The sequence below is a fragment of the Zingiber officinale genome, chromosome 3A, assembly GCF_018446385.1.
Source record: "Zingiber officinale cultivar Zhangliang chromosome 3A, Zo_v1.1, whole genome shotgun sequence".
Taxonomy (NCBI): Eukaryota; Viridiplantae; Streptophyta; class Magnoliopsida; order Zingiberales; family Zingiberaceae; genus Zingiber; species Zingiber officinale.
Genome location: NC_055990.1, coordinates 161,876,764 through 161,948,852, shown reverse-complemented (window position 1 = coordinate 161,948,852; position 72,089 = coordinate 161,876,764). Strand labels below are relative to the sequence as shown.

Here is a 72,089-nt window from a genome sequence, read left to right as displayed (position 1 = left end):
CTCCATCGAGGTCTTCTCCCGTACCGGCGATTACGGGTGCCGCCTCTCCGTCCTGTCTTGTAACCCTTTATTAAATTCTTTAATAAAGGAGAAGGTCGACATGGTGGAAACTGTGTATAAGGAGATCATGCGAAGGAGGATAGCACCCAACCTGTACACTTTTAATACTGTTATTAATGGCCTTTGTAAGGTAGGAAAGCTACAAATGTGTTGAATTCCATCAAGTCCTGGGGGTTCTCACCGTCGGTAGTTAGTTACAACACGCTCATTGATGGGCACTGCAAGAACGGCGGAGCTGGGAAGTTGTACAAGGCTGATTCCTTACTAAAAGAGATGGTGGCCAGTAATATTCGTCCCAGTGTGATTACTTTCAATATTCTGATCAACGGTTACTGCAAGGATGGTAACAGTTCTTTTGCAATGAGGTTTCTGGATGAAATGAAGCGGCAAGGACTCTCCCCCAATGTTGTTACTTATAGCTCTTTGATCAATGGTCTTTGTTGTGAGGACAAGTTGGGAGAAGCTCTGGAGTTGCTTACGGAAATGCAGGATTATAATTTGAATCCTTATGTGGTGATCTTCAATGCTATCATCAATGGACTGTGTAAGAAAGGAAACATGGAAAAGGCTAAGGGGTTTTTGGATGTCATTAGTGAGAACAACTTGTTGCCGAATGTTATTACGTACAACACCTTGATTGATGGGTGTTGTCGTGCTGGTATGATGGAGGAAGCAACTGGGTTGAAAGGATTGATGTTAAAGAAAGGGGTTAATCCTAATATTTCAACCTATAATTGCTTGATAAATGGATTCTGCAAAAATGGGGATAGAAAAATAGTTGTAGAGCTTTAAGATGAAATGAAAGAGAAAGGCGTAAGAGCTGATCTTGTGACTTACAATGTGTTGATTATGTGTTGATTGGTTCTTTCTGCAATGAAGGGAAGTTAACAAAGGCAGTTAAGTTGTTGGATGAGATGTTGGAGATGGGTGTGAAGCCAAGCCACCTAACATACAATACATTAATAGAAGCATTCTGTAAAAAAGGGAACCTTGGTGCAGCTTATAATATGAAGATAAGGATGGAAAGGAGTGGAAAACGTGCAAATGTTCCAACTTATAATATATTTATCAACTACTTTTGTGGAATAGGTAAGATGGAAAAGGCAGACGAGCTACTGAACAAGATACTGGAGAAAGGTTTGTTACCAAACAGAGTGACTTATGGTATGATCAAGGATGAGATGATTGAGAAAGGTTATGTTCCTAACATAGACGGACATCTTTGTAGCAGTAGTTCGGCTTAGTTGGAGAAAGGAATAGTATGGCATTAGATTAATTTTAAAGGAGTAAAACGTATATTCATGAGACTTTAATTGAGAAAGAGATTGCAGTTTCTCTGATAAATTCTAAATCTTTCGAAGTTATGATAGTGGTGGTGGCTATGACCAAGATACCATTTATTAATAGGCTGAGGGCATAGAAATTTTCAACTTCTGCATGTTTCATTTAAGATTACTGATTTCATCATATAGAATAAAACTGTTGAATTGCTGCAATGAGATTTGATATCCATGCTCTACAGGTTTCGTTAACTTGGTTATTGCAACATCAGAAACATTATTGTAGACAATGATTTGCTTGAAAATCTTGCAAAAAAGTCTAAGTTTTCTGTATCAAGCTTAAAGGTTATATGCTCACAACAGTGTAATATGAGAAGTAAATGATCTTATGGGTTCAAGCAGTTTGTAGTTCAGGGGTTGTACATCTGTTTGGATGGCAAAGGTCATAGTGATGCATAGTGGCATCTGATTTCTTTCGTTTACAACTGCATGAACTGGAAAAAGGTTCCCTTTAAGGCATAAATGTAGCATAGCCGTCTGAGCATATTTTAGATAGCACCATGTGAGTATATCGTCCTTACAAGTTGCATTTTTTGTCAAAATGGTGGTCTTGTATCTTACGAACTATGAATATAATTTTTTTTTAAAGTTGACTAGTATAACTGTAGACCATTTCTAGCAATTTTGTTTTTGCTATTAGTCTCATTCTTTGGCATCATTTATATGGATCCTATTCTTCCATTGAACTACATGCATATTGTTTCACTAGTGATATTTTGAAAGATAATACCTAACTATGCAAAACTTTACTGTGTACTACTTATAACTTGTTTCAAAACTTAAACAAAAAATTGTGTCGACCAATTCACTACTGCATTGGTCAGTACGCCACATACCAAAAATAACAACAAAAATAACAATAACATCCAAGACATCCTGCATTGATGAACAGAAGGTATGTTTTGTCTCCTCCCATCTGGAAGGATAGCTATAGTCCGGAGATCTTGCACTGATGTGCCTTTTATTAGCAAATTTTCCCTGCATCATTTGTCTTCAAATGTCAGAGGCTTTCCACATCTGACAAGGGAGTCAAACATTGATTATTTACATTTAGTTCTTTAATAGTCCCCTTCAAACTAACTTAAAGATATTATGAAAACTCAAGAAGTTATAATTAACATACGATCCCAGAACCTCTTAGGGACTCAGCAACTCCATTACCTCGCATTAACTGATCTTTGGTGTGGGCAAATGACATGACAATTTTGTTAGATTGTACCTTCTTTTTGGCAAAGTGACAATCAAATCAATCTTCATGGTTTTTCCCCTTGTGGAGCTGTTATAGTTATACTGGACTCAGCAACTCCATTAACTCACATTAATTGATCTTTGGAGTGGGCAAATGACATCACAATTTTGCTAGATTGTACCTTCACTTTGGCAAAGTGACAATCAATCTTCATGGTTTGTCCCCTGTGGAACATTGAACTAAAAGTTAATGTGCATAGCAATTTGGTTATCACAATACCATTTTGTTGGCCCCTTAACAGCTTGCTTAACTCCGTCATTAGTTGCTTAACTAGATAAACCCACACGTAGCTAAGGTGATATCTTCATATTATGATTCTACACTTGATTTGGCTATAACTTCATATGTGCCAGCTAGTAAGGCACAAGATGATGATTGTATGTTTGTATAGTGATACTTGGACTGACTGATCATTATGGACCAAAAAATCAATGAAGATGAACAGAAGCTAATCACATTACATTATTAAATGTTTGCAAAAAATTGCATGGTACTACTTTTTGGGTGATCTCTTGCAAACTTCACAGCATATTATTTCATAAGCCTCGATTTTTCTCTTGTGGATTCTGCTGGTGGATTTTGTCTGTCTACTTGGGAAAACAAATGACTGAACTTTGTTTATCCCTCTTACCTGGCGGGTGGGCTAGAAAGAACGGGTACATGGATCAAATAGACTTCCACCTCTTTATTTGGTCAACCTGAATCTAGTCGACCAGGGAGGGATGATTTTTATTTAGTTATATTCTTATCCTTCTTCCAATTTGAATATATTTATGTATTTATTGAAGCTAATTGCTAGTGAGTCTAGAGACTTGTATAACAAAGAAAATAACACATTATGGTGAATTTGTTAAACAATCTACCAAAGCATACTTTATTATTATTATTACTAAACATAATTTTTTATACAGGTTGCTTGACAAAAATTATGGCTGCCTCCATAGATTCGTTCCAAGAATTCTGCACTGGACAGGATAGCCCTTTTAGTAGCTACTGGTAACCAGAATGCCTCTTCTATGCCTAGCTTTTTCTTGAGGACTTACATTTCATATTTGTTCTCTTTTTATGAAGGTTATAATATGTTGGTATTTCTTCACTACTTTATGATAATCTGTCACAGCCTCCATGCATCAAATAGTAATCGACTTTATTATATCCAAATTTCTTTCCAAATAAGCATGTACATGAAATCAAGTTTTATGGACAACCATCCATTCTGAGTTTACTGCAACGACATTACCTTTTAAGATTATTTTCCTGTGAACTCATCTTCCAGTTCTATTTCACATGACCGTTGATATCCTGCTGGAATCTCTTTCACATAACAGGACAGGCATCACTGAACCACGACTCTGCATTGTCTCTCACTTCAACTTCAGTGCAGAGCCCATATGATTGCACTTGCAAGTTGGTTAGAGTTTGGAATCACATGGAGGGCAAGTACCCGTGAACAGAAATGGTCCTCCGTGGCTTTCAAGGTTACCCAACTCCACCCTTTCATTATTCAAACAAAGAGGACGATACTACAATCAGGTTCGGACAGTCCCCTCTACTTCTACTCCTTCAAACAAGCATTTCCCTGTGCTCGTGCAGCACCTCACAACCATACTTCATGTAGATGCAGTTTGATCTCAATATACGATGCAGATAATTTCAGCTTAGCAACTACAAATCTGTTGACGAAGGGGAGTCTTGGCGCAACGGTAAAGTTGTTTTTATGTGACCAAAGGACACAGGTTCGAATCCTGGAAACAACCTCTTGCAAAAAGCAGGGTAAGGCTGTGTTCAATGGATCCTTCCCCGGGACCCCGCATGATGGGAGATTCGTGCACCGGACTGCCCTTTAACTACAAATTTGTTGACTAGACGATCGGTGCAAGGAACAAAAGATTCTACCTTTAAAGCAAGTGTGCTTCAGTGCAATTCTGAACAAATAAAATTGCGGGGTTGTTTTAGGACCATTAATTCATCTAAAAATTCATTATCTTGCATTGAGAAGGCAAATATATTGTTGGAGGGAGTACATCTGATGCTATGTTTTGTTACATGGAATATAGTCACTGCTGAGAAACAAAATGCAGAACTAACAGTATTAGACACAAATCTGTGTTTAGGGTGATGGTAGAGGGCCCTAGCTATGCTGTGTTTAGATGAATTATTTTAACTACCCCTAATCGGTCAATAAGCATTGTGTTAAGCCTGAGGAGTCACTTTTTTAAGTTATCGGGTAAATTTTGTTTTCTTTCCTCTCATTTCCCTTCAAGTAAATATCACAAGAATTTTCCTTCCTGAGTTTCACATTATGTTATTGTTAAATATTACAATACAATACAAAGTTAGACTTGGACAATGTACTTTACTTTTTTGTAGTGATGTATTTCTAGTTTTGATAAAAAGGTCAATGAGTTGAGTGTTTGGTTAAAAAAAAAAACTTTTGCTTTTTTCTCTCACTAGGCTAAGTGATACTTGATAAAAGTTAAATGCAGGTGGTTGGTCTTGCCCGGCTATTTACATATGGGATCAATTTTGTTGTACTTCTTGCTATCTTTGCTTGCATGTCTTCTACTTGTCTGTTTGATTCTTGCATTTTCAAGAATTTAATCAAAAAACATCCCTCATATATAGAATTAATTTTAAAAGTACCCTTACAATCAACATTTACCTAAATATTCCTCTTGATTTTTTTTTCTTCTTGTGGTAAACTGGTAATGCCTTCTAAATCTTCTAGCTGATTTAGCCAAATTGAATGTTTAAGTTGTTAAATTTTGCTCCTTAAAGATGATTAGTGTGCTAGTACATTATTTTTTAAGTACAAGCTCATTTGTTAAAGGTTGCAGTTTAGGAAATTGCACAATATTTTTCTTTGAAATTTGATTTGCAAATTATTTTATTATCTGAAAAAACACATATTTGTCCCATGATCAACTTTGAGAATTGTGAATATCAAAATTGAACATTCCAATAATCTCAAAATAAGCCCTTTTTGCCTTAAATTTAAGTTCATGGATTCATAAAACCTGCTCTAAAATTATCAACCCATGTCATTTGTAAAACGCATGATGATTATCAAATCTCTTTTCAGTATAAAAATCACATAGCATTCAACTTTGACAAGGTAAAGCTAAATATATCTAGCTTCCGAAATTTGATGAACTCTAGCTTAGGCACATTTGTTAGGGGTAAAATGTCCTAAAGTCTTTAGCAATTACTCAAATCGATTCTTTATATTTGGAAATATCTATATCAAATCACTTTGGTTCAAAATGTCAAGTTCATTCCTTTTTACAAAATAATTAAATGTTTCAAGCATCTAAAGGTTTTAAACGAGTTATTTTTACTCTAAATTTAGGCACACTCTCTTGCTACATAGAACTCCTTTCATTACCTTGGGCACATCGCAATAGTAAATGGCACGGTAATTTCTCCTGGAATAAGTATTCGATTCTCACAGTAATATTCATTCCTTAGTATTCAATTCTCATGTAAGGTGGTAATCTTGCCTTTGAAGTGCTCGAACTACTGGAACAATTGGGCAACTATGTCAAGAGTTGCTCGTGTTTTTAGATTTACTCGATGAACGAATCAGAAAGAAAAGGTCGTCTACCTCCCAGATTAATTGGATTGAAAACTTAGATACTTGTATCAACTAAAAAAAATAGAGCTACTTTCATAACGGAGAATATTTTAACCAAAAAAAAAACAAATTGCAAGAGTTTTGATTTGAGCATTTGTGAAACAAAAAAATCTAACTTGAATATTTGTTAACATTAAAGGTTCAATTAATCTTATATTTACTTTGTCCTTTATCTTCTTCACTTTTTCTAGTTCTATTAATTTCTCATGTTACCAGGGAATCTTGTCCCTCCTTTACAAATCAGATTTACCAGGAATTCTTAAGCAGCTTTTCCCAGAAATAAAATGACGAATTCAACAGCACGAGGAATCAGTGATTCTATTTTGGAAATTTTAAGGCTGATTATTTCATGTAAATATAAGATTTCCACGAAGAATAAAATTATCATACCCATAATTATAGTCTTTTAAGTAATAGTCAGCCAAAGAAAAGAAGAAAAAAATTAGATCACTTGCCTGGATGGATCGATCAAGGTAGACACCAGAAGAAGAAGGAAACGAAATTTAGCAACGGATGGAAAATTCCAAGGGAATCGCATGATCTCTACTCAGACCAATTCATTTCATGCCGGAGATCAATGCGATCCCTTTGGAATTCTCCTTCAGCTGCTCATCATCTTGCTAGACTTCTTCGACTATTCTTCGTGCCTAATTCCTCTTCGACTATCTCTCGCTCTCTTCTCCTCCTCTCTCTTTCTCTTATACTAACTTTAAAAAAAATGATTAATTAGATTGGATAACGTCGAGTCTGATTTGACCGATCCGACCCTATAAAAATTTTCCACTGACCATCAGAATAAATCGGAAAGTGTTCATAGCGGACAGCCCAAGAGCCTAGCATCCTTTAGTTTTCTCTTATACTAATTTTAAAAAAAAATGATTAATTAGATTGGATAACGTCGAGTCTGGTTTGACCGATCCGACCCTACAAAAATTTTCCACTGACCATCAGAATAAATCGGAAAGTGCTCATAGCGGACAACCCAAGAGCCTAGCATCCTTTAGTTGCGTGTCTCATTTAGAAGAAAAATTCTTATAAATTCGTCATAGCTGGGATTCGAATCGCGAATACCTGAGTGATAACCTGAATACCTTAACGCTGCACTATAATTCCGGGGCTCTCTTATACTAACTTAGAATCATGGCAACATGATGTCATAATTTTATCTCGCAATAATTAAGGTGGAAAAAGATAGATCTTAATAATATACAAAAGAAAGAAAGATACAAATCTCGTGAAGTAGTTTTTCTCCTCATGTGGTTGTTGGTTTGCTTCACGCTTGAGATATCAAACTTCACATCATTTCATAAACATTTTTAATTAAGTGGGATATTAATTACTGGTCGAACAATAAGAATATATAGAAAAATATGTTGAAGCTTTGCTTGTTAAAGCTATGGAGCGAGGATGTCATTTTCTGCACTCACTTGTGCTTTTGCAAGCCACGTATTATTTGGCCCCCGAGCTTAGATTTAATTAATGTACACAGCTATATAGACAAGGATCATCTTGGTGGCCTACTAATTTAATTAATTTAGTTTATATTCTTTTAATCAAGTCTGAGTTAATTAATAAATAAATATTCTTTAATAAATAGTTAATCTAAAAACGTTGGACTGATAAACGTCTATTTCCTGATTTACTTTCCATGAAACCGGCATACTAAATAAATTTAGAGCATAATTTAGACACGCTTAGAGGTTGACATTTAAGATATTTATTCCCTTTAAAATTTGAACTCAGGTCTTTTTATTTTTGCTCCAATCCCTACTTCACCAGTTAATTATATTTATGTATTTAACAGAACGTCGTTCCCGTCATTTTCGAACGAGTCCTCAAGCAACCCTGCGTGATTGCGGCACCGGGCAAAAGAAAAAAAGCACCGTGTCCATCATCAACTTGTGGCCCCAAGTCAGGCGAGATCACCGTCGAATTTAAGCATATAAATAAGCGGAGGAGGAGAAACTTACGAGGATTCCCCAAGTAATGGCGAGTGAACCGGGATCAGCCCAGCTTGAGAATTTGACGGTTAAATCCGTCCGAATTGTAGTCTAGAGAAGTGTTCTCAGCGACGGATTGGGCCCAAGTCCCTTGGAATGGGCTGCCGGGGAGGGTGAGAGCCTCGTCTGGCTCAGACCATGCCGCATGACGAGGCACTGTCGTCGAGTCGGGTTATTTGGGAATGCAGCCCCAGTTGGGCGGTAAATTTCGTCCAAGACTAAATATTGATGAGAGACCGATAGCAAATATTTATTCCCTTTAAAATTTGAACTCAGGTCTTTTTATTTTTGCTCCAATACTACTTCACCACTTAATTATATTTATGTATTTTTAATCTTGACTTATAAGTTCCTAACTACTTTTAATTATGAGATTGAATGAGTGCAAATCATAAAATATTCTTGAGGGCTACACATGGATAATCACAATTTTTTAAAAAAATTGTTTCATGTTTAAGCTTAATTAATTTCCACTTCTTTTTTCCATATTTTTGTGTGTTTCTCTTTGATGTTAATTTGTTAATTAAAGAAGGATGGGGAGGAAAACATGGTGGGACATGGTGATTAATTATAAATTGGGAGGTAAAGAGACAGATGTGAATCTGATCCCTTCAAATGCCGGCAGCAGTTGCCGTCAACCAACTACTTTGATGCTAAGAATCTCAAGCACTCCTTCCTTCTAAGAAAATGACATAATAATAAACATAAATTCATCAACTTATTTATAATCATATGGTGAACCACTTTTTGAAAATGTTTGAAAAAATTATTATTTTCAGTGTTTTATATATATATAGTTGTTTCCTTCAAAGCTTCTGCAACTAGAGATTTTTCCAAGTAAATTGTTGCTTGCACACAATTGAAATTAATTTAATTTAAGTTAAGACATGATATGGTGCACCAAACCTAAGGGACTTTGTCATTAGCAAAGGAAGGTCAAATGATTGGGTAAGACATTTAAGAAATATAGCTAGGCGAATGGGTCCATTTGCTTTTGAATCCTATTTAAAATTAATGGTTTGATTAGTTTTATGTTTCTTAAATTAAGCTCGAAGGTCAATATTATTGACAGCATTTAAATCTTACACCATTTTAGACAGTGTAAATATTTATTCCATCAAGAATTTCTCTAAAATTGTTTCACATCACTAACACATATCAAGCATGCATGAATATGAAAAGGATTTCATAATATTCTAGACTTACTTTAGAGTGAGTTAATATTCAAGGCTTAGTCGTTTGTTTTCTCTCTTTTTGTGAAGAAGTTAAATAATTGATGTAAATATGAAACCAAGATTATGTAATCCACCTTGATAAGCCATGATTTTTTGTATGAATGACCAGTAATTTAAATAGGTTTTCAAAGTAAGCTTACAATAATTTAAATCGGAATTACTTCTGTTGGTGTATCCTCCTCTCCAAATCCTGTTCGGCTTGATCGATAATCTTAAGTTCTTCTAAATATGCAGTCAGTTTCTTCATCTGTTCCTCTTGGATGCTCGGTGGAGCTTTTTCCTTGTAACCTGAGCTATTCATTTCCTGCGACAAAAGATCATGCTTCCTGCCAGAACCATTGGGAATGGGAGAAGCAAAGAGCAGCAAGTTACTTGAACTGAAAGCTAGAACTATGAACATAAATAAGATAGAACTGATGAAAAATGGAAATGGTGGGAAATACTTTTGTGAATCTTCCCTCCTTTTTCTCAACTTCTCACGTTCGGCTTCTGGATCAAGTGTTCCTTGGAGTTGGAGATAGACAGAGAGATTTTCATCGACAACATCAACTGCACATCCCGGTGGAGCCATGTCATTCTCAGTTATGACCTGAAAGAAGTAGACGACCATTTGTTTAGTATCAAATAAGAATATTTACAGTGTCCAACAAGTTTTATACGGGCAGCGTATTAACCTTCAAAGAAGAGACAGAAGCAAGCGTTACAATCTCAAAGTCATAGGTTTTCATGATGTTGGCAATATCAGGTCCACGACATAGTGCAAAAGCTGGATATCTGCAAATGAGGATATAAACAGAAATCAATTAAGTTTCCGAACATTAGCAAATGAACTTAATCATGGATATTCAGTAAGATATTTGTCAGCTAGCAAATGAACTGTAATTCAGGCGTCATAATATAGTTGTTGCCTAAAGTTAATGGAGAGATAATACAGCTTTGATAGAAAGCCTTTTTTAAAAACCTTTCATTCTTGTCACTTTGTGGTCGCAAGGATCTAAGCTTCCTCACAGCGCCATTGACTATATCCATATCATTCTCAATTTTCTCATTTGACCAAGCCTACAGGAAGATGTCAAAATTAATGTTTTAAAGCTTAGCAACAAAATCAAAAGGACAGAACATTGCTTACTTCTATGAATGAAGGGTATTCTGATATCATAATTGATTCTTTCCTGGAGCTTCCTTCTTCTAAAGGAAGACGCTGCCATAATTCTTCAGTAACAAATGGCATGAAGGGGTGTAGCAAACGCAAACCAGTGTCCAGACAAATCCATAAAGTATGCCTAGAGGCTTCTTTAGCAGACTCATACTTTGAATCGGTAAAGAAAGGTTTGATAGCTTCAATGAATACATCACAGAGCTGGAATTGCCACCATGAGTATACGGCTGTAGTTGCATCTGAGAACTTGTACGATTCAAAGGAAGTTATAGTTCTGGCCACAGCATTGTTTAAGACAGAAAGTATCCACTGGCAAACAGGTGGCATGGATTTCACATCAAGCTTTTGGGGAGGAACATAATCATCTCCAAGCTTCATCATGGCAAAACGAATAGCATTCCACAACTTATTACACCATTGGCGATAACCAATGACTCTCAAGACATCCAGGTTGATCTTGTCCGACTATACAGTAAACACATGTTAGTTCAACAAGTCAAGCTCAAAATTGGGAGTTAGATTTGTGCAAGGGAGAACCTGGGCTGTATATGAAACAAGAGCAAAGCGGAGGGCATCAGCACCACATTCAGGAATACCATTTTGAAAATCTTTAGCCTGATCCATCTTAGCGTTTTCCAGTTCACTTCGGTCTAAATTACTAGCTTCCAACCGTTTGTGCAAGCCTTCTAGTGAGATTCCATTTATCACTTCTAGTGGATCAATAACATTACCTTTTGACTTTGACATTTTCTGACCATGTGCATCCCGTATCATAGGGTGCAAATATACCTGTAGATAATTAAGAAGAATGGAGTACTAAAGTATATCTTGGAGTTAATGAACAATGCTAGAACTTCTTAACATACACAAAATATCCAGTATGGAAAATGGTGGCCATTAAAAGCAACCTAAGTTGTTCTTGACAAGAAATATTTTACTGCAAATATGGTGGCAAAAGGTGATTTGCTCGCCCCAGCACCTCCGCCAACTTGTCCTCAAGCCAACACGGAAGAAGTAAATCACGGGTGGCTATTAGTCGTGGCCAATTGAATAACGCATGGGGGAGGACAGACACCTGGATACTAGTCGGGATTTGACCCCAGACCTCATGATGGCAACACCACCATGCGCTAGCTAACTGTCCATCCCGAAGGGACATCTATTGAACAGAGTATTTATATGACTGTCCAATGTATATCAGTATATATTGGACAAGTGTGCTGCTTCAGAGCTAATGAATAAAAGGAATGGAGGAGACAATTAGACGCACACATATAGGATCTTGGCAAACCACAAGAGAACACAACAGGTTACTGCCAACAGATTATAACAAATACTTATATAATTCAACATGTTAAAGAAATACAATCGCATCAAATACAAAGTTAGTTGTTGAAACATCACAGTGATGGTGAGGTTGAAGCTTTAAGATGATTCCTTTGGTGACAAAGTTATCATCTTGCCTGCTGATTGATTGCAAATCTGCCTCAGGTGCCTTAACAGGTTAAAAAGAGCATTGGATTTTAGGACCCCTTCTTTGTTACACAGCAAATGCCTTTGCAGAATTGACCAATTATGATTTTCATAGAAAGAGTTCAATACTTAATCAGGCAGCAGTACTCTATCGGAAGCAAAGAAGCACCAGAAACATACTTTACCGTGAGTGTAAAAAGGATTCAAAAAAGAAGAAAAGGATGTTACAGCAAGGTGCATTCACATTGTTATTTTTCCTCCTCTTTCTTGCCATTCTAATCTTTTCTCTCTTCAAATGCCTGCCACTATTTGTTTCTCTATTTAATGTCGTGCCCAGTAAATAGATAGCAAAACCCATTTGAACCAATTTGATTTCCATCATGAACTCGATAGTGTCAGATTTGGTCAAACTACATAGTGAAATATGTCTCACCCAATTCCCATACCCCAATTTTGAATAATCAGCATCCTGATCGATTATAGAACCAGTAATATTCAGACACTATAGACCAATTTGTTTTCCACTAAAAACTAGGTAGTGTATTTGGTTTAGTTGAACTATTTATAATTTCGGTGTGTTCCAGTTTTAACCTGCAAACCAATTTGATTTTTGATAGGATCAGTAATATTTCGACACTATATGTGCTATTTCCAACAACTCTTGATTGTTGAAACCCCAAGTTTTATGAGCTAGTTCTTAAATGTTTTCATGTAAGACACATACATATGTGTCATTTTTGAACTCAAATTTAAACCATATGAAGTGTTTCCAGTATTTCAAGTTTCTACACAATCCCACATTAATAACTGTCAAATTTATTACCTTTCTGAAGGGCACATCACCTCCAAGTTGCATCCCCAGCATAACCATCCGTGCAACCCAGAAAAATAGGATATCATGTCCGGTTTCAAGCAATGAAGTCGGATAAAATGCCTTAAAATCAGGAGTAACATCTGGCCAGCCAAGCACAGATAACGGAAAAAGACCAGATGAAAACCAAGTATCTAGCACATCTGGATCCTGAACAATCTCAAATTTCTTCCCTGAGAACAGATTGTTTGCCTCTATAAGTGCCTCCTGCTCATTTCTTCCAACCACCCAATGATCATTGTAAGAACCAACATCTTTAAGCTGATCATCTTCTAGTATCACATACCAGGCAGGAATGCGGTGGCCCCACCAAAGCTGCCTCGAAATGCACCAATCCCGTATATTCTCTAACCATCTAGATTTAAAAGTTAAAAATACACAGGATAAATATAAACAACAAACTATAAGTATCCAGAACATGGTACAAAACTAAAAAATATATACAAAAATCTTACTGTTAAATTTTTAAAAGTTTGAATTACCTTTTCCATTCTTGCTCATACTGATGTGGAATAATCTCTATCTTCTTATTGTTATCACTCAAGACTGCATCTAGAGCTAGTTTTCCCATGCTTTTGCAATCAACAAACCACTGAGGCTTTATCATGGGTTCTACCACATCATTACTCCTTGAACAAATGCCGAGTTTCATTTCATTTTTCTGAGCTCCTCTGTATAATCCCTGATTGAAGGAAGATTATATTTGATAGCATTGGTAAACAATAAAATTTGAGAACAAACCAAAATTTTAATGGATGGATGCAAAAGAAAATCCAATAACACCTTTGACTTTAATGCCTCTATAACAGCTACACGAGCTGCAAACCGTGGCATCCCTTCAAAATCAGCACCACCATTGCTATTAATCTTCCCTTCATCAGTAAAAATGTTGATAAAAGCAAGGTTATGGCGTTTTCCAACTTCAAAATCGTTAGGATCATGTGCTGGAGTAATCTGTAATGTATATGAGAAAGAAAAGCATTTAACACAGTGAAAGGCAGATTTAGTGACCATCATAGAAGTGATACAGTGGTACAATAATCTTACTTTGACAGCCCCTGTTCCAAATTCAGGATCAACTAAGATATCATCACATATTATCGGTAGCTTCCTCCCATTGAATGGATGGACAGCACTTTTTCCATGCAGATGAGAATAGCGCTTATCCTTAGAATGAACAGCAATTGCAGTATCACCAAGCATCGTCTCCACCCTCGTTGTGGCTACTACAATATCACCCATGCCTCCCTCAAGTGGGTAAGCAAAAGAAGTCAAAACACCAAACTGAACTTCGTGCTCATACCCAGGGACCTTTCTGAAAGTCTCTTCTTTGATTTCCTCATGATCAACCTAAAAATAGTAGATAAACAGAACTAGGAATGTCTGTGGTTTCAAACACAATAGAACATTTAAAATTGTTTTCAATATTAATTTATCCATACCTCAATGTCAGATATTGCTGTTCGCAGTGAGCAATCCCAATTGACAAGACGATGATCTCTGAGAATAGGACCAGGCATCAATGGGACAAGTACCCAAAGAAAACTCAGGATTAATAAGATTGAACAATAACATTGCCAGAAAGCATCGTTATTTCGCTGTCATGGGAAGGGAGTTCTAGTATATCTGCAAACTTTGAAATTAAAAGAACAAGATTAATCAAGGTAGCTAACCTATAAATTAAACCTTCTTTATAAAGTTTGACAAATGCTTCAGTAACTGCCTTTGATCGCGCATCATCCATGGTAAAGCACTGCCATAAGAAATAAGGGACAGGAAGCTTATTTTCTAAAGCCAGAGAGTAAGCTTGTCCTTTTAGTTTCTTCAAAAACTGACCTCGCGAGACCAGTCAAGTGAAGCTCCCAACCGACGTTCTTGGTTTAATATGGTACCTCCATATTCATTTTTCCATTTCCAAACCTACCAAACAAAAACAGAAAACATAGAACATCAGCTGACCTACCTCTGTGAATATCAATCCAGAACAATGAGAATTCCAATCAGTACCACAAAAAGTCACATGCTGAAGAGAAATCAGTTTGTTTTTCTTAAGAGGATGTAATATTCTTTCAAGGTGTAGAAGGTCAAGACCAAAAGAAAATTAATGTTAAGGAAGAACTCACCTCAGACACAAATCTTTCACGTCCAATATCATGCCTAGTTAACTTGCATTCACGCATCAGCTTCTTCTCTACAACCACCTGGTAAAAAGTAGCATCAGTAAGATATATATATATATATATATATATATATATATACATGTAAAAGTGATGAATCAATAATGGTAATTTATATAAGAAAGAGAGGATTACCTAGGGGAACAATCCTAATAATTTTCCGATTGCATGGTATCAAAGTGATATCCATCCAATCACCAATCCCAATCCAATCATGAACTCAAAAGTTATTCTACCTCATATATTTGCTTCACATTCCATTCCAGAGACTGTTTCAGAGGCTTTGTCTCATCTAGGATGGCAACGAACAATGGTTGATGAGATGACACCCTTACATTCTAATAAAGATTATGAGCTAGTTCTTTTGGCAAACCCACAATTGGTTGCAAACAGAAAATCCACTAGGAGGAAGACCTTTCTTGATGAGGCATTAAGGATTGGCTGAAAGTTCAACTAGTAGCTTATAGAAACATTTAAATGTTTCTATATTCTAGTTAATATAAGTGTTCCTTGCAGAGGCATTGAGGATTGACTGATTGTTCTCTATCTATGGTTGCACTTTATCATCATTGTTGGATCTTCATGTAGAGTTGAGCTTTCTAAAATCTAGCTCTAAGTTTGTAATAGTTAAGTTTAGTTTGTTGATAGAGACTTTAATCATAACTTGGACCAGAAGAATGTCACAACTATGTTGAAAATAGTAAGAGTGCACAAATATTGCAGGATTGTATTCTATGAAAGAATTTCTTGGGATATAGCTTGAGGCTAAATCATCAAGTGGTTGATTTGCATAAATTCAAAGAGATCGGATGGTAAACTTGGCACCTTGCAAATAAATCAAGTAACAACATCATTCTATTTCAATTCCATGGAACAAGTTCCTCGCTAATCATTCTTGATGTTTCATAGCTAGGAAGTCTAACAACTTAAAGATGATGAAAGAAAAACAAACTTAGAATAGTGAACTATATGGAAAGAACTACTACCTGGGTGGCTATGCCTGCATGGTCCATTCCTGGCACCCATAGAACATTATAGCCTGACATTCTCCTCCAACGGATAATTGTATCCTTAGATTGTGCAAGAAGTCATAAAAATAGAGAAATAAAGGAAAAGGTAAATAAAAATGAGATAGAAGAATGATGAAACCACAGAAGGAAGGACTAAGATGTGCTCACCTGTATTGCAGCAGTAAGACCATGACCTATGTGAAGAGCACCTGTCACATTTGGAGGTGGGAGTACCTATCCAAAAAAAAAAAAAAAACTAAATGTATGATCACAAAAGTACCTTAGTTACATTTAAAATATATGGATTCGATGAGAAGGATTCTATAAACAACAAAATCAGGTGGTGTTATATTGTAAAATAAAAGTTCATTTCATTCCCCGTTATGAATTCAAAAAGAAATAAAAAAGAATTACGGAAAAGGAATGACTTTTTTTTCAAGATTGAAAAGATCATTCCAAGTTAGGGTATCAGTTCCTAACAGAAATGAAAAGTCTTGGTGTTGCGTCAACGTGCAAGATACATGTGAATGGCCTTGAATAGGAGGAACAAATCAAGAAGATGAAAAAAGCAAATACTCAAGAAGTAGTATAAGAGGAGGAAACAAAGGTGACTTACCTGGAGGAATTGGAAGAAGCCCTAATTGTGCTCAAGAAAAGAATGGCCAAAATGAAGATAAAAAGGCTTGGGATGGAGAAGCGGCAGCTGCATTCTAAGATTGAAGAGGACTGTTCCAAGATGGAGATGAAGCAAATCGAGAAGAATGGTATCAAATATCAATGTTGTTTGGCATCTCAGATCTTCAGTAGAACGGTTAATGCAGCCCATATCAACTGGCACCAAATGGTACTTTAGACCATGTTTTTTCTGTCAATGTAGTGTTGAAATAGATGCATTTCGGCCACACTTTTTCCCCCATAATATTTTTTTTCCTTTACCTCTATTCCAATCACATGTTTCCCTTGTCCAGGTATTCTATATTTCACATCTAAACAGGATATATGAGCCTTTTCTATCATAAAGACAAGTAACTGACCTTAAGTTCTTAAAAATGTTTACAACATTATTATTAAAAGATTTATACACTCTAAAAAGTTCTTATCTTGGGTCAGTTTCAAGCATTCATTTTCCTATAAAGATTCAAAATTACTCCATTTGTGCAATTAATAGTGTTTCAATCAATCATACATAAGCCCTTTGTGATAATTGCAAAAGAAAAACCAGAAAGAAGATAAGATCGCAGGAAATTTTTTAACCATAGAGAATAAGAGAAACACATTAGATTGTATGCATCACATACAATTACAAAAGGAGGTTTTGAGCTGCTTGCATCAGCCACAAAGAAGTTTGATGCTTCCCACCATGAATACCATCTAAGTAGAAAGTAAAGAAAAAATATGGTCAGAATCTTCATAAATTGTATGCTTATTTAAAATCTAAGGGAGAATTGCATTTACGATTTCTCAACAGCATTAGGATTGTATTGCTTAGCCATTTGACGAGAAAGTTTCTTTTTCTGTCCATCTGGGGTTGCAGGGTCAATAAAATCCTCCGGATTCTCTTCTTCAATGTCTTTTTTCCTCTGTTTTCTCTCATTTTTCTTAGAGCCATCAGATGACCTCTGTGCCTATCCAGCAACATATTATAACAGAATAAATGTCTAAAATTCAAACAATGACACAATCTTTGTTATGATGACATTTTTAAAACAATGAATTCATCAGATCATCTCTACTTTATGGATATATCATTACCTGGAGTTTTGCAGCTTCTGCCTTTTGTGCAGCCTTGAGTTTTTTTTCTTCTTTCAGTTTAGCCTGTTAAGGTGAAATAAGCAAGTCTGTTGCAACGGATAAACAAATACTAAATTCAAAAAAAGAGACAAAATAAATAGCATTTGAACATTTGATTATTAAGTTTTGATTAATGCACATGGTAGAAAAGAGAGGAACAAGAAAGAGACAGAAAAAAAAAAATGAACAACTTTCACATTCCCTATTTGTTGGAGAATCTTCTCCTATTTTGTTGCCATTGCGGCCAAAAACAAGTGTCATATTTGTCCAAGAAACTCAGATGTTGAACGTTAAGTCCCACTTAGAACAACTTAAGTAGCTTGTGTGCACTGTTCTTAAAAGAATGCAGCATTGCAGCATCAGAAATCTGACAGTCGATTAGCCATTTTTAACCTATTAAAGAAGAATCCTATGGAAAAATTCAAAGCTAAATCAGAATTAGCACAAATACACTGTTACAGTTTACATGGAATTAACTTCAAAGTAGAGTCTAAAAGAAAATTAGTAAAAAATGCAATTTACCATATTTATTCTGCTTCTGAAGGATGTAAAGTGGCATAATCATTAACCCAAACAACAGAAAAGGATATGAATTCTTTTTCTATGAAAAACAAACCTTTTGCTCCTTCTTCATTTTTCGTTCCAGATCTTGATCATCAGTCTGCATATGCCAATGGAAAAGCTAAGTAAAAAAGGTTTACCAAAGAATTCATCACGTTTGTGATTAACACAAAAATATAATTTGTTTAGCATTCATTTAGGGAAAAAAATAGCAGAAATGAAAATGGCTTAAGTTTATTAGCCCAACAGCAATCTTAAACACAAAGTTACTTTAGAGAAAGTTATTTTTTAATAAAAAAGTGGCAAAAGTAATAATAGTAGGTTCTGATTATGTGCTGCTTTATCTTCAAGATAAAACAATGGAAATACAGAAAAAAAAACTAAGAGTGAGACGAGTGACATAATATAAATGCTCCAACATGAAACAAGCATACCTAAATTGTCGATGAGAAAACTAATACATTGACGTCTAAGGCCCAGCTGCTAGCCTAAAATGCTTAATATAAACTTATAGGTAACTCACTCGTCTAAGTTTATAAAGCTTTTTTATTAGCTCACAATTTATAATATGCAACCAATCTCTTCCATTTAAGGCTTGATGCCCTATCAATACTCAAACTCTAATTCATAGTTCATGATCATCCGTAATAGTCACACCATCACATAGACAACACTTCCAAAACCTCACCATGCCTAAGATTCTGACTTGAGAAGTGTTCACATTATCTGATGCATTCTAGCTTCACCCCACTAGCTTTTCAACCAAAAGTAATGATCAATTGTGTAATTCTACAGCTCCTCTTCTACTAGGTTGAATTACTATTGCAGCAAGATCATTGATAAGGTACAATTAACCTATCTCATGACGGTCTAATGGGTCAAATTTGCAAATAGATACGAAATAGACTGATTTAGTTAAAGGATCGACTACAGCCCAATTCTCACAATCCCTAGATGAGAGATTTGTCCTATTCACTTGTCAGACTCGACGTTGGACAAAATGCTTAATCTCAAATTAATAATATCACACTCATGTAACCTAATAATAGAAATTCTTAATTAACCCACAATTCATAAATTCATAATTGGAACTCAATTGGGGTGTCACATAATCATTACAGTAATATAAAATTTAGTCATAGTAAACCAAGTGATAAAACCTCAAGAAACCTTCATCTGGCTATAAAAAAAAAAGTAAGACATTTCAAGGGATTTGAAAATGGATATATGGAATTTCAAAGAAAACAGTTTTGAAATAACTAGTTGGATACAATTTCATAATTTGCTGGATAAAAAATTGGAAACAATAAAAGAACATATAATTATAGCTTTAGAATTGAATCAAGGAATTGTATATCGTAGAACGCAAAGCAGATTATCATTCGCCACCGGCATAATACAACAATATAATAATCTAGTATGAACAACAAAAACATCTAATCAGCAAACCTTATCTTCATTGGTTTGTTTTTCCAGCTTATCTTCCCCAGGCTGCATCAAATGATATACAATGATAAATGCCAATAGCCAATAAATTGCTTTTTGCATATTACAGTTAAAAAGAAAATAACAGCAATTATGCATAGAAAAGTTTAAAAAATAAACATAGGAAAATATGCAATGAAGATTTCAAAGCAGTTAGATGTGAGGCAATAAGCCCCATTCCAGTCCCTCATGAGTTAGCTCTTATGATTAAAAGAAACTCAAACATCAATAATCATAAATGAAAACTAACATGGAAACACGATCCCAGTAGTTACACCATTAAGAATTCACAAACGGCTATGATCGTACACCAAAAAAGGTTATTGAAAGATTTTAACTTACCGGAGTCATTGAGCAATCAGTGTCAGCCGTCAATTTACGAATTTGAAAACCTGTCCAAATTAGAACACATTAAACACATGCTAAAATAACTGAGCAAAAGAGCTAGCAAAATACAACTCAAACAGAGTCAAGCAAGAAGGTTACACTACACCCCTGTGGAGAAACGGAAAATATCCAAAAGTTCCACCTTTTTTATTTTGCCATATGCTTAACTGGAAATTTTGCCACATCGTGCGCATATGTAAGAGAACAACTAGTTAAAAACAGATTTTTTATAACTTAACCAATATTGTCAAGATCTACATTTTTAAGCATATGCTGCTGAAAAATGTCAAAGTACACGGGAAACAACTGTCGTACGTTCCAGATGCATTTTCAATAACTGTCAGTGAATTGCCAAAAAAAAAAAAAGGTCCGATTCATCCTGTATAACACGGCAAAACATACTATTCATGTCCCCACTTATCCTCTCCTCGTAAGTCTTACCTCCCCTATTATTGGCGCACGACGTCAAAGCTGAGATCCGAGGGGAACGAAGGGGGAAAAGGAGCGATGCGAACAATCCTCGAGGGAGAAGACGACGTCCGAATGCGAGAAAAGGCATCGTCCAAAATGGAGACGAGAGTCTAAGAGAGGATGAGAGCGCATCGAATGAAGCAAAAAACAAATTACCGGTTGTTCTGATCGGCTTGCTCCGCCACGCTCGGCGGGGTAGATAACGAACGAATCCGGCGGCTGGGAAGGAGTAGACTTCCGAGACGAGACGAGACGAGCTTGGGGTGCGACGGCTATGAGCTACGAGTGCGACTAGGGATTTATGCGTTGGGCCGGTAGCGGTTTAGGAATTAGACCCGCCTGGTTCAATAAATTTCAGCGTTTTATTAGTTCAAATGATCTGTCCTCATTTCTCTCTATCTATGTGTCACACTGTCGATCGGACGAATTAAATTAAATTTCAAGGATGATTTACACATCACGAGAATATTGTATATTTTTTAAAGATGCAATGATATCTTGAGATTTAATCTGATCCGTCCGATCGGCAATGAGACACGGAGACAGAGAAAAATGGGGACAGAGGATCTGAACTAGCGTTTTATAGCTAAGTTTCTCGTAGTTCGGTTCCTCTGTCCCGAACTTTCTCTGCCCCCATGTTTCCTTACCGATCGGACGGTCCAGATTACATCTCAAGGATGTATTGCACATCATGAGGATACTGCATACATCTTAAGGATGTCATGATCCCTTGAAATGTAATCTGGACCGTCCGATCGGCAAAGGGACACGAGGACAGAGAAAATTCAGGACAGAGGATCCGAACTGAGTTTCCCGAGACATCGACATTGGTGGGTGTTATAATATCTACTATGTCACATACATATTATATTAACATATTCATTTTATCACCTTCATTTTAACATTGACTTTCATTATTTATGGGGTCCGCTGTCCATTCATCTTTATTTTTATTATAATTTCAATTGTATTTACACAATTTAAATAATTATTATTTAAAATAATTAATAATATTATTTTTAAATATATTATTTACATAAAATTAAAAATATATTTATTTAAACTTAAAATAAATAATAATATTAATAATTTTATTTAAAATTAAAATATTATTATAAATTGAAATGGAGGAGTATAACATATAAAAAAAATTACACTTGCATAAATTTAAAATACAATACTTTCAAGTATTGTTATTGTATTGTGACCAAATATGTTCAACTAAGTCTGCACGAAGTTAGTGATGCACATGACTATCACGTAGTTCAAAATTTGTTCGGAGATAATCAAGAAATCCTCTATTTGAACCTTAGATATGTTGTACAGGTTCATCACCTTCATCGTTACTGTACCAATTTGTCACCTGCTCTCCCTCATCTTCAACAATCATGCTGTGCAAAATAATGCATGTTAATATAATATGTTTTAACTTTTTTCTGTACCAATAACGTGTTGGACCTCTGATAATTGCCCATCGAGCTTGGAGCACCCCAAATGCTCGTTCAACATCTTTTCTTGCAGCCTCTTGTCTTTCCTTAAACAACTTCCTCTTGGGATCTTCCGGGCAAGAAAAAGCTTTCACGAAAGTAGCTCATTCCGAATATATTCCATCTGTTAGATAATACCCCTTTATATATTGAGTCTCGTTGCCCGTGAAATTAATCTCCGAGGCATTTCCTTGTAAGACGTTATTGAATATGAGGGATTCATACAACACATTAATATCATTACATGAACCTGCGACACCAAAGAAAGCATGTCATATCCACAAGTCTTGAGACGCGACCGCTTCAAGCACGATTGTTGGTGATCTATGACCTCTTGTAAACTGACATTTCCAAGCAACTGGACAATTTTTCCATTCCCAATGTATGCAATCAAGGTTGCCCAACATTCCATGGAAGTGTGCCTCTCATTATGCATTTGAAGAAGATGTTGAACATCATCAGCATTCGGCCTTATCAAGTATCGATCACCAAATAGTTCAACCACATTACTGCAGAACTTGAACAGACACTTGATGGCGGTTGATTCACCCATGCGTAGGTACTCATAAAGATGGTCCGCTGGGATTCCATAAGACAATTGGCGGATCACAGTCGTGCATCTTTGTAGTGGTGGCAAGCATTTTCTTCTCGCAACATCATCCCTCTGCTGAAAATACGAATAACGACTTTCAAGTGCATTAACTATGCGATAAAATAAATCTCTTCGCATGCGAAATCATCTTCGAAATATTTGATCTGGATGCACCAAGTTTGTGGAGAAATAATCATTGGAGAGCCTCACATGCCCAACTTCACGATTTCTTTGGATGAACCTTCTACTTCGCTACATCTCGTTATTACTTTGATATGCTTAAACTATTTGTCGATTTTGTTGAAGTATAAATGATATTAGCTCATTCCCCGGATCATAACCTTCGTCACCAACTTCAACTTAGACTTCGTTTTCACTTGTCGAGTCAGAGCTTGTGCTACTTGAATATTGAAACATTTTGGAGAAAACTAATTCAAGTCTATATTTAGAATAAGAATTGTAGAACACAAGATGTCTATTTATTTTTTTATTGTCAACGATATATTCCAACGACTACTTTCTATTAATTAAATTAGATACATATTCCAACGGCTATATTAATAGAATTTTTCTCATTAATTGGTTAATTGAAAATATATTCAATGTATACTTATTTGGGTGGGCCGCCCAATTTATTTATTTCTTCTTTCTGAATAAAATATTTGATTCATTAAAAATTACAATAAAAAAAATTAGACTAATTGAAAGTTACATTAATTGAAAAGTACAATAATAGAAAATTATATCAATAACATTACAATAAAGGAAAATTACATATTCCATCTCTCCTTAATCTCTTGACATAGATGTTCATGGATGATTAATTGCTCCTCCGTCATTTGTGAAGTGTCATTCGAAAGGATTGCATATTTTTTAATTGAACTTTGGCTAAGACAACTTTTGCTTTCATCTCGACAACATTTGCTTTCATCTCCTTAACTTTGAGTTGTTGTTTTTTCATTTCAACTTCAGTCATTTTTATGTTTGTATACTCAGTAAACTTTGCAAATATATTATCCAAATTTATTATCATACCTTCAATATCTGATTTTATTTTGTCTTTTCCCTTTTTTTTGCTGCCTTCTGACCCATTGGATGGATTTCTTTTTCATTTAGGTCTACATATAGACTCGCATCTTAGTTAGATGAGGTGTTGCTTGCCCCTGACTCTAAGATCCTTGCCTTCTTCGTGCCAACAAGGTGATCAACGGGATTGTGTAGTAAACATTGGACGGTCTTTTATAATTCTCCATACATGCTCGAGATTAAATACAATACCGTTATTTTCCTCACAATACTTTTCATATGCAAGCCGCAATATGTTCTCATCACTATGGCCGCTACGATACGCACTATAAACACTATTGTAATTTGCGTTGAAGCGATATACCTTTTTTTGTATGGTATTATGCCAGTGCGATTGTATGACATTAGCAATTCTATTGGGTGTACTTGGAGGACGATTCTCATTGTAGTAGCTTGCAATACACCCCCAGAAAGCATCCACCTTCTGATCATTGTCAATGATTGGATCATCACTGATAATAACAAACAATCTCGCTAAAACCTTATCTTCAACCTTACTCTATGTTGACCGCTTTCTTCTACCCGTAGAGTCAGAATCCACTTTCTCCAAATTTACGAGTTTAATTAGGGATTCACGGTCAGACAATTGAGTCTCTGAAACAAAAGTCGGAGTAAACGATTCATTTTCGGGCGGAGATGTAAAAGGTATACCGGTTGCATATGGAATAGATGGATAATTATATATATATGGATTATATGAATAATTTGATAGATATGAACCGTATGCATTTGGTAGGTATAGATTATGTGGATAATTTGGTGGATATGGAAAATATGGGTGATCCTGTCCGAACCAGGGGTCAACGAACGCTAGGGATGTGGCGCTCCCTGCTGGTTCCTCGAGTGCTCCGGCGAATCTGCAACAAAACCGAGCCGGGGGGGGGTGTCCCGGCGACGGCCCTCCGACGCTCAAGTCAGGCGAGGGAATAGATGAAGAAAGTGGCTACAGGATGAAGACTCGCGTACCTTCGGTGAAGAAATGGAAACCTTATATAGACCTCTCGAAGGAGCCTGTGCGCGCCAATCAAAGCAATCACCTGCTTTCGACCATGCCCAGGTATGGGTCTGTCAGAAGGGCATCCATAAGGCCATACTGCTACTGTATCGACCTCTCCATGATGTGACGACAAGACCCTTTATCGTGAAATCTTGTGTACGGTATAATCATCAGACATGTCTTTGCTGACATCCCATATCTCGAGCCGAACGAATAGATCGCTCGGCTAACCTTTGTATCCTCGCCCTTATCCTGGCCGAGCGGACCACCTGCTCGGCCCTTCGGTTCCAGCCGGGCAGACACCCGCTCGGCCATTCAGTCCTCCCGCCATGGCGTCGGAAACCCAAGCCTATGGCTAGGTTATCTCTGGCTCCGCTCGGACCTGCTCAACTGCTTGACGCGGCCATTACCCGCTCAGTCAGCCCTCCATCCGTCCTCAGGCTGGGACCCTTCAGGAAGTGGGTCCCCCATTATTACCGCCGGATCACTTGCCTCCCCTTCAAGTCTAGTCGAAGGAGGCAGTGAGTCCGACTGACTGGACTATGTGTCCGAGCGGGCGGTCGTCGCCTTACCGTTGCTTATAATATCCATTGAGTCGTTCGGCCTTTATGCCAAAATAAGCCGCTCGGCTCTTCGTTTTGGATGTCTTGGCGCTCAACGTGGATGTTTGCTTGTCTAAATCTTCTCGAAAATCACGCAAATCCTTTTCATTAAGTCGAAGCATGCGCGGTATGGGCGCATTAATTGCGCCTGGTGACAGAGCGCCACGTGGCTCTTCTCGCGTGGCGGTGATGATCCGTACGATGGGACGCCGATTGTTTTGAAATGGACGGTTAGATGATGACCTCGTCTCTCATGACCTGCATCCGACGGACGAGGCCGACCAGCCTCGTTCGCATAAAGCATTCGTCTTCGCCCTTACGCCGCATTCTCTGTTTAATTGCGCGTCCTCCGTCGAAGGTGCCCACGGCTGCATCGTTCCGGCTATCCTAGTTCTTGCCTCTTGGTAGTTTTCGGCTTTCTGGTGATCCTCTCCGTTCATCTTCCCTCAGTAAGCTTCTCCCTTCCTTTCGTTCGGCCTTTCCCTCTCGCGGGGAACTCCTTTCGTCCCCTTGCTTGCGAACTTTTATCTGTCCTCCGTTTCCGAGTTTCTTTCGGCTTCCTTCTTTCTTTTTCTTGGTACTTTAGTCATGGCGAGCACTTCCGTACCCGCTGTTGATGTTCATGGTCCCTGGTATATGACCATGGAGAGTAAATTTGACGAGGAGGGTGCTCGACGTCTTGTTCGGACCTACGGGATCCCTGACGACCATGAAATAGTCATAGCTGACCCGACCGACCGACCCCATAACCCTCAGATCGGTACCATTTATTTTTTTCTAGACCAATTCCAGGGCGGCCTTAGATTTCCTACCCATCCATTTATTTTGGAAGTTTGTAATTATTTCCGCATCCCGCTCGGCCAACTTGTGCCGAATTCCTTTAGGCTGCTGAGCGGGGTGGTCGTCCTCTTTAAGCTGCACAGTATTCCACTCGACCCCAAAATATTCCACTACTTCTTCTACCCCAAACAATCCGAGTTGGGTACTTTTATTTTCCAAAGTAGAATAGGCTTCAAATTTTTTGAGAATATGCCGACCTCCAACAAGCAGAAGGAGTTCTTCTTCTATATACGACTTCCGAGGCCAGATTCGTAACCAAATGGCATCAGGCCGACCAAATGTGAGCTCGGCAAATCTGTATAATCCGCCTACCTTCATGCGGCGAATTGGTTGTCCGGTCAGCGATACAAAATCGACCAGTTGCTTCTCAAGGGGTATTGTACATTTTCGGATTATCTCCGTTCGGGCTCTCCCCTACCGCATGAGTAAGGACTTTTACTCTCTTCGCCTTTTTTGTCTAACCGATTTTAATTTCTTCCATTGCAGCTGAAGTCCCAAGGCTACCGATCATCTGAAATTGAAGGCCGTGGAAATTGAGGCGGCGACCAAAAAAGAACTCGCCGAGCGGGGTCTAATCCCCAGCCGCCCCGCAGTCCGCCCCTGAAACAGAAGTTACCCCACCGCCTCAACGGAGGTTGAGGCGGATCCTGTTTCCTCTGCTCCGCAGAGCTGGGAGTCCCCAGTGGGATTCACCATTGGAAGTTCGGCGGAAACGTCGAAGGGACTCCAGCCTTCCGCCGACCCTAGAGGGCGAACCATCGAGATCGCTTCGCCAGATCGCACGCCGTCGCAGATCAGGGCCCCCGTGGCCTCGCCCATCGCACAACCCTCTGGCTCTCCTCCACGGACTCGTCGTCGCTACGGCGGTTGGGCGAGACTTCAACCATAGGGGAGTCCTCGGGCGAGGCTGAGGCAGTGCCGGCCGGCCACCCCACCATCAAGACTACCCTTCGATTCCCATCGGAGGAATATTTATTGTCTGCCGATCGACCATCAAGCCCCGTTCATGAAATAACCTTGACGGGTCCGATCGCCAAACTTTTCGAGGACGCCCAGATTCGGGTGGCCCTCATGACGCCCAAGCAGCTCGGCGATAACCACATGCAGCAGGCCACTCAGGTAGGTTCATTTTTCTTCCTGTGTCATGCTACTGTTTGGTTCCTGATTTTATTATTTCCCTTACAGCATTGGGCCGAGCAAATCGCCACTAGTCATCGGCTAGCTGAGCTGGAGGATCTCATGGAAAAACTCCAAGTCTCGGGGGGTCCATTGGCCGAGCGGGAGAAACAAGCCCGCGAGGCCGAACAGAAGAAGGTCGCCGATCTGGCTACAGAGGTGGCTCGACTTGAAGGATTGGTGAAGAAACGCGACGCAGACGTGAAGCGCGCCACTAGCCGGAAGAAGCGGGCGATCTCTGATCTGGACAAGATGAAAGTTGAAGTCCGAGCCCTAGATCAGCAATCTAAGGATCTGGAAGCCCAATTAACTGCCGAACGGGATGGGCGCTCAGCTGAACGCACCAAAGCGGAGGTGGACCAAAAAGTTCTCCAAGATTCACTAATTGCCTCCCGAGCGGTGCTCAGAAAGTACAAGGAGGGAGAGTCGAGTCGCCTAGCAGCAGCGCGCCAAGAATACCTCCGCTCGGAGCGGTTCGGCGTAAAATTTGGTGGCAACGTCTCCTCAACTTTCGCCGAGGTGGTCAAGGTCACCACGGCGTACTGGAAGAAGGGAGGGCACCTTCCTGTTGACCTGAGCATTCCCTCTTCAGATCTGGCGGCTATGATTGACGACATTCCGGACGGTTTCTTTAACTTCGAAGACCCCGAGTGAGGAGTGTTCCTCGTCTCTATCTTGTTTTTGCGTTTCTTACGCCCAGCGCAACCTTTTGTACTTGCCGTTCGGCATGCTTTCCCTTTAATGCAATTATGTCTCGGCTTGCGTCTTCCTGATCATTATCCATAATATTCTTCTGTTTGCTGAACATTTATGCTTAGAGTCAGTCATGCTCCAAGTGTTCTCCGTCAAGCGGCCGATCAGCTTAACCCATTAAACAAAGTCCGTGCCAGAGGGCCTACTCGCTCTGCACGTATCTAGCCTGTGTACAGTCAACAAACGCCGAGTATCGAAGGACCAGCGTCCGAGCGGGCCTAAATGTTTTAATATTTGTGGTTTCCGCGGTTTCTTATTCCCTGATGTTCATTCGTCCGCCCGGGGTATTTATAGTCGCCGGACCGACTCGATTTTTAACGACGGTGATCGTCTGTTTTCCGCTCTATTTTTATAGACGCTGGCTCGTCTCCCGGTTTCCCGGCCGGAGGGTTTATAGACGCCGGACCGTCTCTCGATCTTTAACGACGGAGCTCGTCGGCGCGGATATTTATAGCCGGTCGGCGCGGCTCTCGATCTTTAACGACGGAGCTCGTCGGCGCGGATATTTATAGCCGGTCGGCGCGGCTCTCGATCTTTAACGACGGAGCTCGTCGGCGCGGATATTTATAGCCGGTCGGCGCGGCTCTCGATCTTTAACGACGGAGCTCGTCGGCGCGGCTCTCGATCTTTAACGATGGAGCTCGTCGGCGCGGATATTTATAGCCGGCGCGGCTCTCGATCTTTAACGACGGAGCTCGTCGGCGCGGATATTTATAGCCGGTCGGCGCGGCTCTCGATCTTTAACGACGGAGCTCGTCGGCGCGGATATTTATAGCCGATCGGCGCGACTCTCGATCTTTAACGACGTCGCGGGTTCGGCACTCGATCTTTAACGACGGAGCTCGTCGGCGCGGATATTTATAGCCGGTCGGCGCGGCTCTCGATCTTTAACGACGGAGCTCGTCGGCGCGGATATTTATAGCCGGTCGCCGCGGCTCTCGATCTTTAACGACGGAGCTCGTCGGCGCGGATATTTATAGCCGGTCGGCGCGGCTCTCGATCTTTAACGACGGAGCTCGTCGGCGCGGATATTTATAGCCGGGTCTCTCGATTTTTAACGTCGAAGCTCGACGGCGCGGATATTTATAGCCAGTCGGCACGGCTCTCGATCTTTAACAACGGAGCTCGTCGGCGCGGATATTTATAGCCGGTCGGCGCGGCTCTCGATCTTTAACGACGGAGCTCGTCGGCACGGATATTTATAGCCGGTCGGCGCGGCTCTCGATCTTTAACGACGGAGCTCGTCGGCGCGGATATTTATAGCCGGTCGGCGCGACTCTCGATCTTTAACGACGGAGCTCGTCGGCACGGATATTTATAGCCGGTCGGCGCGGCTCTCGATCTTTAACGACGGAACTCATCGGCGCGGATATTTATAGCCGGTCGGCGCGGCTCTCGATCTTTAACGACGGAGCTCGTCGGGCTTTTAAGCCTAATTTGAATGTTTACCTGGCCGATCGACACAGGGTCTTCGGAATCGAGCCTTGGGCTCGTACAATATACCTCCAGCTGAGCAGCTTGAGGCCTTCTTCGTCGAGTGCTTGGCTCCGATAATTTACCTCCGGCCGAGCGGCACGGGGCCTTTGAAGAACTAACCGTTCGGCTATGAACACAGAATGCCTTGGGAATAATTTGTTTCCTGCGATAAAAGGAGTACAGCTATTTTGGATTTACACAAAATATAGCAAAAGCACACCTCTCACCCATCTCTATATGGCTGAAGGTGATTTGCACTCCATGGCCGATCCAGCATCCGACCTCCCGCATCCTTAAGGTAATAAGCGCCCGAACGTAGCTTTTCGACCACTTCAAAGGGTCCTGCCCAGGGAGCTTCCAACTTGCCGACATCTCCGACCGGCTTGACTTTCTTCCAAACTAGGTTGCCTACTTGAAAGGCTCTGGGGATCACGCGCCGGTTGTAGTTCTGTTTCATACGTTGCCGATACGCCATCAGCCGGACGGACGCTTTAGCTCTTTCCTCTTCGACCAAGTCTAGCTCCATGCTCCTCCGTTCGGTGTTATCTTCATCATAATTTTGTACCCGAACGGACTCCACCCCAACTTCAATCGGGATGACTGCTTCGCCTCCATATACCAAGTGAAATGGAGTGACGCCCGTTCCCTCTTTTGGTGTCGTGCGGAGAGCCCATAGGACGTCCACCCAGCTGCCTCCTTCATGGTCGAGCCGAGCCCGTAGAATTCTAAGGATTTCCCGGTTGGCTACTTCGGCCTGACCGTTGCTCTAGGGATATGCCACTGACGTGAAGTGCTGCTCGATGCCATAACTTGTACACCAGTCGCAGAGCAGCTGTCCGGTGAATTGCCGTCCATTGTCGGAGACGAGTCGTCTTGGGATGCCAAAGCGGCAGATGATATTTTGCCATATGAACTTTTTAACCATCTGCTCGGATATTTTGGCAAGTGGCTCAGCTTCCACCCATTTTGAGAAGTAGTCGACCGCCACCAATAAGAACTTCCGTTGTCCGGTCGCCATGGGGAAGGGTCCCACGATGTCCATCCCTCATTGGTCGAACGGGCAAGCCACGGTTGATGCTTTCATCTCATCTGACGGCTGATAGGATAGACAATTTGCGACGGTCCGGGCAGCATCCTTTTGAAGGGTTGGCCAAAAATACCCGGCTAGCAAAATCTTCCTGGTTAACGATCGTCCGCCTGGATGCCCACCGCACGAACCTTGATGCACTTCTCGAAGGATGTACTCGGCATCTTCCCAGCTGACGCATTTTAGGAGCGGACGGGAGAAGGCCTTCTTGTAGAGTTGATCTCCCACGAGGGTGAACCGACTAGCCCTTCTCTTCAGCAAATGAGCTTCTTCCCGGTCGGAGGGGGTAGCTCCCGAGCGCAAAAACTCCACAATAGTTGTCCTCCAGTCGCCCGGGTATGTGATGCCCTCCATTCGATCGACATGTGCTACTAAAGATACTTGCTCGATTGGCTTCTGATAGCCGACCGGGGATAACGCGCTTGCCAGCTTGGCCAATTCATCCGCCACTTGATTCTCCGCCCGGGGGATCTTCTGAATAATCACCTCCCTAAAGTTGAGCTTAAGTTTTTCAATGGCCTCCACGTAGAGCTTGAGCATTGCACTATTTATCTCGAAAATTCCCGAGATTTGCTGAGCAACAACCTGGAATCAATAGAGGATGACCGACGACTCCAACGCGTCGAAGGCCCCGCAATCCAAAGAATAAGGCTTCATATTCCGCCGTTGTTGGTCGCTCGGTAATCTAGCCGGACGGAGAGCTGCATCCGCTCTCCTTGTGGGGACAGCAAAACTATGCAAATTCCGCTCCCGTGTCTAGTGGACGATCCATCCACGAACACTTTCCACGCAGCTGCACTTCCATCACAAAATCGGCTAAGGCTTGTGCCTTGATAGCCGAGCGGGGCTGATATTGGATATCAAATTCGCTTAGCTCGGTTGTCCATTTGATGAGCCGTCCGGAATCTTCTGGATTTAAAAGCACTCGTCCCAACGGGCTATTGGTCTTGACGATAATCGTGTGCGCCAGAAAATAAGGACGAAGTCTCCGAGCGACTAGGATCAGAGCAAAGGCCAACTTCTCGAGTCCGGTGTAGCGGGTTTCAACATCTTTCAAGATATGACTAAGGAAATATACAGGTTGCTCCTCACTTCCCGACCGGACTAACGCTGATCCCACTGCCTGCTCGGTTGAGGATAAATAAATGTACAACGGTTCGCCGACAGCTGGCTTGGCCAACACAGGTAGGGAGTTTAAGTACGTCTTCAATTCTTCAAAAGTCCGATCACAGTCTTCATTCCATTGGAACTTTGTAGCTTTGCGGAGGATTTTAAAGAACGGAAGGCTCCGGTCGGCAGTCTTGGAGATGAAGCGTGATAGCGCTGTAATCCGGCCGGTCAGCCTCTGTACTTCCCTTATGTTTCTGGGTGGTAGCATGTCCTGAAGAGCCTTCACCTTGCTAGGATTAGCTTCAATACCCCGTTCGGTCACAATATAGCCCAAAAAACGTCCTCCTTTGGCGCCGAACAAACACTTATGAGGATTTAGCTTGACCCCATATTTTCTAAGTGTACTGAAGGTTTCTTCCATATCTCTGCATAAAGTGGTCGCTCGGAAGGATTTGATGAGGATGTCATCTACATAGACCTCCAGGTTGTGTCCGATTTGCTCGCGGAAGACCCTATTCATCAATCTTTGATATGTTGCTCCGGCATTCTTCAGCCCGAACGGCATCACCGTATAGCAATACGTCCCGTCCGGTGTAACGAAGCTAACTTTTTCCTGATCCTCCGGGGTGAGCGGCACTTGATGATAGCCTTGGTAGGCGTCCAGCATACACATAAGCTCGCATCCGACTGTAGAATCTACGAGCTGGTCGATTCGGGGCAAAGGGTAGAAATCCTTCGGGCAAGCTTTGTTCAGATCTCTGAAGTCGATGCACACCCTCCATTGGTTGCCCGGCTTGGAGACGAGCACCACATTTGCTAACCAGCTTGGGAATTGAACCTCCCGTATGTGACCGGCCTCTAAGAGTCTTTCTACCTCCGCTCGAATGATAATATTCTGCTCGGCGCTGAAATCTCTTCTCCTTTGTTTTACTGGCCGAGCGTCCGGCTTGTTGGGCTATGCTGGGGGAGACACCGGGCAACTCATGCGTCGACCAGGCGAAGACGTCATGATTCATCCGGAGGCATTTGACCACTTCTTCTTTCTGTTCGTCCTCCAGGTCGGCGGCAATAAAAGTTGTACCCTCCGATCGGCTCGGATGGATCTGAACCTCCTCCTTTTCATCATAAATTAAAGCAGGAGGTTTCTCGGTTATGGAGTGTACCTCAATCCGTGGAGCCTTTCGCGCTGTGCTGGATTCGGCTCGGACCATTTCCACATAGCATTTCCGAGCGGCCAACTGATCTCCTCGTACTTCACCGATCTTGTCCTCGACCGGGAATTTGATCTTCTGGTAAAACGTCGACACAACAGCTCGGAATTCGCTTAACGCCGGTCGCCCCAGTATCACGTTGTAGGATGAAGGGGAGTCGACCACCACAAAGTTTGTTGTCCTTATTCTCCGGAGCGGTTCTTCCCCCAAGGAGATAGCCAGTCTTACCTGTCCGACCGGGAGAACCTCATTGCCCGTAAACCCGTAGAGGGGGGTTGTCATGGGCAGCAGCTCGGCTTGATCGATTTGTAGTTGATCGAAGGCCTTTCTGAAGATGATGTTGACCGAGCTGCCAGTATCAATGAAGATACGATGGATGGTGTAGTTGGCTATCACCACTTTGATGATAAGGGCATCATCATGCGGCACTTCAACTCCCTCGAGATCCTTGGGCCCGAAACTGATCTCGGGCCCGCTCGCCTTTTCTTGACTGCAACCCACCTCATGGATTCTGAGTTGTCGGGCGCCTGCCTTTCTTGCCCTGTGTGAATCTCCTCCGGTCGGGCCACCCGCAATAATATTGATTTCTCCCCGGGAGGTGTTGTTTCTGTTCTCCTCTTCCCGAGCGGACTGCCTAGGTCGCTCATTGGACCGAGAACGATCTTCATGCCTTGGAGGGAAGCGTTGTTCGGGAGATCTCCTATATGTTCGCCGACCGGACTCTTGATGCCGCTGCCGGCGGTCGGGCGAAGGCGGTCGACGCGGGCCACCCCGTCGTACGGGATGGGTGATAGAAGGCAGGCCCCGACAGTCGCGGGTGTTGTGGGAGTCAGTATTATGGAAAGAGCAAAACATTGGGGTCCATACCCTCTTTTTCTTCATCTTTGACCGCTCGTTGGTCCTCTTGGTGGCTGGTGGGCAGCGGGCTGCTTCCGTTCGGCATGGGCCGGACGTTCGGCATGAGTTCCCTTCCGTCGGGCAGCCTCCGCCTCTTCCACGTTTATATACTCATTCGCCCGGTGTAGCATGTGGTCGTAGTCTCTGGGCGGTTTGCGAATGAGCGCGCGGAAGAAGTCCCCTTCCACGAGGCCTTGCGTGAAGGCGTTTACCATTGTCTCCGAGGTGGCTGTGGGGATGTCCACCGCTACCTGATTAAATCGCTGTATATACGCCCGGAGAGATTCTCTTGGTTCTTGTTTGATGGTGAACAGGCTGACGCTTGTCCTTTGATAACGTCGGCTGCTCGCAAAGTGATGAAGAAATGCCGTTCGGAACTCCTGGAAACTAGTGATAGAGCCGTCCGGCAACCTCCGAAACCACCTATGTGCGGATTCCGATAGAGTGGTGAGAAATACTCGGCACTTTACGCCATCGGAGTACTGATGCAAGGTGGCGATGCTGTCAAACTTCCCCAAATGATCGTCGGGGTCGGTCGTCCCATTGTAAGCTCCGATCGGCGGTGGTGTATAGTATTTTGGTAGCGGATCCCGATGTATGGCTTCAGAGAACTGTCGGTGAACCTGCTCGGGCGGTGCGTTCGCTCGGGCGCGATTTCTGGGGGAGTACGGAAGAGTGCCGGAGGGAACCCTCCTGTTGAAACATATTCCGGGCGGTCTGCTTGCGCCGCCCCGCCTGCTGAAGCCGAGTTTGTTTGCTGTTGCGCTCGCTCAGCTTATGCTTTCTCCTTTTGCTGCGCCACTATCTTGGCTGCCCTCACCTCGACTATAGCGTCCAACTCTTCTTGTGAGAGTACCACGGTATGTAGTCTTTCAGCCTCGTCCATTGCCTCTGCTCGGATGCAGGTGCGTTCCCACAGACGGTGCCAAATTGATCCTGTCCGAACCAGGGGTCAACGAACGCTGGGGATGTGGCGCTCCCTGCTGGATCCTCGAGTGCTCCGGCAAACCTGCAACAAAATCGAGTCGGGGGGGTGTCCCGGCGACGGCCCTCCGACGCTCAAGTCAGGAGAGGGAATAGATGAAGAAAGTGGCTGCAGGATGAAGACTCGCGTACCTCCGGTGAAGAAATGGAAACCTTATATAGACCTCTCGAAGGAGCCTGGGCGCGCCAATCAAAGCAATCACCTGCTTTCAACCATGCCCAGGTATGAGTCTGTCAAAAGGGTATCCATAAGGCCATACTGCTACTGTATCGACCTCTCCATGATGTGACGGCAAGACCCTTTATCGTGAAATCTTGTGTACGGTATAATCATCAGACATGCCTTTGCTGACATCCCATATCCCGAGCTGAACGAATAGACCGCTCGGCTAACCTTTGTATCCTCGCCCTTATCCTGGCCGAGCGGACCACCCGCTCGGCCCTTCGGTTCCAGCCGGGCAGACACCCGCTCGGCCATTCAGTCCTCCCGCCTTGGCGTCGGAAACCCAAGCCTATGGCTAGGTTATCTCTGGCTCCGCTCGGACCTGCTCAACTGCTTGACGCGGCCATTACCCGCTCAGTCAGCCCTCCATTCGTCCTCAGGCTGGGACCCTTCAGGAAGTGGGTCTCCCATTCTTACCGCCGGATCAATGGGTAATTTGGTGGAGTTTGTGAATTTTGAGAAGAAGGATTTTTTTCTGGTAATTTTTTGTAGTTCACAAAATTTCTAAAAAATTCTTGGTTATTTTCATCCAGAGGGAAATAACAGAAGAATTTTAGAGGAATTTAGGTGTTGAAAGATTGAAATAAGGTGATAAGTATTTATAGATGAAATTTTATATTTAAAAAAAAACTATCCGTTGCATTTTTTTTAAACTATCCGTTAAAAAAAAATATTGAAAAACTATCCGTTGATTACTATCCGTTTAAATGATTTTTTAAAGTTTTTTATTTTTTTAATAGAATATATATAAAGTTTGTCGTGGGCCACAAACTTGAATGTTTGTGGTGGGCCACACAAGGATTAAAAAATGGTAAAATATATATTGAACGTGTTCAATGTTTACGTGGATCTCATATACATTATAACTGTTCTTACATTGGGTTTAACGTTCATAGAAAGTTATAACACTTGAATAATGCTCCAATGCAATTGCTCTAAGAGCATCTACGTCAGTTTCTCTATTACTACTAGCGTGATTGTATACACGCGGTGCGTGTGTAATATAATAATATATAAATTATTTGTGTCTTTGAAAATCCTAATTGTTTTGATTTTCTAGTATCACCCTTATAAACCAAGAATTAATTATTTGGGTAAGACCCATACAATAGTGACGCTAGAGAATCCCAGCAACGGGCTTACCTATGTAAAAAATTATTTTAATTTAATATTATATTTGTCTTAGTAAAAAAAATATAAAAAAAATATATTTTTTAACATCGTCGGCCTAAAATATTTATAGAAGCTTCTTTGATCATAGTGTTGTCAATTTTAAGATATGAGACTAAAGAGAACTATATATTTTTTTTTATATAAAACAACCAGAGAAAATTAATGATGAGAAAAATTTATAATAATACGTTGTAGCTGAGTCTCAAACTCTAGATTACTGATTGTTTCGCTCGTGGAATTACTAATAAACCTTGTAATTATTTTTAATGTAAATAGAAAAAGGACATTAACGTAAATGTATTTTAGGTTTCACCAAAGTTGTTAGTAAAGAGGGAGATTTTTAATAAAATAGTAAGATATCTCAAATTTAGGATAAATAACTTATTTTATTAAATTTAGATAATTATTTTTCACTACACATTACATCAAATATCCTACCATTTTTATCATCCTTAATTTTTTTATTATTTTCTTCTATTTTTTATTATTATATTTATGGAATGAGTGGAAGGAGAGAAGTTAAAAAGAAATATTATTTTATTTTTAGGGTTGATGTTTCATTTCTTAAATTCAGATAATCATTAATCATCAAATCTAAATTTAGGGAATGGATAAGGTAACTGATACAAGGATTTTTAATTACTTTATCTAAAATTTAAGATAAAATTATTGAACAAGATAACTGATGTTAATACTCTAAATAAGAAAATTATGGAGAATTACTCCCATGTGAGATAGATTGATTTTTTTTTTTTTTTTGTATGTATGCCCCTGACGAATAGATAATTACTTTTAAAATTTTTTTAATAGAACTTATAATTAAGGGATATTAAGTATTATTTGATATATCTTAGTGGTTGATAAATAAGTTTTTACGAGGCCGAATTGATTATCTTAAACTCGACCTGTGTCAGCCCAATTAATTATTTTTTTAATTTTTTTATTTACTCCCTCCTAATTTTAAGCTGACAGGTTTACCTTTTTACCTAACTAAATGTTTAAATTATGTATCTAATATATATAGCAGTGGTTGACTGGTGTAATTTTTAATAAATAATTTTTTCAAAAAACAAGATTTAAATTTAAGAGAATTAAACGAATATATACTATTAATTTTATATTATTCTAAATTTTTTATATCCATCGATCGATTACTAGATAGAGAGTTCAAAATTACATAAAATTGTATTTATTTAATTCTTTTAATTATATTAATATATTTAAATATTATTTTTATTTTATTAAGAGTGATGATTTTTAAATATGAATAAATATTTTATTTGTTTTAAAATTATTAATTTAGTAATTAGACTATTACAATCAGAGTTGACCCTGTAAATTTCCGGGATAAAATAAAAAGGATAAGGTACGGTAAAAAGCTGAATTAAATATGTATTTATTAAATAGATAATATTTATATTAAATAAGCAATATGGAAAATAAACAAAGTAATAGATTTATTAAGAATTTAATACATATTTTTAACAGTTTTAATTGATTTATTAACCGTAGATTGGGATCTGGAGGAAAAAAAAAAAGAGAAAGGAAAATAAAATTGCTAAAAAAATAGTTTTTAGTTGAATTTTGAAAACAACCTCGTAACCGTCGTTATAATAAATCGGTGGCAAAAAAGGGAAAGGAAAACAGTTGGTCGAAAAACAGTTAAAAAAATTCAAAATTACGAGCCGACCTCAGGGTAAATTGACCTTATTGGAAAAGAGTACCGACACCGTACACCGCCATGATGAAGTGATAGAGAAGGATGACATCAGACGGCACTCGACCAATTGAGTGGTCACCGAGTCAGGTCGTGGTGTGCGGGAAGCACGGCGACGCTTTCACCCACCAGATCCGCCTCTCCTCTTCCGCCAATCCTTCCTCCTCTTCTTCCAATTCTTCGCCTCCTCTTGATGGATCCGAGGAGGTGTGGTTGGTCGGCGGTGCTGCTGTTGCTGCTAGCTACTGCTTGCTTCGTCCATGGCGGCGACATCGTGCACGAGGACGACGAGGCCCCCAAGCTCCCCGGATGCGCCAACAACTTCGTTCTGGTAAAAACGTCTCTCGGTGATTCTTTTACCGTTGGCTCGAACGCTCTCGATTTGTTTTGCTGGTCAGGTTTGATTTTCGGAAGCTGGCGGCAGAATTTGTTTCCGTTTCGCTAGTCCTTGTTCTTAGTCCTGTGTTTCTCAAAAAATGTTTACTCTGTAATCACACGGGGACGGTAGTCGACCTTTTCTTGACTTCGTTTTTTTCCTTGATGAAAGAAAATTCTGTCTTTGCTTGGTTTTCATCGAGAAAATCGTACTGGTTACTTTCTAGGGTTTGCCGTGGGGCTTCTTGGTACACCTCCTCGTGTAAAACCTCGTCGATCTCTACTACACGGCGTACCAGGTTTTCGTTTGGGCGTGGTTCGTGCCATTTGTTATTTGTAATTAGGATTTGTTCATTCCCACTGTCACTTTGTTAGTAACTAATCAGATATATATTCTTCGTACCTTTTGAGTTTCGCCTCTGAATTTATTTTTTATTTTTAGATTTTTTTGCCTTGCTTAGTATCCTGCATCTTGCCAGGTGAAAGTGCAAACTTGGATTAACAATACAGAAGATGACGAATTTGTTGGTGTTGGAGCTCGATTTGGCCCCACAATAGTTTCAAAAGAGAAACATGCCAACCGAACTCGCCTTACTCTTTCAGATCCTTCTGATTGCTGCACTCCACCTAAGAAAAAGGTTTTCCTTTTGTTATTGGGTATAGTCCTCATTATGTCTTCAATAAACTCTTGTGCCCTGTCCATCGTGTGGCTAATGTTTCAAAAGTCGATTTTTTTTAGCTTGCTGGAGATGTACTACTAGTGCATCGAGGCAAATGCAAATTCACAACAAAGGCAAAGGTCGCAGAAGCTGCTGGTGCATCTGCCATCCTCATTATTAATAACCATAAAGGTTTGTATTTTTTTTATTTTAAAAGCAAAAACTTGATTGTAATATTAATTATGTTTGTCATATGGAGAGTAATACTCTACTCCAGATATTGAAGTCAACACAATGCGAGTTCCATTTTATTTTCCATATTTACTTTGTACAAAAAGATGCTTTCTGGAATCTCTTGATTTGTGTGCATCTACAAGACATGGATTCATAAGCTTGTGAATTTTTATCCCTTGTTTGCTTCAGTACAGTCTTGTTTGTTTTCAGAGTTATACAAGATGGTCTGTGATAGGAATGAAACCGGTTTGAACATAAGTATTCCTGCTGTTATGCTGCCACAAGATGCAGGTGCCAGCTTGGAGACTAGTCTTCAACATGGTTCCTCAGGTAGCTTTCCTTTTCAGTACAAATTAAAAATTGACATATGACATACTCTCCTAGCACCTAACTTGAAATGAAGTTTAATGGGTAGTTTCAAATTCTAGTGCAGGCTGAATCATCTGTGCTATAAAATGAGATTGTCTTAGTGGTGATATGTAAGGCTCTATTGTCTTGATTCCATATGTGGTATCCAGCAACTTGGATAACTTTTTCACTGTGCCTTTTGTCAATTTTGGTCAGCGGTACATTCTAGGCTTGTTTGAGTTTATCTTCCTAGTATTGTAAATCATTATTGTTTTTCCTCAGATCAAGATACAAAATTTAGTTTAACTTTATCATGATGTTGAAGCTTTAGTAGTGGTTTATGACTGCTTACATAGGTTCTCTAAATGTCCTTGGGCAAATTGTGTTATGCGCTCAGGACTTCGTTGGGAGACAAAAATATGAAGGATTATGTAGCAGTAGATATCATTTTGTTTGGAATACTCCTTTCACAGGGACATTCACTTTTTGTTGTTTAGTTCTTCTAGCAATACATAATTGCATATTTGACTATTTGTTATGATATTTACTCTGTGACTTTTGATTATGGATATTCTACTTGACCTCTACCACAAAGATTTTCTAATTGTTCGATTTCCTCTAGTTGCTGTGCAGCTATATTCTCCAGATCGGCCACTGGTTGATACAGCAGAAGTTTTTCTGTGGCTTATGGCAATTGGGACTATCTTGTGTGCATCATATTGGTCTGCATGGAGTGCTAGAGAAGCATTAATGGAGCATGAGAAGTTATTGAAGGTTTTAATTTATTTTATGCTTATTGAGAGTGTTTATTTTTTTTTTTTTAGAGTTGAACTTGTCATAGTATTGGATGGAATAATGATTGTAGGATGCCCCAGAGGAGTTAACAAAGATGGAAACTACAGGATCCAATGGCATAGTGGACATCAACACAACATCAGCAGTTTTGTTTGTTGTGATTGCTTCATGCTTTCTAATCTTACTTTACAAACTCATGTCGTTTTGGTTCGTCGAGCTTTTGGTGGTTCTGTTTTGCATTGGTGGTGTAGAGGTGCTACTCATTACCTTTTTCTTTCTGCACCCTTCTGCTTATAATTGTTGCTTTTGATGAATACAATTTTTCAGAAATCATTCTTTTTTATTTTGTTGCCATTCTAAAAGCCATAAGTTTAACCTGAAGCTTCTAGTGTATATACTACACAGTGTTTGTTCATTACCTAAATAATTAGATGCTCAAGGCTGAAGGCATTCTTGCCTAGGAGTAAATTTCTTGAATTTGGTCTTTTATTTTTCAAGAGTTCACAAAATTTCCACATTACGCCTTGTTGTTATATTTTTGTTTAATATCTGGAAGGGGCAATACTGTAATAGGTTATTTACTGGTTTGGTTGTGTATGGGTGTAAAAGAGTACAACATTTATTTATTGGATGTACTGAATTTTCTTTTCTTACTTTTGTATCAAAATGCTAATCAAAATAACTTGTTCTGCTTCAGGGGTTACAAACATGCTTGGTATCTTTGTTATCACGGTATGCTAGCACTTTATGTTTTCTTTGTGTCATTTAATGCTCAAATATTATTTTACTTACAAGTTATACCAACTATTTGGTTTATTTACTAAGTTATTAGACCTGTGTATGTTTTTTAAACCTTCTTGTGCATAACCTAAGATTGTCTTATCTTTCTTTTTTTCAGTGTCATCTTTCCTTGATAACCAACTGCTCTCGCTTCTACTTCCAACCAAATTCTGCCTCTTTCTACTGATGTGTACTTGAGGGCTCTCATAACTATCTTTTTTTTAAAAAAAATGGCATCCAGACTTAAAAAGCAACAGGGAGGAAAAAAGTGATATTTCCAAGGAAGAAAAGGCTAGGAAAATTTTAATTTTGTGGTTTTTGACATTACATTTATGTCATATATACCAGTATAAAGCAAGATAAGAAATTTTGTCCGTCTAGATTTTTCAATTTGTAATGAGACATCTCTAATTTCATGCAGTATTCAATTACTTTTTTAAATACAACTTATATAGAAAGCAATGCATTTCTGTTCATGAGGTAGCATTGATACCTCCTAGACTAAATACTGACTCAGTTACTTAACAACCAACCTCATTCAACCAATAACAACTAAATTGTAAAGATCAATGAGTCTACTATGACTTTACAAGGACTCATATATCTAACATAATGTGTCTAAAAGTTGCACAGCATCATTGGAAGTTTTATTTCATGTTGCAAGTTTCAGTTTCAGTTCCCACTAACATCATTTTCCACTCTGAATAGCTGTTGATTATGGTATATTGATTTTCCAGATGGTTCAAACGTGCTGGAGAATCTTTCATTAAAGTGCCCTTCTTTGGAGCCGTCTCCTACCTTACCTTAGCTGTCTCTCCATTCTGCATTGTCTTTGCTGTTGTATGGGCTGTCTATCGCCGATTATCCTTTGCATGGATTGGCCAAGATATCCTGGTAGGAAAATAGTATTGTTTTTGTTTATAATTTTTGACAAAAATGATAGATGGAACCATCACACATTAATCACTTTGATCTTTATTTCTCTATTTGAGTTTATTTCAAGTCATCCAACAAAAATGCTCACCTATTTGTCAACTAATAAAAATTGATGCGGCAGTGTTACATAGCATCACATACCTGAATGCTCTTCCATAACTTTGATTTTAGATCCATGTGATCCGCTTAAGTTGTGAATTATACATATGAAAGAAAACTGGTTGATGAGGATCTAAATAAGTAACTATTTTAGACTTGTCAATACAACACTTTGGTTATGTATAAAGATATTCATGCAGCTTAGTATGCTTGTTATGTACATTTTTTCTGCTCTCAATTTGCTGGAGTGTGTCTGTTAATCAATTTTCTTGAGAGACAAGAATTCAAGAAATAATGTGATTGTAAAAGTAAATAGGATAGGAGAAATAATTCACCAAAAGTCTCTTCCATTAATTATTCTAGATTGGTCCAAACTGTTAATATAATTTGTATTTTAGTAGTACAAGTTTCCTGGTTGCTTGTGGTGATTGTAGATATAATCTTCAGGGAGCACTGTCAAATATTTCATTAGCATGCTTGATTACCTTATTAATGTATTTTCACTGCCATGTATGTAAGCCTAATTCTCTAATTTTATCAACCAGGGAATTGCTTTGATTATCACAGTTCTCCAAATTGTACGAGTACCTAACCTCAAGGTTGGTTTTTCCTTTTTTGTGCTTGAAAAGGTTCTTTATTTTAGTTTAAATATGATTTTGGCTTTTGTCACATTTGGAAACTGTTTTAGACTCTACTAAAAAAAATATGATTCTTGGGTATGTGCAAGTAAAATCAATTTTGCACAGAATATTGCTTCATTTGCAATTACTGTTATGTCTCACATCACATCTGGTGCACACCATTTAGATTCTAATGCTTGACTTTAGGCTGATATTAACTCAGTCAGTGTAAACTTCAAGAATATAATTCATACGTCCATTTCCAGACTGCTACTTCTTTAATTTAACTTCGATATGAAGCCAAATTTTAGGTCTCTTCTATATACTATGACCCTTTGGGTACATTTTACTGGAATTTCATGATAACTCTTGTTATGCATGTTTGGGTAACATGATCCCTCAGTAAGAATGTATTGGGGTTGCAAGGTTGCAAACATAGTCCCACATTAAAAACACATGGGAAAGATCATGGGTTTATAAGCGAAAGATATCTCCATTGGCATGAGGCTTTTTGGGTAGAGCCCAAGAGCAAAACCATAAGGGTTTAGGCCCAAAGTGGACAATTTCATACCATTGTGGAGATATCTAAATTCTTTTCGATCCTACAATTGGTATCAGAGCTCGGACTACCAAAAGGTTTAACCACCGACTGTGCACAAGAGCTATGGTTTGATTGAGCCATGTGGGTACAATATTGACCTCGAACAAAGAAGTGGGGGCTCCTATGTTCGGATCAAGAGGACCAGACATCAGACAGGAAGTCCTAATTGCGACTAGGCAAGGAAGTCGTAGTAGGCCAGGTGGACCGAGGGGCAGGAAGACTTGGTGGGTCGAGGATCGGACGTGGGAAGCCTGTGGTCCTTTGTTTGAGGGGAGATTATTAGGGTTGCAAGGTTGCAAACATAGTCCCACATTGAAAACAGAAAGATATCTCTATTGGCATTAGGCCTTTTGGGTAGAGCCCAAGAGCAAAACCATGAGGGTTTAGACCAAAAGTGGACAATTTCGTACCATTGTGGAGATATCTAAATTCTTTTCGATCCTAGAATGATTATAAATGCAAGTTACTCAACATGTCTTCTTTAGCACTCTTCTCATTCCATAGTCTTTCAGCATCAAAATATGAGCTACCTCAAAGATGATACCTTTCAAGCAAAGGAACCATGGGGACAATATATAAGAAATCAAACTTTCACCTTAGAGTTGGTATTAATTTGGTGAATTGAAATCCGTTAATTTGCCATAAAATATACCTTTAACATGATTGGAAACCTGGTTGTACCAAATGATAGGTGGTACTACTTAGGAGATTCATGTAGGCTTCAACAATGAAAAAAAAAAGTAACTCATGTGATAATCATGCACGATGGCTTTTTGATCCACAATTCAACTGATATGTAATAAGTGAAACTCGTTTTCCATGAAATAGATATAATAGATCAGAGATAGCTACCAATGCTTGCAGGAACTGTAGTGTGTTTAAAAAAAAAATGAAAATTATTACCTCTCCTGGCCGGTGGCTATACTTTTGCAAGTTTCATCACTTTAAAAATGTTTGATCTCACATTCAAAGTTTCAAGCAGTTTGGCAATCCTGCAATTTGCTATCGTTCTTGTGCACGTAGTAGTCCTAAATCAGTAGAACTAAAATTAGTGATGTGTTACACTTTCCATGCTTCCAATGCCCATCTTTTTCATGAGGCTATGTGGTTTTCTATGACAACATTTGCTGATTCATTTGCATAAGGTAAAGCAATATAGTAAGCACAGTTCTTTTGACAGAACTGGATAAGAACCGAGGAATCTGAACATGCAGTTAGTCCTTTGAATGATTGTTCTTGTGCTCAATCTAATCTTACACAAAAGAAGGTTGTTTCTTAACAATCAAGAACTGGCTTTCTTGCAATTCTCTTTTAACTGGTGCAATCTTGGCATTCCATTTCAAGATTCCTTTTCTAGCTATACTTGTTTAACTCTCAATTATATGTATATTTTACAATTCAGTTAGCAGCCATGGATAGTAGAGTTTCTTTTACTAATTGGATTCAAGTATGATTCTCTGTGTACCTTATAAGTGAATGCACTGATGCAATTTCTCATGAATGTGTTCTTTCTAGACTAATTGGTCTTCTAGAAAATCATGTTTGGTTTTTTGAAAATCAGGTGGGAACTGTGCTTCTCAGTTGTGCCTTCTTGTATGACATCTTTTGGGTTTTCATCTCAAAGAGGTGGTTTCATGAAAGTGTCATGATCGTGGTACGTAGTATTCTTTTCCCTTTTTGAATGTGATCGATGGTTTGGAAGTTAATGTTTTCACGCTTTCATCTAGGTTGCTCGAGGGGATAGGACCGCTGAGGATGGCGTACCTATGCTACTTAAGATACCCCGCCTGTTTGATCCATGGGGTGGATATAGCATTATTGGTTTTGGTGATATCCTTTTACCTGGGTTGATAATTGCCTTTTCATTAAGGTTAAAATCTCTTTCATTTCTTCTCAAATACCTTTATCTTATCACCATTGTATAATGTTTATTTTGCTGATAAGTTCCTCAAAATGCAGTCTAAGATGTTGATTTTTTGTGCTAATCTGATAATTAGAAATCTACATTAGATAAAGTTTATTTTTGGTGGTACTATTTCATAGTATTTATAACCTACTCTGATGCAGTCATGCAGAGGTGGAAGATTTTAACCGAGAGCTTGTATATTAAGTACAGATGAAACTCTTGTTGGATAAATTGTTGTTAGTCACTGTTCTCTATATTAAATTTCTGCATAACTCCTTGTTTGCCTTATGCTTCAGATGTGTCTAACTCCTTTGTATCTCGAATTTGACTTCTTTAATTGGTCCTTTTGTCTTGCTCCATAGGTTGTTTCTTCCTTCTCATTAGTTTCCACCGTGATGTTTTTATACATTCTGTTTGAGATGTCGGTCTTTTGCTAGCTATCTCCTTAGCCTAAAGTGACTAAGCTAAGTTATCAAACGTGCTAACAAGCTTGTTAAGAGCCTTTTTTTTCTGTACTGTGGATAGGTATGATTGGGCAGCAAAGAAAAGCTTACGATCTGGTTACTTCTTGTGGTCTATGGTGGCTTATGGCTCTGGTAAGACTTCCTGGCAGTATCCAGTATGAGCATGCTATATCGGTAGTAGACTAGTAGTTTTCTTCTTGAGAGTGTTTAACTTGCTTTATTTTATCTCAATAGTTTTTAACTTCCTTTTCTAGTTTTGTTTCTGATATAAAACTCACTTATCATCTCGGTGCAACCCTTTGCCTCAAGTTTGCAGAACGCTGAAGCAGAGTAGTCCTCTTTCAATTTTTCTCTGGTCTCTCAAAATTGATGATACACTTTTACTTTCTCCTCGAGTTAAAGTGTCATTATAACTTTCATCATAAATTTAGCTAGTCCATCTTTCATCTAACTTGCAGGACATAGAAGCAGAGTAGTCCTCTAATTTTTCTGTGCTCTCAAAGTTCATGATGTAGTATGTCAAATCGTTGTTTGAGAGCATGAATATAATCAGAAGAACTAGACTAATACATAGGGTATGACTTTATGTCCTTCTGAGTTCTCTAGGTCCATTGGTCAGTTTTGGCCGAAATCGACTGATGGATCTAGAGAGTTCGGAATGATATGGAACCAAGTTATATGTGTTTGTCTAGTTCTCCTTATTATATTCATACTCTCAAACATCAATTTGACAAGCTATATTGAGAACAGTGATTTTTTAACACGAATTATTTTTTTCGGACACGTTTGTGTTCAAAAAATCAATGCTCTTAATTTAGTATGTTAAATTGATGCTTGAGGATATGTATATAATCAGACGAACTAGATTAACACATAGGAGTTGGTTCCATATCATTTCGAGCTCTCTAAGTCCTCAACAGGTTTCGATCAAAATCGGTTGATGGACCTAGCAAGCTTGGAATGACATAGAACCAGCTCTTATGTGTTCGTCTAATTCTTCTGATTATACTCATGCCCTCAAACATCAATTTGACATAATATATTAAGAGCAGTGAACTCAAATCGGTCTTTTTTTTAACGGTCTATTTAAAAAATAATGATAGCCCCAATTGATTGCTACTGGGGTAAATATGGAGGGGTAAAATGGATATGGGATATGTGATTTGGTCATTTGAAACTTGGGTACGTGATTTAGATATTTGAAAAACTTACTTACGCGGTTCGATAATTTGCCGAACCAAGAATTGGTGAAGGACAAATATTGAAATCTGTATTTTTTTTTTCCTTTCCTTTCTTAAAGGTAGACACTAACGTATTCTTTGTTACTTTTGATCAGGTCTTCTTATCACATACGTGGCCTTGAATTTAATGGACGGTCATGGCCAACCGGCATTGCTGTACATTGTGCCTTTCACGTTGGGTGAGATAAACTCCTTTTTCTTCATAACTGAAAATTATACAAGCAAGCTCACAACAACTATCAACTAACCGTAAATTGACCATTCTACTGTCTTGATTTAATTTGTCCCTCAAATTGGTATTGCCGTGCAGGCACATTCTTGGCCCTCGGGCACAAAAGGGGAGAACTCCGAAACTTGTGGACGCAAGGTGAGCCACCAAGAGTTTGCCCACATATTCAACCTGCCCAGTAGAACAAAATACTAATTGCAGGTATATATATTACTCGCCTAGTTTCTAGTTCTACTGTTGTACAAGTTTATGAGCTGTAATGCCTCAAACAGTGTTTGCTGAAATGTAATTTGCTGTAACCGCCAGCACAGTAAGAGGCTTAATTTAACATAGAGCTTTTGTGATGGTGTTAAATGTAATGAAAAAAATGTCTCTTGTCTGCAAATTTTTTGGAAAGAGGAATGGCTCGAAGATAAAGCATCTTATGAGCCTTGTCAATGTATAACAGTTGCTTTAGCATGCCTTTGAACATTTTGTTAATATCAAAATTCCCGTTTATTTTGTTAGGAGGTATTTTTGATATTAATAAAATGTTTAAAAAGGGTGTTTTAGAAATGTTCGACATTGGAGAAATCTTACAAATGCATGGATTTTCAAACAAATATTCTACACTTTAAGAATAGTTGACTGATTGCTTAAATGAGGTGGAATAGGAATTAAATTGAAAAAAAAAATCAACTCTTTGTTTTCACTGTCGATTTAAGGATGTTTCCTTTGAAAATCAAAGGGATATCTGATATTTTAAAAACACAACTTGTTTTAGTGTTGTTGTACATATTCGAAATTATTAAATAATTATAATTATCTTAATATTACTTAAAATTATTTAAATATTAGTTAAATTTGATTCAATTAACTTAAAATTAGCTAACTATATAATAATTTTAATTGAAATTATTATAATATAAATTAATTTATTAAAATTACTTGAAGCAAACACTCCTATAGGAAGTAACTTTGCGATAAAACAATGGTCTAATTGTTTCATATTGAATAATTTTTTCTTTAACTGTTATAATAAATATTAAATAAAAATATTTTCAAAATGAAAAAAGATGTTATAATATTTTTTTATTTTTTTTACAAAAACCTTCTGAGGTGCTTTGATTTTCAAAAGTTTGTATTAAATTTATCAAGCCATTAAAAGTTATACTTTTACTGCTATAATCTTCCAAAATAAAATTTTAAATTTAGAGAATAAAAGTGTGTACAACTAAGTAAAACATCTATTAAATGAAATTAACTGATAGATCGAATTAGAAAATTTGATTAATTCAGAAATTTATTTTTTAAAAAGAATATTAATTTTTTTATTTAGTTTTGTTTTTAAAATTCATAAATCAAACAGTTGATGATTCCACTGCTCAATATTAATCATAAATATCATCAATCTGTTGATAATATTTATGTCATCAGGAGCAATCGATCGTTGAGCTAATTTTATATCGATTCAATTTATTTAATTTTGATGGTAAAATGGGGCAGGTTCAATTCGTTAAACAAAAAATTCTATTTAATCAATTTCAATTTGTTTCTATCAGTTTAATTTTGAATCTACTTTAATCTTAAAAAAAAAAAAAAATCTGCTGCACCATTTAATTTTTTTAGTTTGTAATCAATTCACACCAGAGAATCAAATGGAAACCTCCTTTTTCCTGTACGTTCAAGTATATTACACAAAACACCACAAAAAATACATTTTTTAAAAAAAATAGAAAGACGCTATTGAGAGATTACAATATATGCCAGGAAAACACAGAAGAAGGAAGTTGATTCTTTGCAAACTTTTGTTATGGAGACGAGAGGAACTTTCCCACCTCGAGGTAGATGCGCACACCATAAACCAAAGATCATCAGAGTTCATTCAGACAGCTTGCTCCAGTTGTTGATGTTTTTCCTTAATTCCAAGCATGGTCGACCTCTGGAAGTCGATAGTCATCCGGTTTAAGAGCCACAGCGAAATCTAGTAATGTCGGTGCTCTCTCAAGGATCCTGAAATCGACTCGTAAGGATGGCGTATCAATTTGTGTAGAACACAATCTCTATCAAGTGATTATAAAACCTTTCTTTGAACAAAATGATTAGTTTTAATGAGATAGAAAAGGAAATCTTGAGTAGGGTCCAGAACTATAGTTCAAGATCTTAATCAGCAAAAGGCAAACTAAATAATGAATTGCACTCGAATTGATTAATATATGTAGGCACCTGTGTTGATTGTAGAGGTCCTGATTTATGCGAACCTTGTTGGCTGCATCTTTCGGAATTTTCTCGTATAGATATTTCATAGGACCCCAGGGAGGAGGATTCCTGCAATAAAAGTAGCAAAATACTGCATGTAAGCAGTGATTTACTTTGGGTATTCTGAGGAAAATGTGTTGCTATACCAAGTATCGACCTTGGTTTCTTACACTAGCTTTTTGCTACAAAGAAAAGAGTTTGTTTCGCCTAACTGAAACTGTTTGTTTTCATCAAAAAACTTAAGGTATTCCTCAGAAGAAAATATACAAAAGTCTCTTTATTATCAAAGAAAAGGAAACAGAAAAAGGAATATGATTAATTGTAAATAAATGCTAGGTGCATCACCTTGATATAGGGGGCATTGCATTGAATGCATCAGATGCCCTTTTGCTTTGGCTGATAGATTCTTCAGCAGCTTGGAGAGCTGCGACTGCCATCCTATGCGATTTTTCTGTGTTACCCTCATCAAGAATAACACCATGGTAATAATAAGCAGCCGCCTGTCCATGTAAGAAAAGACATAAATAAAGAGACAGCAAATTGTTTACTTAGTTTGGAGATGAACACCATCACAAATATAAAGCCTCACTAATTTCCGGAGTCTAAAATTCATTATTGAATTGTTAAAGAAAAAGCAATCGGTACCAAGAACTTGTGAGTCGCATGCCAGTTGAGGAATAAGTATTGGATTTAGGACTCCCTAACTGATTCAACTGAAAAGCATAATGATAAATTTACCATTTAAACTAGCCTGTTCAAAGCACATACAAGATTGAAGTAATAGAAGGTATTCTAGATTCAGACTATCAAACTGACTTCCCTTTGCAAAGCAGAACCTATTTCATAATCACTCCCATCAATTTTATGTTTTTCCTTCACATTACAATATTGCCATGATAATCCATGGATGATATGTGTAGAGAAAGGGCTCATAACTAGCCCTAACTATAATACTATAATTTTTGCACATAATGATATAAGAGCATGGGGTAAAGACCAGTGTGGTGAGACCTTTCTTTTTTTTGTACTAGATTCTTATAGCTAATGTGTTAAAGTTGATAGGTTAGCCACTTGTCCTAAAAGCTCGAACTATTAGACCACCTCCTCCGTGTTGGCCCTGGGACGGGGTTGGTGGGGGCTTTGAGAGCGAGCGCGGTCGCCTTTTGCCAACTTCAAACTATTAGACCAATTTTATATTTATATATTGGACTATCGCACTTGTGCTGTGGGACTAATGAGTGTGAAGCTTTTTTCCAACTATTCCTGCCTCCTTACTCATTTGGATTGTATTTTCTCTCATCCTTACCCTTGAAAAACAAGATAGGCATTTCACCCTAAGGCCATACAAGTACTTCCTGCATTTTAACATATACCATCTCTTTATGAGTAACATAACCATCTCGATATTCTCATGTTCAGAAATGTATAGATGTCATCCTTACTAAATCATACCTTCATGTGCATTCTACACCTGGAAAATAGTTATGGGAATCAAATGACTAACCTTTGCTTCATCATGCTTCCATTTGATAAATAGTTGATGTTTTCCTCCCCAACCTTCAGCTAATGTGTACTTTGTGATGCTATCCTCCGCCTAAAGTACGATAAAAAAAGTTTCTAAGAAAGCAACTAAAGCACCATATGAATTATGAATCACAAATATAGAAGTACATAACATTAATAATCAATATTTTCTATTACCCTAGTTTGGGTTCAATGATGGGAAGTTGTGTGATAATTAGCAGGTTTAGAGAAACATGATGAGTGAATTGATGTGCATGAGTTCCATCTTTTTCTTTAAAAAATAAATATAAAACAATAAGAATCAATTCACTTTTGCCTAACATGTGCAAAAGGATTAGAGTGCTGTACTACCTGATGCCAGCACTTGACCATTTCGCATGCTAGCCTCCTTTTGACAGCCAATGTAGCTTTGGGACTATCCATTGCCATCCCGAGTTGAATATCCACACTCTACCACAAGAATGGGAATGGGAGAAAGACTAATTAAGGAGTGAAAACTAAACAACAAACTCAATATACAGTAATGATGGAAGTGAAATCTTATGCTAACGTACAAATCTTGCATGTTACCATATTGGGCAACTAAAAAGGGTAATTCTGAAATTAATATAAAAATAAACATAATCTTTCAATGATTATATATGTTGCCTTGTGATAAGAGTCGGATGCTTTCAATCATGAATGCAAAAAACTTAATGGCACCATTACCATAATTTGTTCCCCTATCAGATTTAGTTTATCCATTCAGCTGGTAGATTAGTGCTCAAGTCCAAGACAGCTATAAAATTTAGTGAGATAGAAAGACCTAATCCATGTATTCAAAATGCTTAAGATACTACACAACGCAGAAAACTAAAAATTCTGCTTAGCCATGTTTAGGCACTTATATTTGCAGCATGTGATTCTAGAAGCTTGACGTTCCCGTGTACCATGCTTATTTATCTGTTTCGTCATATTTCATGATGAAGGTATTATTATTTCAGTTTCAGTTTTCTCAAGTGCAACTTTTCTAAATCTGATAAACAAATAGAATTCAAACATTTCATTCTGTACATCTAAATGATTCTGAGCACCTTTGAAGTTTAAACTTGACCTGCAAATACCACTCTGTAGAATTCTACCCCTCCTGATTGCATTGTTAGATCTTATGAGATGCAGGATTGATAAAAAAAAAATGTAGTGTTGCAATAAAGAAAATCAGTACTAAGATTATGCTACACAAAGGGAGATCAAGAACAAGTTTGTCTCAGGAAAGAGACATAGCTCAAGCTTAAAAGTACAGCTACATAAAGGGAAAATTTTTCAACAGTTGAATGAACTTTGAGTACCTGACCCAATGCTTGCATAAGAAGAGAGTGGAGCACTCCTTCGGCGAGATCAACAGGAAGATTCACCCTACCGACAGTAAAAATGAAAAGGTCATAACATGAATATCTCAATATTATCTGAAAGATAACATGGCAAGTAATGAATAAGTCAATATCTAAGCTTTATGGAAAGAAAAAATGGAATACTGACCTTAGATCAGGAGGAAGTTGAGGAAGAACATGTTGAATGGCACAATCCAGATAACCTGCTGCCTTCAAGAATATATCAATTGCACTTCTCCTACTCTCTGTAAAAGAGTAGTAAAAAGTGAAGAATGGCAATTTAGTAATAATTAGATTGAAGCATCTGCTGAAAATAGTAAATGACATGAAAAAAATGGTAAGGTAAATATAGTCAAGATGAAAGAAACGCTTTTAGAGAAAAAGGCTTCGAGTGAATGTAGAGGTTAATTATACAAGTAATACCAATAAAAAGAATTAAATAAACATTTGGAAAATACACCATAAATGCAACGAAATTCCCACTTTTTGAATCATGTTCGTTGTTATGACACATCACTAAGTTTGCAGTAAAGAAAATTAACATCTCAAAGAAAATATCTAATGGATTCCTTGATCAAAGATGTATTTGGTGAGCATAGAAGATACTCTGTATTAGCTCCACAATTTTGTTATAATGTATACCTTCAGAAACTTTTGGATTACTATCACTAGATGTTTTAGGAAGAAGCAAGGAGTTGGCTTCAGAAAAGCACAGCATGGCCATCAAGTGCAGAACTGAGAGAACCTCATACCAGGCATTTGCAATTTTTGTTTCCTGCAAAAGAATCAATGGTCATTTCTGCTTCTTCCAACCCTATGGTGCTAAAAGATGGTGTAACTGACATATAGAACCACCTCAGCATCATCCTCCTGGTTAGTCCATACAAAGTGAATGCTGTCTACTAGCTGGCTTCCTGTAAATTTCACAAGCATGTCAAAAGTTGAAAACAAAGATGACATGAATGTTGAAAACAAGAAAATTAACAGAAGAAAACTGAACAATATTACCATCTTTCACTAAACCAAGAAGGACTGGTAAGTAGTCTTCAAGAGCCTGCCGAAGATCAGGCAAACTAGAACCACCTGCATGCACAAAAAGATTAGATTAGTATTCTGACTGCTCAATTTACACAAATATGATAAAAAAAAATCTAAACAATCTTAAATTTCTGACCATGCTGCGTTGCTGTTTTCCTCTTGGGCTTCACCACAATGGGTGCCTCTTGAGCAGCCATAACTACAATTCTGGTTCTCAAGGCAGACAGACGTTGGGTTAAACACCACGGCAAGATATCACCCAGTGACTGAAACAAATCCACGCTTTTGGGGACTCGCAACCCAGGCACAAAGACTGCCACCTCCCCCACATTCCCTGACCTTTTTCTGCTTCCAGTATCTGAATCGTTTTGTTTTGAAGGCAGGCATCCCATATTTGAATCTTAGTTCTAGCAAATGAAAATTGGGTCAACTATTAGCGCCAAACAGTCGCTAAAGAATGAACTGATCCTAAATCTTTTGGGAGGCAACCAGTCACTCTTTAAGGACAACAATGAAATTATTGAAGGAAACTTCTCCCTCGATCGTCTAGGACAACACGACAAATCACTGAAATAATTTGTGAGAGATTTGCCAACAACATATTAGATGAATAGATTTTCATGCATGCATGAAGACGAATGGCTCCACAAGGAAGTGCTGGAACGTGGCATCGAAATCTTGACGTCAACCAAACTGGGAAATATTAATAAATGCCAACTAAAAAGTTACAGTAACTCACGGGTATTGAATCATTAGTCTGATACTTCATACTTGGCCCAATCTCATAAGTCCATCTACAACTACGCAATCAAACAAGGCGATTCTTGTATCCACCTTTCTTTGCCAACCAGAAGTTAATTGACGCGTTTCTTGATATCTGCGCGACAGGTAGCACGTCAGTCCGCAGACGACATAACAAAAGGGAGAGAAAGGCAAGCTAATCCAGCGACAAAAGGAGATTCCTTTTAGTTTGTCCCGGTGCGAGAGCCTCACATTCCCACTCGAACAACTGAACCAAACGTCAAAACAAAGAAGAGAACTATCGGCGGAGAGCAAAGAAACTCATAGAGATGGCTTCGTAGAAAGAGTTATAGCTCGAGTAAAGTAACAGTGAACTCAAAGAAACATTCGGAAGAACGAATTCGTCGTCGAAATTGTCAAAAAAGACGGAAAAGTTGGGACTTGGAGACGATCCGAGCTATGACAATTCTTTCAAAAGCAAGCCACAAACTTCGAGCATTCAGTAAGTGGAAGTCACAAGCAGAGGAAGCGAATGACAAAAGAAAAAATGTTACTTCGCAGTCACGGGATTCAGATCTCATCGCTCTGCTACGCCTCGGTGGAAGAAGTAAACAAGATCGAGATCCGGACCAGCGCCACGAGATCCACCCGGCGTGCGACCATGGATTCGTGGGAATAGGAGATCCCCCTCGAGAACAGCGCACTCTTCCACTCCTTTCAAACCAACCAGAGGGGAAGAACCCTAGAATTCGAGGAGAAATCCTGGCAGGAATGTGGGCAAGGGAGAGGAATGGTCAGGAGCAAGAGCAGAAGGGCAGCAAAGGCGGTCGATGAGAGGTATTCTACGCGCGGCGCTGAAGGGCGGCTTGGCTTGGATCCCAAGAAAACGATTCCATGTATACAATGATATATGCGCATCATTCCTGTGGACGACGTAGATACATACTAGTTTTTATATTTAAAATATATTATTTAAAATATATAATTTAAGATAAAAAAATAAGATGGGATATTTTGATTTCTTCATAAGAGAACTCAATTATCGGCCTATCGTATTTTGATCATAATTAGTTACGATTTTCTTATAATTATTTTTCTATTTAGATTATAATTTGAATTTAGATAGACAATCGGAGATCACCTTCGCTCGGTGCTCAGCAGCTAGGCCTCTGGACGATCGCTGCCGATTGTCCCGACCCAAACTATACCCTCAGTAGGAAGATGAATTCAGAGGAATTCCAATCAATTACGGCTAGATGGGCCACAATCTTATCATAATTGTTGTGGATCATCCTCTGGTCTAAAAAAGTGGACTAGAGGATCTTCTCCCACAAAAAAGTTATTTTATTAAAATTAGATATCTATTTTTTACTACACTATATATCAATTTTCTTTTTTTTTTCTCTCCTCTATAATGTTTAGGAATTATAATTCATTTCTTAAATTTAGATAAGTACTATTTATAAATGTAAAATTTGAAAAATGGATAGAATAATTGATGTTATGATTTTTTAGCTAACTTATATAAAATTTAGGATAAGATAATTGATAAGAGCATTTACATCAATTTCTCTATTCTATATCTAAAATTTAGGGTAAATACTCTACTTTATTAAATTTAGATAATCATTTTTCACTACACACTACATCAAATACTCTAAAATTTTCATCATCCTTAATTTTTTATTTTTTTTTTCTATTTTTTATTATTATATTTATGGAATGAGTGGAAGGAGAGAGATTAAAAAGAAATATTATTTTATTTTTAGGATAGAGGTTTCATTCCCTAAATTTAGAGAATCACTATTCATGAAATCTAAATTTAGGGAATGGATAGGGTAATTGATACAGAAGATTTTTAGTTAACCTATCTAAAATTTAAGATAAAATCTTTGAATAGGGTAACTAATATGGATGCTCTAAGGATATACTAAGAGGACTAAAATTTAAATTTTTTATTTACCTCTCCCATCTGCCTGTAATAACCCTAATTTTTTAATAAAGATAATATATATGCTCCGAAGTCCTCTTCTCTCCCATTTAATTACATGTACTATTAAATCAATATTATCCATTTTGGTATTAGTTTGTAAAAATAGACATCATCTCTACTAATTAGAACAAAGGCGGTGCTGGTAGTACTAACACCATAACATCGAGATGTTAGTATCACTCACATCACCTTGGTCCTAGTATTATCATGATGGTAAAAGATGAATACGTTTGTCATCAGCATCCTGTCAATCCGTCCCAGGACTAACAAGGAAAAAGTAAATCACATGACTACTTATCTTTGGAATAGTGATTAGCACATAAGAAAAGGTTCTAACATTATCAACACCAAGATGATGTTGATATGTAGAAATCAACATCAAAGTAATAATATTGATGGTGTACCATCAAATCAACATTATTAATACTGATTTATAAAAATTAACATCGTCTTACATGCAATTTAATTAAAGGAGATAAAAGACAATTGTTATAAGCAGATAGAAAGAAAAATAAAAAATTAAATTTTGATCACATTAAATCTCGCCTTTCTGAGAGGCCTATTACTTCTCAGTGTAGAGATTAAACGGCAAGCAATGAAATCCCCTTCTTTTCTTATCGTAAAATGGGCTGGGGTTCTTTCATAGCATCCCAAAATTAATTAAACTAAATGGCAAGCGATTAATTTAAGATTTAGATTAATAGGAAACTATTTTTTTAATTAAACTATTAAAAAAGGTTTTCATAATTATTTATTATTAAAACACCTATTTTTTTAGAAGCGCAATTTGCTGTTAGATTTTTCATCAGAATGAATATTTTTAGGCAAGAAAAAAGTGTCAATATTTAATTTAGGATATTGATAATTTAAAATTTAAAATTTTTTAAGTTTCTAAAGTGTGAATTGATTTAAATTAGTATTTCAATTGTAGAAGTCAATTTTTTTCAATTTTTTTATATCTAATTCGGGCATCTACGTTTTATATCTAATTAAAAGACATGGAGATATTTGAAAAAGATATTTTTATATGATACTGCTACAACTAAACCTTCACCGTTAGAAAGGATGGAAATAATATATTAAAAATTACCAAACAAAAAACTTTATTTTTATTATTTAAAATATAAAAAAATGAGCTGCAATACAATGCACGTGCCTAGCACGTTATTTGATTGAAAAAAACGATAATCCTAATTAATTTCATTGATTATTTCTAAAGATAATCGATTCGGTTTCATGAAAATTTTTCATCGATTATCAGAGTAAATTGAGAAGCGCACGTGATGATCAACATAAAAGTCTAACATCTTTTGATTACGTCTCCCATTTGGAGAAAAAATTCCTAGAAATATATCGTAGTTGGGGTTCAAACCGTAGATAGTTGGATGACAATCTAGATATCCTACTGCGATACCATGACCTCGGGGATACAATTTATTTGATTGAGAACTTTACCAACTTTGAATTTTTGAAATGTTGGGCAACATTTATTTCTTTTTCTATATTTAGATTTTTTTTTTCCATCCATCTTTTATCATAAAAAACCGCTACATATCAAAAATTTGAAAAGAAATGGATAAAATTTCCCGTCATTATTTTACATATTTATTGAACTCTCTAAATATAGACAAAAATTAAATAGAAAAAATTCTTTAGCGGATCATAATCTCCTCAATCCTTAATTTTCATTTCTCACTCAACAACTACATAATTTCTAACCTTTTTCATATCCACCATCATATTATCATAAATTTCAAAATTATTTAAATTTTTTTTAGTAGCGTCCCTCGAGCTCCAGTTTATACGTGTCCCCCAGAATATTGGTAGGGTAGCCAATATTTTATGCAAGGTTCATCTTATGGAATTAATCTGTTTCAATCCTCGGAGATTCAATTAAATGAATCGAGAAAGGCTAGTATCAATGCAAGTGACAGTGATAAAAGGATAAAAACACCTCATGCATTCTCTGATTCACAATTTTCTTCATTCTCATTAGAAATAGAACTTGATAATATTATTCTTGACTAAGCAACTCAGATGGGCAACAAATCGAATGGAGATCATAGTAAGTGAATAGTAGTAGATGATAAGTTCCTTACAGCAGTCTACATAATCATAAGCGAAGATCTAGTAGTTCATAATGCCTAGAAGAATGAGTCTTTTTGGAAACAGGTGGTGGCATAATACAATACCAATCGAGATAAGAGAGCTAAAAAGAGAATTACAAATAAAGCAAAATCATATTTGACTTCGATGAAAAAAATCGTAAATAGATATAATGAAATTTACAATAAAAAGGTACAATAATTGACCAAACAGATGGAGTGATAAGGATTTAATAGTGTGGGTTCATGAAGAATACAAGAGTACATTTAAACAACTTTCTAATATGAACATGGGTGGAGGATTGTGAAAAATAGTCTGATGTATGCTACTTAATCCTCAGGGTGAGGGGCTACAAAGAAAGCAAAGACATCAGAATCATTAGGTACACATACTAACTCTTTTAACCCTAACACATCTGTTGATGTAGATAATAGAGAAATTTAATCTCGCCCGATGGGATAGAAGGCAACAATGAGGAAAGACAAAGATAGAGTGACCCTAATTGATGAATGGAGTCAGGTTGTGCAATAGTCAGTAATATATTTGGAGGAGTATAATAATAGTAAAAAAAGTGGACCAACTCATCCAAGTACATCAACTCTTTGTAAATAGACACACGAGGTATGACAGATAGACAACTTCAAAATCATCTAGCGATATGTGACCAACTGAATAAGGTTGAACATGAAGTGGATTTATTTGTTTTAATAACTTAATGTGGTTTGTAATCTCTATTATTTATCATTTTGTGTTTTATTAACTTAATATGGTTTGTAATTTTTATTTTCATGTCATGTGTTTTAGTATTTGTGTAATATACTTTTTTTTATTATTAATCTTATATATAAACTAGCCATTACAAAATTTGTATATAAGTAGGAGATAGAGCATTCACAATTCTCCACACCATATCTATTCTCCTCTTTGGCACACTAAACTCTTCATTTGTTCCAAAATGTCTCAAGATCTTAATCAAACTAACACATAAAACATTCATGAAGACACAACGAACTATACTATACAACATCAGATCCCAGTGAAGCATTATTCACGATGGTAGTACACAATCAACTTAGAGCGATTGAATTTATGCAAAATTATTATGGGAATACACAAAGAAGAAGGTCAATTAACAAAGAACGTGTGGTTGGACACAATCAACTTATCAATGATTACTTTTTACTGAGTCGATGTACACTGATAACATATTCTGACAACTATTCCGAATGAAAAAAAGTTATTTTTGCGCATAGTAATTGATTTGAAAAATCATCCTAGTCAGTATTTTAAATGGAGGGAAGATACAGTGAGGAGCAAAAGGCTTGTGGCCACTTCAGAAATACACGACGGCTATCTGTCACTAGCTTATAGAGGTTCTATCTACCAATTGGACGAGTACTTATGGATGGATTAGAGTCATTAGACAATTGCCCTCAAATGTTTGCCAATATGTGATGCAAATATACACTGAAAAAAATAGGATTACCGATGGAAAATTTCATCATAATTCCGTCGGTGTAAACGATTAGTGATAGAATTACGATGGGAAATAATTTATCGAGAGATAATTCGTCATAACAGAGTTTACCGACAGAATTTTATTTTCCATTGATGATTCTAAGAAAATTAATTTCCGTAATTATTATTTTCCAACAAAAATAACCTTTCACAACAAATACCACTGATACTCCATAATAGGATATCGACAGAATCGTTAATTATCAATGGAATCAGTAATTCCATCGATATTCCATAATAGGATTTACCTACAGAATCGATGATTCCGTTGGTTTTGATATTTACCTACGGAATGAGATATTCTGCGGGTATTCCATTGTTATATAAAAAAAATAACCAAACAGTTTATATTTAGGCCCTAACATATTTACAATTTTCATATATAAAAGAAATCATCACAAATGATGTTATTTCATACATACAAACAATTTAAAGTGTTTCACGATCCGTACAATCATATTTTACATTCATCCATACATCGATACGATCACATTTCATAATCCACACATACAAACACATTTTCATACATCTTAACAAATACATTTTATATATTTCAAATAATCCATAATATCACTATCATAAAATAAACTAACATCCATATAACCAAACATCTATAGAAACAAACTAATAGAAAGTATTTAAATATTCATAATAGAAACAATCACAATTATCTAAAACAAATAAAATCTAAACATTCATACAAACAAACTAATAGAAAAAAAATTACACTATCCATTCATATTCATAATCCAAATAGTACATCCATATAAAAAATAGTAATAGAAAATCCTGTAGAAAAGTCAAATACTATAGATTTATATCATATTTATGTATAAATAAAAATGTTGCATATGTGTATAACTAGTTTTGATATCTGGATAGAAGAAATGAGTAAATGATAATTATCAATGTCAATAGGCTTGGACTCCTGAAACATATAGTAATACAATATTTAGAAATTAGCATATTAGATTATCAAAATAAAATAAATATATTTTACATGATTTATATATAATAAAAAAATTGAGTTTTAGTTGAACAAACATCGAAAAAAACTAATCAACAGATTTGATGGATCCTGAGTCTCTTTTAAATCAAAATGAAATGAAACTAGTGGCAGAGGCAAATTAGCTATGAGCGCTTACATATAAGCCATGAGAGCATATTGATCCTCAGCTCACTTCCGGCTCTCATCGGCCCACCTCCAATTCTCCTTCGCTCTCCTCTGCTCCTCAACATCCATCCATTGATCTATCCTCTGATACATTGAGGTAATTTGAGTGCGCAGTTCTTGATTTTCCCGTCTTAAAGACTGCACCTCAGTAAAAGAAAAGGAAGAGGAACCATCACGACCCTTAGTGTTGGTGCAACCTTAGGTCAAGGTTGACCTGGTTGACTAGACTCGAGTTGACTGGACTCGAGTTGTGTTTTGATGTTTGACGATTTATGTTTGACAATGGTTGTATCTTGATGTTTGACAAGGATACAAGCTTGGGAGATTGTGGGTGCAACCTGTGGTCAAGGTTGACCTGGTTGACCCAAGGTGAATTGACCTGACTGGGAAAAGTCCAAGCAGGGAGCTTGGCACGGGAAAAGTTCAAGCAGGAAGCTTGGCGTGGGAAAAGTCCAAGCAGGGAGCTTGGCACGGGAAAAGTCCAAGCAGGGAGCTTGGCATGGGAAAAGTCCAAGTATGGAGACTTGGCACGGTGAAAATCCTAGTGAGTGAAGCTAGGTGAAAGGGAAAGTCCTGGTGAGTGAAACCAGGCAGTAGAAAAGTCCTGGTGAGTGAAGCCAGGTGAAAATCCTAGTGAATGAAGCTAGGTGAAAGTCCTGGTGAGTGAAGCCGGGCAAGGGAAAATCCAGATGGATCAAGGGTGATCGGACATCTGGTGATGGGAAGTCCAAGTAGGTCATAGGATTGACCGGATACTTGGTACGGAGAGAAAAGTCTAAGTGGGTCAAAGGGATTGACCTGACACTTAGCGGGGTCCTAGCAGGTCAAGGGAGTGATGGATGCTAGGCGCAATGTACCAACAGTCAAGATTGACCGGATGTTGGTTTGGACTTGGTTTGGGCGAAAACCATGAGTGGATCGATCGGTGATCGATCTGGTGATCTCGAATATTCGATCGATGCGGTGACCGATCGTATCGATAGCATCTTGTGTGATAACTGATCGTCGGTGACCGATCGAGTCGTCGAACGAGCGAGGCGCAAGAGGGGCTGATCGGTCCACGGACCGATCAGGGCACTAGCCGTTGCGACGCAACGGCTAGATTTCTTCTGTGCTTCTTTCTCCGCAGGTATAAAAGGAGGCTGAGAGCTTCTACATTTTGTTCTTCTTCTTCCTTGGATTGAAGCTTATGCTTCTGTGCTCTGAGGTTCCGAGCTTTGTTCAGAAGCTTCGCGTGAGCTTCCAGTCGTCGATCAGCTGCTGCAGTTGGGTTGTGAAGTTGCTGCTTCATCGCCTCCGGTCGACAGAGAAGGCAAGCGAGTGTTGCATTCATATTGTTGTTTGTATTTGCTTCTTGCTTTCCTTGTACTCCTTTCTTGTTGTTACAAGTATTGTGGCGAGGTTTCTCCACCCACAAGGAGCATCTATTAGCCGGTTCTCCGGGGACTCATCCACCGACGGATTGATAGGCTTCGTCCACCTTACGGACACGCCGAGGAGTAGGAGTTTCATCTCCGAACCTCGTTACATCGTCGAGTTCGAGTTTGAGGTTTGATCTTTCCTTTTTGCGTTTCTATTTAGTTATTTCCGCTGCGCTAACCCTAATCGTAGGAAGAAACGCGAAGATTTTGGGGTCGGCTATTCACACCCCCCTCTCTAGCCGCGACCATCGGTCCTAACACTTAGGAGTCCTCAAATGATCAAATATGAATTTGGCCTGGGAGCTAAGACCGTAGAGGGTAGAGTTTTTTGCCAATCCACTGACAACATCATAATAAATCTTATTTAGTGTCTCAGCAGAAATTTGTATTCAAAACATCTTTAACCTATCCATATCCACGAATCGAGCCATATTTGAGGCATATCTATCTAGAAATTTTATTTATTTCAACCAATTACATAAAACTTGCTTACCATCTTTGTCCAATGTATAACAAACATTTAGAAATCTATTAGTTATTTCATTCTAATGTAACTCTGATATGTTAACTAGTTCTTTTAATTCCCAATGTTAATTTACAGTGTCTTTAGTTCTTCTAGGCACGTTCATCACAGTGTTAAAGATATTATCAAAGAATCTTTTTTCAATATGCATGATATCTAAATTATATATCCACTTTCAATATGACAGCTTTCAAAAAATACTCTTTTTCCAACCACACTTGCACATCTTAATAATATATTTATTTATCTCATCAAAATCAGATTAAGATATTGGTAGAAATCCATAACTGTCTATTGTTGGTCCCTTTGGAGGTCGGTAAGAGGGGAGGGGTGAATTGTCTTACAAAAAAAAACACAGACCTTTCTCGGATATTCAACTAATTTAAAAGAACTTGTAATAAAAAATAAAGAGACTAATAGAATGCAAATCAGACACAGTGGTTTACTTGGTTTGCAATCATGGGATTGCTAATCCAAGGAAAGTAAGCGCACTATCTGATGATCTCCTTCGGGCGGAGTAGCCTCTTTACAGCGTTAACAGCACAAATAAAAGGAATAGAAATGAAAGCACAGAGAAAACTGATTACAAGTGAGTTGAATTAACTGTGCAGATCAGTGCTATATTTATAGCACTAGTCGGGGCACCCCGAAGGGGTTCTGGGCGCCCTGGGGGATAAAATTTTATCCTCCAACGATCAGATCACGTTTGACGAGATCCTGGTCAAAATCTGGGTCTGGGACCTCTACTCCGGTTCAGCTCGTCTCGGTCCGGGTCTTTCGCTCCAGCTCCGCTAGCTTGGGTGCATGATCTCGACTATCTGAAATAGGGCTCACCCGAACCCAAGTTCTGGCCTTCTCCTCGAGCAGCCTTCCTTCCCGGTTTCTCGTCCCTCGAACGTTGTGTACGTTCTTCTCGTCCACCGGTGTACTCTTCCGCGGTCACCTCGTCCCTCGGACGCACCGAGTCCGTCGGCTATCTCCCGTGCCATCCTTCTCGCTAGCCGCGTCTTCCTCTCGACTTTCTGTGTTCCTAGGCTCCTGCACACTTAGATACAGGGGTTAGACAAAACAGGACATAACTTAACTTGTTTGATCACATCAAAACACCTTGAAGTTCCAACAATCTCCCCCTTTTTGATGTGAGCAACCCAAGTTAAGTTAGGGTAAAACAGATGCAATAAAAAACAGTTGATATGCAAATAAGTCCAAATATTTTTCAATTGAAAAATTATATACATTCCCCTAGACTTAACATATTTCTCCCCATTTGATCACATAAAAAATGGGGTTTCTAAACAAGTCTAAGGTAAATTCTCTCTTAAAAAATCTAAGTGTTAAAAAAAAATTCTAAGTTTAAAAGAAAATATCCATAAGGAAAAAAATTCTAAGGCAAATTAAAAAATTTAAGTATATAAAAAAACGATGTTTTTCAAAAGTTTAAGTATCTACAAAAATTTCTAAGTAAAACAAAATTTTGTGCAATAGAATAGATACCTTAAAAAAATCTTTAAGAAAAATTTTCTAGCTTAAAAGATTTCTAAGTTTTTGAAAATATGAGTAGTTTTGCATATATTTTCTAAAATAAATTGAATAACTCTTTTAAAGCATTCAGTAATTTGAATTAATACTTTTTCAGTTAGTCAATTAAACTTTTTATTTTGATACTTGGCTTCCAGGCAATGGCGAGGCACTAGGCCTTCTTGGTTATTGGAGCAACAATCACTTTCTAGACAAAGCCGCATAAAGAAATTACATGTTTAATTTTTTTTGCTGAAAAATGCTAAGTTTAATTTTAATTTTTAAGTTAAACATGTTTTCGGAACCCAATAGAGGTTCCTACCTACAGGGTTAATCAAGTATTTCCTAGGTACATATATTTTTGATATTTTTCTAATTTGACTTTGATGAAATCTATAATATCAATTTAAATCTTTATAATTTTTAAAAGTAGAAATATTTGAACCATTAGACTTTTTCAATCTTTCTATTTCTTCTTTTAGTTTTTTATTTTCAATTTATCAAAATCCTCTATAAGACATGATTTTGCCAAAATTATTTTTGTTTCTAAAATTTCATTTTCTAATTTGATATTTTTATTTTCTAATTTATACATGGATTTTGCCATAGACTTAATTCCAAAGTAAAGTTGATCAAGGGGTAAGAGGCATACCTCACTTACCATATTAGACTTGAAGCCTGAATCTCCCCCTTCATCGATGCTGGGTTCTGATGTAATTTGCCCTTCGTAGCTTGCCATCAGCGCTAGCCCGGCATATTCTTAAATCTCAGACTCAGATGATGAAGTGTCGTCCCAAGTAGCTTTTAGGTTCTTGTGCCTTTTGGGTTCCTTGATTTTGTCCTTCTTGAGTTCTGGGCAGTCTTCTCTTAGGTGTCCTTGCTTTTGACACTGGTAGCAAACACATCCTTCTTCTATTTCTTGGATTCTTTTTATTCTGTATTTCTTTAAATTTATTAGATCTAAAAAACTTTTTAAAGTTTCTTACCATATATACTTCCTGATCCTCTTTTGAATCTGACTCGGGTTCATCCTTCTTGGTTGCGTTTAGTGCAATCATCTGACTTGCTTCCTTTGTTGTCCCGGCACACCTGGTTTCATGTAGTTCAAGCATAGAGAACAATTCTTCTAAGGTACTTACCTCCAAGTCTTTTGAAATGTAATAGGCGTCGATGATTGACGTCCATTCTGGAGTTTTGGGAAACGTGTTGAGTGCGTAGCGTATGGTGTCCCGATTTGTTACCGTTTCTCCGAGGTTCTCGAGACCAGTAATCAATTCTTTTACCTTCGCGTGTAGATTGACTACCTTCTCATCTTTTTCCAGACAAATGTTCATCAGCTTGTTCCAAAGGATGTCTCTTCTAGCGAGCTTCCCTTCGGACGTGCCTTCGTGGAGTTCCAGGAATTCTCCCAGAGTTCCTTAGCAGATGAATAGCTTTCGATGCGGTTGACCTCTTGAGGCAGCAACACGCTCAGCAGGTGATATTCCACACGATTGTTTGCTACAGACTCATTCTGCTCCTTCTTTGTCCAAAGGCTCTCTTCTTTTTCTTCTCCATCTTGATTCGTCGGAGCTACAAAACCATACTTCATAATAGACCGAATTTCGAAATCAATTTTTAGGAATACCTCCATATGACGCTTCCAGTCTGCGAAGTCCCTCTTGAATTTTGGTGGAACGATGCTTGGTCCGGTCATCTCGTTGCTTCAATCGACGGTTAGTCTTCCTGAAGCGCCTTGCTCTGATACCACTTGTTGGTCCCTTTAGAGACAGGCAAGAGGGGAGGGGTGAATTTCCCTATAAAAAAAAAACACAGACCTTTCTCGGATATTCAACTAATTTAAAAGAACTTGTAATAAAAAATAAAGAGACTAATAGAATGCAAATCAGACACAGAGGTTTACTTGGTTTGCAATCAGGGGATTACTAATCCAAGGAAAGTAAGCGCATTATCTGATGATCTCCTTCGGGCGGAGTAGCCTCTTTACAGCGTTAACATCACAAATAAAAGGAACAGAAATGAAAGCATAGAGAAAACTGATTACAAGTGAGTTGAATTAACTGTGCAGATCAGTGCTACATTTATAGCACTAGTCGGGGCACCCTGGGGGAGATAAAATTCTATCCCCCAAAGATCAGATCGCGTTTGACGCGATCTCGGTCAAAATCCGGGTCCAGGCGCCCGGACAAGGAAAGTCAACAGAGTTGACTTTTCTCAGTCTGGGACCTCTGCTCCGGTTCAGCTCGTCTCGGTCTGGATCTTTCGTTCCAGTTCCGCTAGCTTGGGTGATCTCAGCCATCCGGAATAGGGCTCACCCGAACCCAAGTTCTGGCCTTCTCCTCGAGCAGCCTTCCTTTCCGGTTTCTCGTCCCTCAAACGTCGCGTACGCTCTTCTCGTCCACCGGTGTACTCTTCCGCGGTCACCTCGTCCCTCGGACGCAGCGAGCCCGTCGGCTCTCTCCCATGCCATCCTTCTCGCTAGCCGCGTCTTCCGCTCGACTTCTTGTGTTCCTAAGCTCCTGCACACTTAGACACACGGGTTAGACAAAATATGACCTAACTTAACTTGTTTGATCACATCAAAACACCTTGGAGTTCCAACATCTATTTGCTCAATGATTTGTTCACCTGAAGCATGAACTATTGGAAGAGGTTTCCATATTACAACATTTTTAGATTTTTTTTTTATATTTCGCTTGAAAGGATGATCAACTGGTAAAAATTCACGATGATTATCAAATCAAGATACCTTCCCGCTGTAAGGTAATGAAAATATATCAAATTCTATCACGCAGTGTGGGCATGTTAATTTACCAGCTGTACTCCATCCCAACAACATTGAGTATGCTGGAAAATCAATTATAATCTATAATAATGCAGCATATAATCTAAAATTAATTTTACTTATAACATTATAAGTCACCGACCCTACATTCCATAATTCATTCAACTCAGTAATCAGAGGTTGCAAGAAAATATTTATCTTTTCTTTAGGATTGGTTGGACTAGAAATAAACACAGTAAGAAATATAAATTCATCTTTCATGCATATCTATTACGATAAATTGTACGATATTAATATAACTGGACAGTGGACAAGATTAATATTGTTACTCCAACTGACCAAATGGCTCAAATCCATCTGTAGAAAGTCTTAATCTCGCATTATGTGATTCCATTACAAAAGAGAGAAATATAGCATCAAGATGTTTCCATATAAGAGAATCACAAGGTTAACACGTTATATCTCCTTCGTGCTCATGATCATTGTGCAAAAGGCGGGTTCCGCCGCCCAGCGGCCCCCTAGGCCTGGCCCCACAGGGATCTTAGGAGGAGGTAAATCAGCGGTGAATGCTGGTCCGGGTAAAGCGTGGTGTCTCCGGAATTTAACACAGCCGGCCCAGATTATTCATCCAGTGCGCGTCCGTGTCTTCGTGCTCATGATCATGATGTCATATCATGTGGCAGACTATAGTAGCAGATGCATACAAGCGTTGAAGTTTAGTAGTTAACGAAAAATAATATATCACTTTCCAAGTAATTTTTTCCTTTTCTTCGCTGGTATGCGAGTATTATACTTATAACGAAGGTGTGTACAGATTTTACATTCACTAAGATTGTTATCTTCATTTCAAATATCATCCAGTTGTTTATACGATAATCAATCTTCTCTACAGACAAATCTAAGCTTCTAACCAATTTCTTTATACTTTAAAAACGATCAGTCATTATATTATCAGTAGGAAGCAACTCTAATATAAATTGACATATGTCATCGTAATATTTTTCTAAAAAATAATATTTTACTTTTATATTCAATAACCTTACAGTAACTGATAATTGGAAATAACCAGAGGGAATACATTCCCACACTTCTCTTTCACTAGCCTTTAACATGACATATAATTGTTAATATTCAGGTGTTGTATTTTGTTGATATTGGAATAATCAAATGTGGCATTCATCGCATAGTGAATCATTGATTGTATTGCGATATCATTAGTTGATGATTTCCCAATAATAGTTGTGTCAGATGATGAACCACCAAAAGATCCAATTAGTTCATACAAATAAGGCTTTCCATGACAGTATCAATTGTAGTAATTTGGCACAAAATCATTTCTCTTTCACAGTATCCTCATCGCGAAAGGCTCTATTTCTATATTTTGAATGATTACATGAACACTGTAACTCGACACCATTCATATATTTTGTATAGCTTTTAGTAAAATTTACAAACTCTTCAACTTCAATAATAAAATCATCTCTAATAAATCAATTTTCTAATCAATTGTACATCTAAGATTTGTTCATAGATATTGTCACCTAATGAGAATACATTTTCATATAATTTGTTATAAAGTATATGGATTGTTAAAACTATTCAATTGAGAATTAAAAAATAATAATTTATAAAACCACACATTGAAGTTATAGTATGTGTCAACCTAAATCACAAAATAACAGAGAAAGGAGGTCTAGAATTATCTTAGATGTAAATAAATTATAGCTGAAAATGAGTAGTGCAGTCGGAGAAGCTAGCTAATACAGTATACCTGAAAAATCAGAGCTAAAATTAATAACAAACAATAATAAGATAATATAAATTTACTATAGGACTAAGCTAGCGGTCGAGCAAGCTGTGGCTGCCAAAGCTACAAGACGCGAGTTAGTGGTCGACTAAACCCCAAGTCGCCGCCACGCAGCAAGCTGTGACCATGCTGCAAGCCACGTGCTAGCGGCCGAGAAAGGCAGTGGTCGAATACCGGAGGCCTGTAAAGCCGTCGACTGAGTGTTGGTTGCCACCGAAACTGCTAGTCCCCCGTCGGCGAAGCCTCTAGCACATGACTAGCAGCCAATGAAGCCACCAGGATGTGGTTAGCAATCGCTGAAGCCACCATCACATGGATGGTGGCTACCGAAGCCACCAGCACACAGCTGGCGGCCGCCAAAGCTGCTAGCACACGGCTGGTGGCCACCGAAGTAGCTAGTACGCGACTAGAGAAGGGAAGAGGGAGAGACGATGGGGCTTACCAGAGAATTACCGACAAATTTAGGAAGAAACCATCTCCTAAGGGAAAATTGGGCCTATGCCTTAATTTTGACTAAGAGTTATCGACGAAATATAATTTCTATCGATAACCATGATCTTCCCGACAGAACTTATATTCTGTCGAAAAATTCTGACGAAATATATTCCGTCGATGATAATTTTATTGATGGAGTTTTCATTCCGTCGGTAAACCATCGATAGGCATCACACCTGTGCCGACCGATTAAATCTTTATCGACGAAAATCATGTTCCGTCGGAGTTTTTCGACAGAACTCACATTCCATCGATATTCTCCAACGGAACATGATTTCCATCGGAAATCATTTCCGTCGGGATTTTTGTATTTTGAATAATTTTTGTAGTGATAAGGAGGTGAGTACTTAAGAAAATCCAATGCAACAAACATTACTTGTTTTATTGAAATGCATGAATAAAGACACGGTTTCCCTGAGATGTTAGAAAGTCTTGATTGCATGCATTGAGTCTGGTAAACTTGTTCGGTCATGTGGAAGGCACTGTGCACATGAGACAGTCATGACTACCCAACAATTGTGCTTGAGATGATCGCGTCTACCAATTTGTGGATATGACATGCCTTTTTTTGGAGTTGTTGGGTCTCGTAATAATATCAACGTGCTTAATGAATTGCCTATTTTTAATGACATTTTAAAAGAAAATACATCGAAGGTTAATTTTATTATGAACAGTACACAATATACCAAAGGGTCTACCTAACAGATGATATATATCTGAAATGAGCCATTTTCATCAAGAGTTTTTCCTACCCCCAATATGAAAAGAAAGAAATTTAAGGAAAGATAAGAGACTACAAGAAAAAATGTCGAGCGGGTATTTGGGGTACTCCAAGCTTGTTGGGTAATTATAAGAGGTCCAGGGTGACATTAGTTCATGGATACATGCAAATAAATAATGTATATGATCCTGTCCGAAAGCTGAATCAACGGGCGTTGGGCACGTGATGCTCTCCGAGTCGCTGACGTGGATCCCCGACCGGTCGTACGGTCCTCCGGCGAACCTGCAAGGAAGTCGGGCCGGGAAGGAGTTCCCGGCGACGACCCTCCGACGCTCAAGTCAGGCAAAGCTCAACAAGAAAGTGGCTCCAAAAATCATAGAACGCGTACCTCCGGCGAAGGATGAGGGCCTTTATATAGGGCTGGGGAGAAGCGGGTGCACACATACCGAGGTGTACACGTGTTCTCAGCCCATACCCCAATAAGGGCCTGTCAGTGAGCTTACCTGACCCCATACTGCTACAGTCCAAGCACGTCTTCGATGGGACAGGTGAACCCCCTGTCGTAAGATTTAGAGTATGGCCTAAACGTAGAACATGTCCGCTGTCAGAGAAAGATGTCCCTTGTCTTTTTCCCCTTGCTCCCGGCCGAGCGTCCGACCGGCCAGCCTCTGCCTTACGTCCGGCCGGACACCTATAGTGGTCTACTTGGGAGATTCTCGATAATGTGCTTTGTGGAGACTGTTAGCAGTATGCTACCTCATGTCTTCGACCGAGCATGCCCTCCGCTTGGCCTACGATCCTGTACCATGAGCGCCGGGGCCCAGCTTCCTACTGGGGCGCCTTCAGTTAGAAACCGGTCAGCCGGCCGGGCGTTCGACCCACCCATATCCGGTCGGCCACCTAGCCATTTGACTTCTGCGTGGCGTTGACTCCCCAGAACGGGGATCCCCTGTTCTTATCGTCGGATCAGTATACATGCATTATTTTACACAATATGATTGTGGAGGACAAATGTCATGCAATATTGATTTGGAATCATAAAGAACAAAATACTACCATAGTGAATCAAGGCACAACCACCGAATTTGTTGAGTACATTTGAAGAAATTTCAAGTTACATGATATTCAGGTGTGATCCTGTCCGAACCGGGAGTCAACGGACGCTGGGGATGTGGCGCTCCCTGCTGGATCCTCGAGTGCTCCGGCGAACCTGCAACAAAACCGAGCCGGGAGGGGTGTCCCGGCGACGGCCCTCCGACGCTCAAGTCAGGCGAGGAATAACAAAGAGGTGGCTTCAGAGATTCAGACCAGCGTCCCTCCGGTGAAGAAATGGAGACCTTATATAGACCTCTCGAAGGAGCCTGGGAGCGCCAATCAAAGCAATCACCTGCTTTCGACCATGCCCAGGTATGGGTCTGTCAGAAGGGCATCCATAAAGTCATACCGCTACTGTATCAACCTCTCCATGATGTGACGGCAAGACCCTCTATCGTGAAATCTTGTGTACGGCATAATC

The 72,089-nt window shown here is 38.5% G+C and overlaps 3 protein-coding genes and 1 pseudogene across 5 annotated transcripts; 2 read left to right on the top strand and 2 right to left on the bottom strand.

Annotated features, from left to right (window-relative positions):
• LOC122050854 overlaps positions 1 to 4,401 on the top strand; it is a 4,796-nt pseudogene extending 395 nt beyond the window's left edge.
• Positions 4,402 to 9,562: 5,161 nt separating this feature from the next.
• LOC122053171 (valine--tRNA ligase, mitochondrial 1-like) lies at positions 9,563 to 21,219 on the bottom strand. Of its 2 annotated transcripts, none has more exons than XM_042615098.1 (23): positions 21,060 to 21,219; positions 20,388 to 20,437; positions 20,010 to 20,051; positions 18,616 to 18,660; positions 17,961 to 18,023; positions 17,664 to 17,833; positions 17,507 to 17,579; positions 16,377 to 16,442; positions 16,185 to 16,268; positions 15,145 to 15,222; positions 14,858 to 14,941; positions 14,695 to 14,774; positions 14,464 to 14,521; positions 14,069 to 14,371; positions 13,805 to 13,975; positions 13,504 to 13,703; positions 12,974 to 13,376; positions 11,215 to 11,466; positions 10,648 to 11,142; positions 10,480 to 10,577; positions 10,193 to 10,292; positions 9,962 to 10,107; positions 9,563 to 9,844 (listed from the first exon to the last, which is right to left on the bottom strand). In XM_042615098.1, exons 2-23 carry the CDS (start codon positions 20,394 to 20,396, stop codon positions 9,676 to 9,678), a joined length of 3,189 nt encoding a protein of 1,062 aa, XP_042471032.1. In that variant the 5' UTR covers positions 20,397 to 20,437; positions 21,060 to 21,219; the 3' UTR covers positions 9,563 to 9,675. The 2 variants fall into 2 exon arrangements, with proteins under 2 accessions (XP_042471032.1, XP_042471031.1); XM_042615097.1 differs by lacking the exon at positions 21,060 to 21,219 and adding an exon at positions 20,874 to 21,006.
• A 17,140-nt stretch (positions 21,220 to 38,359) lies between these two features.
• Positions 38,360 to 47,997, top strand: LOC122053170 (signal peptide peptidase-like 4). The gene is made up of 14 exons (XM_042615096.1): positions 38,360 to 38,645; positions 39,169 to 39,327; positions 39,429 to 39,540; positions 39,793 to 39,912; positions 40,553 to 40,704; positions 40,796 to 40,978; positions 41,423 to 41,457; positions 42,243 to 42,399; positions 43,086 to 43,139; positions 45,323 to 45,415; positions 45,489 to 45,631; positions 46,193 to 46,263; positions 47,468 to 47,551; positions 47,683 to 47,997. The coding sequence occupies exons 1-14, from the start codon at positions 38,508 to 38,510 to the stop codon at positions 47,781 to 47,783; spliced, it is 1,602 nt and encodes a 533-aa protein (XP_042471030.1). The 5' UTR covers positions 38,360 to 38,507; the 3' UTR covers positions 47,784 to 47,997.
• Positions 47,998 to 49,234: 1,237 nt separating this feature from the next.
• LOC122053169 lies at positions 49,235 to 55,207 on the bottom strand. 2 transcript variants are annotated; one of them, XM_042615094.1, is made up of 13 exons: positions 55,067 to 55,207; positions 54,511 to 54,648; positions 53,908 to 54,178; positions 53,742 to 53,816; positions 53,577 to 53,647; positions 53,376 to 53,508; positions 52,882 to 52,978; positions 52,692 to 52,758; positions 51,715 to 51,813; positions 51,344 to 51,433; positions 50,185 to 50,339; positions 49,807 to 49,908; positions 49,235 to 49,593 (listed from the first exon to the last, which is right to left on the bottom strand). In XM_042615094.1, exons 3-13 carry the CDS (start codon positions 54,161 to 54,163, stop codon positions 49,500 to 49,502), a joined length of 1,239 nt encoding a protein of 412 aa, XP_042471028.1. In that variant the 5' UTR covers positions 54,164 to 54,178; positions 54,511 to 54,648; positions 55,067 to 55,207; the 3' UTR covers positions 49,235 to 49,499. The 2 variants fall into 2 exon arrangements, with proteins under 2 accessions (XP_042471028.1, XP_042471029.1); XM_042615095.1 differs by having other exon boundaries at positions 53,589 to 53,647.
• Positions 55,208 to 72,089: the final 16,882 nt, after the last annotated feature.

Excerpts from the sequence above, each read along its gene's own strand:
- LOC122053171 (XM_042615097.1), bottom strand. The coding sequence starts at position 20,991 with ATGCCTTTTCTCGCATTCGGACGTCGTCTTCTCCCTCGAGGATTGTTC. Across the intron at positions 13,704-13,804 it reads TAGAGGCATTAAAGTCAAAG|GGATTATACAGAGGAGCTCA; the intron begins GTGTTATTGGAT and ends TCCTTCAATCAG. Across the intron at positions 10,108-10,192 it reads CTTCTGTCTCTTCTTTGAAG|GTCATAACTGAGAATGACAT; the intron begins GTTAATACGCTG and ends TACTTCTTTCAG.
- LOC122053170 (XM_042615096.1), top strand. The coding sequence starts at position 38,508 with ATGGATCCGAGGAGGTGTGGTTGGTCGGCGGTGCTGCTGTTGCTGCTA. Across the intron at positions 39,541-39,792 it reads CATTATTAATAACCATAAAG|AGTTATACAAGATGGTCTGT; the intron begins GTTTGTATTTTT and ends GTTTGTTTTCAG. Across the intron at positions 40,979-41,422 it reads TTTGCATTGGTGGTGTAGAG|GGGTTACAAACATGCTTGGT; the intron begins GTGCTACTCATT and ends GTTCTGCTTCAG.
- LOC122053169 (XM_042615094.1), bottom strand. The coding sequence starts at position 54,163 with ATGGGATGCCTGCCTTCAAAACAAAACGATTCAGATACTGGAAGCAGA. Across the intron at positions 53,817-53,907 it reads GAAAACAGCAACGCAGCATG|GTGGTTCTAGTTTGCCTGAT; the intron begins GTCAGAAATTTA and ends TTGTGCATGCAG. Across the intron at positions 53,648-53,741 it reads TCTTGGTTTAGTGAAAGATG|GAAGCCAGCTAGTAGACAGC; the intron begins GTAATATTGTTC and ends TGAAATTTACAG.